Source organism: Macaca fascicularis, chromosome 11 (genome assembly GCF_037993035.2).
Source record: "Macaca fascicularis isolate 582-1 chromosome 11, T2T-MFA8v1.1".
Classification (NCBI taxonomy): Eukaryota; Metazoa; Chordata; class Mammalia; order Primates; family Cercopithecidae; genus Macaca; species Macaca fascicularis.
In genome coordinates this window covers 12,431,881-12,499,905 of record NC_088385.1, presented here as the reverse complement: position 1 = coordinate 12,499,905, position 68,025 = coordinate 12,431,881, and the positions used below count along the sequence as shown (strand labels likewise).

At 38.4% G+C, this 68,025-nt stretch overlaps 2 protein-coding genes and 1 pseudogene across 5 annotated transcripts; 1 reads left to right on the top strand and 2 right to left on the bottom strand.

Moving 5' to 3' along the window:
- The first annotated feature begins 8,647 nt into the window (after positions 1-8,647).
- Positions 8,648-29,749, top strand: CLEC4D (C-type lectin domain family 4 member D). The gene is made up of 7 exons (XM_005570040.5): positions 8,648-8,725; positions 21,209-21,309; positions 22,800-22,892; positions 25,301-25,411; positions 26,145-26,296; positions 27,364-27,479; positions 28,261-29,749. Exons 2-7 carry the CDS (start codon positions 21,282-21,284, stop codon positions 28,406-28,408), a joined length of 648 nt encoding a protein of 215 aa, XP_005570097.3. The 5' UTR covers positions 8,648-8,725; positions 21,209-21,281; the 3' UTR covers positions 28,409-29,749.
- Positions 19,617-19,972, bottom strand: LOC123567664 (transcription elongation factor SPT4-A-like; annotated as a pseudogene).
- A 12,190-nt stretch (positions 29,750-41,939) lies between the features above and the next one.
- CLEC4E (C-type lectin domain family 4 member E) lies at positions 41,940-47,678 on the bottom strand. Of its 4 annotated transcripts, none has more exons than XM_005570041.4 (6): positions 47,528-47,678; positions 46,320-46,412; positions 45,681-45,770; positions 44,603-44,754; positions 43,580-43,695; positions 41,940-42,272 (listed from the first exon to the last, which is right to left on the bottom strand). In XM_005570041.4, the coding sequence occupies exons 1-6, from the start codon at positions 47,562-47,564 to the stop codon at positions 42,101-42,103; spliced, it is 660 nt and encodes a 219-aa protein (XP_005570098.3). In that variant the 5' UTR covers positions 47,565-47,678; the 3' UTR covers positions 41,940-42,100. The 4 variants fall into 4 exon arrangements, with proteins under 4 accessions (XP_005570098.3, XP_065379834.1, XP_045220679.2 ...); XM_045364743.2 differs by lacking the exon at positions 41,940-42,272 and adding an exon at positions 42,282-43,046; XM_065523762.1 differs by lacking the exon at positions 44,603-44,754 and having other exon boundaries at positions 45,664-45,770.
- Positions 47,679-68,025: the final 20,347 nt, after the last annotated feature.

The following is a 68,025-nucleotide window of genomic DNA, read 5'->3' as shown; positions in this document are numbered from 1 at the left end:
TCTGATGTTTTAAATTTATCTGTTAGTGTTTATTGGTGGCTTTTTACTGGTAAGTTGTCCTTTTTTTTTCTCAGAGGATTATAACCTAGAGGTTACCAATATGAGCTTGAGTGCTATGTAGCCTAAATCTGCATTCCAGTTCTAGCATATTCCAGCACTCTTCAGGAGCTCAGGCAAGTTTGTAACTTTTCAAAGTATTGGGTATGTTATTTGTAAAATGGCAGTAATAGCACTTACCTCATTTTGTGAAAATTAAACAAGTTAATTACTGTTCAGTGCTTAGAGCAGTGCCTGACATATCAACATATGTTACCTATCATTGTTTTAGAGGTACATCTTTCATAATGCTCTGAGATTAGAACTCGCATCAGCTGGAATGCATCTTCTTATTGGTGTATTGCTTAGGATACTTGTACTAAGTTTTTTTTTTTTTTTGACTAAGGAAATTCTTTTTTTGTCCTTCTCCATAAATTCTCTGTGAAAACACCAATATTTAAATTAAAAAGTGCTCAGAGATTTTCTCAAGCAGACTAAATCTTTGTTTTTTTATGCTTTATTTTTTAAGTTCTGGGGTACATGTGCAGGATGTGCAGGTTTGTTACATAGGTAAATGTGTACCGTGGTAGTTTGCTGCACCTATCAACCCATCACCTAGGTATTAAGCCCAGCATACATTCGTTCTTTTCCGCAATGGTCTACCCCTTCCTATCCTCTCCCGACAGGCCCCAGTAAGTGTTTTTCCCCTCCGTATGTCCATGTATTCTCATTGTTCGGCTCCCACTTATGAGTGAGAACATGCGGTGCTTGGTTTTCTGTTACCATGTTAGTTTGCTGAGAATGACAGTTTCCAGCTTCATCCATGTCCCTATGAAGAATATGAACCCATTCTTTTTTATGGCTGCATGGTATTCCATGGTGTATGTGCCACATTTTCTTTATCCAGTCTAACATTGATGGACATTTCGGTTGGTTCCAAGTCTTTGCTACTGTGAATAGTGCCACAGTAAACATATATGTGCATGTGTCTTTATAGCAGAATGATTTATAATCCTTTGAGTATACATCTAGTAATGGGATTGTTGGGTCAAATGGTATTTCTGGTTCTAGATCCTTTAGGAATTGCCACACTGCCTTTCACAATGGTTGAACTAATTTACACTCCCACCAGCAATGTAAAAGCATTTCTAATTCTCCACATCCTTTCCAGCATCTGTTGTTTCCTGACTTTTTAACGATCACCATTCTAACTGGTGTGAGATGGTATATCATCATGGTTTTTATTTGCATTTCTGTAATGACCAGTGATGATGAGCTTTTTTTCGTATGTTTGTTGGCCATGTAAATGTCTTCTTTTGAAAAGTGTCTGTTAATATCCTTTGCCCACTTTTTGATGGGGTTGTTTGTTTCTTTTCTTGTAAATTTGTTTAAGTTCCTTGTAGATTCTGGATATTAGCCCTTTGTCAGATGGATAGATTGCAAAAATTTTATACCATTCTGTAGATAGACTGTTCACTCTGATGATAGTTTATTTTGCTGTGCAGAAGCTCTTTAGTTTAATTAGTTCCCATTTGTCAATTTTGTCTTTTGTTGCCATTGCCTTTGGTGTTTTAGTCATGCAGTCTTTGCCCCTGCCTATGTCCTGAATGGTATTGCCTAGGTTTTTTCCTAGAGTTTTGATGGTTTTAAGTCTTACATTTAAGTCTTTAATCCATCTTGAGTCAATTTTTATATAAGCAGGATGACTGAATAGGAACAGCTCTGGTCTGCAGCTCCCAGCAAAACCAACGCAGAAGGTGTGTGATTTCTGCATTTCCAACTGAGGTACCTGGTTCATCTCATTGGAACTGGTTAGACAGTGGGTGCAGCCCACAGAGGGTGAGCAGAAGCAGGGTGGGGCATTGCCTCACCTGGGAAGTGTAAGGGGTCAGGGAACTCCCTCCCCTAGCCAAGGGAAGCCATGAGGCACCCTGCGGTGAGGCATTGTGCTATCCAGCCCAGATACTAAGCTTTTCTCCCATGGTCTTTGCAACCCACAGACCAGGAGATTCCCTGGGATGCCTACACCACGAGGGCGCTGGGTTTCAAGCACAAAACTGTGTGGCTGTTTGGGCAGACACCGAGCTAGCTGCGGGAGTTTTATTTTTCCTACCACAGTGGCACCTGGAATGCCAGTGAGACAGAGCTGTTCACTCCCCTGGAAAGGGGGCTGAAGCCAGGGAGCCAAGTGGTCTTGCTCAGTGCATACCACCCCCACAGAGCCCATCAAGCTAAGATCCACTGGCTTGAAATTCTCGCTGCCAGCACGGCAGTCTGAAGTCAACCTGGGACGAGCTTGGTAGGGGAGGGACTTCCTCCATTACCGAGGCTTGAGTAGGCGGTTTTCCCCTCATAGTGGAAACAAAGACTCCCCGGAAGTATGGACTGGCATGGCAAAGCCACTGTAGCCAGACCCCTTCTCTAGATTCCTCCTCTCTGGACAGGGCATCTCTGAAAGAAACGCAGCAGCCCCAGTCAGGGGCTTATAGATAAAATTCCCATCTTCCTGGGACAGAGCATCTGGGGGAAGGGGCGGCTGTGGGTGCAGCTCACTCTCTTGTTAATAGTGGCTATTTTCATCAATAGAGAGGATCAAGTAAGATGCTTTCATTTACATTTTCTAAGCCAAGATGAATGTTACTTAAAAGCCGGTTTCAAAATATCTTACGCTTTGTTTTGCTTTATTGGCAATTATTAAAATGAAATTCATCAGTCTGCAGCGAATAAGTGTTGTCCTCCTTCCCATGAGGTACATTTCTGCTTCTTTTGCAAACCCTGGTGAGCCTATTTCTTCTTTCTAGAAGATGTACTGAGCCACCCAGAGACTTGAGTGTGCTATTGACATGCTAATTTGACAATCGTGGCATTGCCTCAATTCATGATTTTCAAACTTTACTCTTGGTTGGCTTTTTACTTCAAAAAAATTTGACTGAATTTGCCTTCACCACTACCATCAAGGGCTTTTTGGTCTCATTTACATGATTTCAGTTTAAGAACATTTGAGCTAGAAAACGATTTTCCCTCACTGCAATAACAACAATGACGTGACTACTCATACAGCACCGAACTTACACTGGCGTGGCCCAAATTCCTTAAAATAATTTACATAAGTTTATTTTTAAAACTCCTTTCATTGAAGATGGGGCAGAGAAAGCCAGAGTTATGTCCTTAGGAGTTATAAACTCTTGACATATAACGTCAATGGTGGGAGGGCAGGGGACAAACACATTAAAGATCCAACAAAATATCTAAATAATGAATCAGAGACACAACCTGTAAGCCACTTTATTAGGAATCAATTTCCAAAGCATCCATATGTGTCGATCACTCCCTTTACTCCAGCCTCTTCTGGCTGTATTCACCAATATCGTCTTTTTCCAAACAGCTTTGCTGTTTCTGAGTTAACCTGAGAACTCAAAAAGGACATCAGTTCCTCTAAGTAGTAGGACTGATACTAATATTGTACCTGATAGGATCTGATATCTATAGTGTGAGACACTTACATTGTCTATAATATTTATTTATTTATTTATTTATTTAATTATTGAGACAAGGTTTTACTATGTTGCCCAGGCTAGACTCAATTCCTGAGCTTAAGAAATCTTCCCACCTTGGCCTCCCAAAGTGCTGGGATTACAGGTATGAGCCACCCCACCCAGCATTGTCTATGAATTTAAAATTCTTTACCTTATCCTCACACCATTCCCAAAATACAACCATTTTTAACCCATTGAATATTTTTAACCCATTGATTTGATGTCTGCTTCAGTTTGTTCATGACTCCTGTTTCTTGATGAATTTTGGAACCTGTGCTGAAAACTACTCAATCAACTCTCAATCCTCTTTTCTAACCCCACCTTCATATTCTCTGTACCCATAAGCATCTATTAAAACTTTGAGAGCTGTTTCTTGTCCTATTTCAAGTATGAGCAGTGGTTTGAATTTTCTCCTGCAGCTGAGTTAGACTACAACAGAGACTGACAATATCTTCAACCATGACTGAGTTAGACGTGCTTTCTGGACATTGTATAATAGGTCCCCCATTCTTGTTCCTGTGCTCTAATACACTCAGGGGGGATTCATTGTTGCCATTGCAATGCTTTAATCACTTCTAATAATTTATATTCCTATATGACCACTTTGAGCAGCATGAAATAATAAAAAGAATGCACTCTGACATCATACAGGTCAATAATACATTTTAAAAATTAACACCAAAATAAAATATGCACATGGTGATAATTCAAATTGTTCCAAAGAGTTTATTATAAAAAGCAACCATCTTTCCTAGCCCTACTGTGCCGATGCAAGTTCTTTAAGCTTTTTTTTTTTTTAATTTTGAGACAGAGTCTCGCTCTGTCACCAGGCTGGAGTGCAGTGGCTCGATCTTGGCTCACTGCAATCTCTGCTTCCTGGGTTCAAGAGATTCTCCTGCCTCCGCCTCCCGAGTAGCTGGGACTACAGGCATGCGCCACCACGCCCAGCTAATTTTTGTATTTTTAGGGCAGATGGGATTTCACCATGTTGGTCAGGATGGTCTTGATCTCTTGACCTCATGATCTGCCCGCCTTGGCCTCCCAAAGTGCTGGGATTACAAGTGTGAGCCACTATGCCTGGTCAGCTTTTTTTTTTTTTTTTTTTTTTAAGTTCTTCCAGTGATTTTTTCCATGATTCCAAATAAAACTCATATTTCTGTTTCTGCAAATTGCAATCCAGTATTCCTTGCTCCTCTAATTCTTTTCCACTTTCCTTTTTATTTTTGCATTTTCTACTTTGAATTTTGATAATTATGTAATGATATTATTACTTTTCATTAATCTGTTGGTTACTTTTATAATTCTAAATACATTCTTGGCCATCTGTATTTTGCTTCGTTTCATTAAAATGAGAACAGTTGTTCCCATACTCCACTCATGTTCCTTCATCCCTTTCCTTCTTACTTCAGCCACATTTTAAATTGCACCATATCAAGGTTGTTGACATTTGATTCTATACTACACCATGGCCAAATGTCCATGCTTTGTCCGAAGGCTAACTCTAATCAATAAATTTTTACATAATCACACTTCTTTTGGGCCAAGATATGGGTTACCATTATGTTTGCTTCTCTGTGGGTCCTGTGTTTCAATTCCAATTTATTCAGAGGAGATTGCTTCCATCACTCAGATCACATGGCCTCTATTTGCTTAGACTCCATCTATTATCTCAACTCAAGCCACACTTTAATTTGATTCCCATTTAAATCCTGCCTTTCTTGTACTACTTTAATTTTTGTCTGATATTGCTAGTTACCTTTCCTTGAATTATCTGTTATACCCTTGATCTTCAATCCTCCCAATCTTTCTATTATACAATATTGTGCTTTGATCTGTTCTTCTCAGCATCCTCCTTCTGCTACTCCACACTAGACTCACTATCCTTTAGTCCTGTTCATGGTTGTTATCCAAGGACTTCCCTTCCCGTCTCATTTGGTTTAGATCTACTGTTTCTACTGTTTTTCTTACTGTTTAGATCTACTATGCCTTTCTCTTTTTTGTGCTGGGTAGAACTGTCAACATACTTGAGTGTGCAAGGAAATCTGGTTCTAAGATCCTGTTATGCCAGCCTGATAGGAAGTTCAATCCCAGTTATTTTGGAACTCTTTTCTCCTCGTTGCAATTGCATGAGGATCCAGGAAGGTTATGTGTTTTCCAGGAGGACAGGGCAAAGGGAGAAGGGCTTTTAATCTGCAGTGTGCCAGGATCACCACTGATTGTCCCATTGTTCAACGTGGGTTTTGGGTAGATCTATCCACTTTTGGGAGCTTTTTGGAACTTGTATTCTATACGCCAATGTTACATTTTCTTCTCTGTGGGTCTTGCGTTTCAATTCTGATTTATTTAGAGAGATTCCTTTATCTTAACCTGCAAAATAGGTGGTGCAGAGGGAAGCTTGAATGTTGTTTTACATGTAGCAGCCATAGGAGGGCGACTTCTTACTTCTTGCTCTGCAGTTAAATTCAACTTGTGTCTTCTCTAAATTATAAACTTTAAAAAATAAAACATTTTGTTTATTTGTCATCCTATTTTGGAGTTCTAAGAAAAGACAGATAAAGAAAAAGAGGGCCATCTTCTAGTTAAATGAATTCTGACAAGGGCCATGTAGAGTTGTTATGGAATTCTCCCGAATTTGATAAAATGCCCACAAAATGAATGTATGTTTAATTTTTTTGGAGGAGGAATGATAAAAGGAGCAATACTCACAAACAGCGTGTTGACTGAAATAGTTAACAACCATTGCATTAGGAGGTATCAACTGCTGACTGTAAGACGTAGACATGTGGATTCTTCTTGAGAATGACAAAAAGTGACACTAATGACCTGACAGTGAAGAAGAAAAGGAAACTAAAAAATGCTATAAGTAAGTTGGGGGGCCTTATTTAATGTAGCAGAAGTTGGTTGTAAGGGCACAAGCATCCGGTATAATCACTGATCTTCAAACTGAGGATGTAGAAGAGTAAAGTTTAAAGGATCTTCATTAACAAAGATGATGGTGTCTTATTTATGCAGTTCTTTACAGTTTTAGAACATGTTTTCCATTGAGGACACATGGACACAAAGAAGGGAATGACAGACACCGGGGCCTACTTGAGGATGGAAGGTGGGAAGATGGAGAGGATCAAATACTACTTACCAGGCCATACGCTTAATTACTTGAGTGATGGAATAATCTGTACACCAAACCCCAGTGACACGCAGTTTACCTATATGACAAACCTACACATGTATCCTGGAACCTAAAAGTTAAAATATTTAAGAAAATGCATGTTTTCACACAGACCTACCTTTTCGCAACAACTTTGTGAGATCAGGAGGCAAGCATCCTTTTACAGATGAGGCAACTTTGTTTCAGAGAAACCAAGTGACGTGCTCCAGATCGATAATTCTGTTTATGATTTTGTGGACTCTGTTTTGTGCGTTAAGACAGCTTTTTATCAAAGAGGGATTAAATTGAAGTGTATCTACTTCAGTTCCTGCAAACTGTTGAACTTTCACCAACTGTTAAGTTTCCACAAAAAACACATTTAACATTGGATTTCCTGATAAAGTCGAATAGATGGACTGTTACTGGTTACAAGTGGCAGTGCTTGGGTATACATATTTCTTTGTTCAAAAGTTTAATCTTTTCCTACTTGTATCTCCACTAAACAATTGTATACATATGCCAAGTTTATAGGTAGCTACTACTAGTTAATTGCTAGGGCTGTTTCTACCTGATAAAAAGAGAAAATTATATAGTGTTAAGTAAAACTCAAGTACACAGGTATTAGGTACAGTATAGAAAGCTGGAGTATTAATATAGAGCCAATAAGCATATCAAGGGTTTTCATTTATTTTCCTTTAGTCAACACAGGAATGAATTATTAGGAATAAAGCACTATAGCAAGATGTCAAGAATTTAGAATCTAGGGTTGAAAATATAAATACTGATGTGAACAAAAATAATGGAATAGCAAGTACCTAGGAAGAGGTATAAAAAGAAAAATTGAAGTCATTGGTTAATAAGAGAGTAAGAAGAAAAAATTGTTATATCTTTCAGCATCCAATAATGAAATTATATTATAACATAGATATTATTGACAACATCTCTAATACCTGTGGGGCCTTGGGCACAATTTGGTGCTCAGTGTATAGCTAACAAACAAAAATTTAAAACACTGTGTTTCTTGAGCTTAGATACATGAGCTACATATTTGAAAATTAATTTCTTTAAAAATATTTAAACAACAATAGCAATTTCACATGGTTAAGTTTTTGAACACTTCAAAAACTTCCAGCAGATACAAATGCAATGATTACAGAAATTGGTGCTATATTTAAAGGTATTGTAAAGTATCAGTGCCATATGCTTCATTATTTTTTCCAAAACACACATACTTATTTTTCTGTCTATCTAACTAACTTGCCTCAAATATATAGTTAGGTGGTCATACTGGCCTAGTCCCTCTTCCTGAAAATGTCAGATAAGCTTTCACCTTAGGGGTTTACACAAGCTGTTTCCTCTCTCTCTCCTGGGAAGGTTCTTCTCTCTGAAATCCACATGACTAACTCTCATCATCTTTAAGTGCTTACTGGAACGTGACCTCGGTGAGACTTTCCCAGATGAATAGATTCGAATTATACCCGTCCCACTCTCAGTAGTTCCAATCCCATTTGCCCTGTTCTATTTTATCTATTATTACTTAATATATGATTATCTTTAATTACTTTATCTCATCCTACTAGAATTTAAGTTTTATGTGGGCAGTGATGTTTGCCTCTTTTGTTTTCTGTTTCATAAGAGTCTAGAGCTGTGCCGTTTTATAGTGTAGCCTCTGTTCACTTGTGGCTATTTCAAGTTAAAAAAAACTTAAACACAATAAAAAATTATTTCCTCAGTCTCACTAGCCACATTTCAAATTCTCAATGGTCTCCTCAGGTTAATGGCTACCATGTCGGCCCATCATCACGGCCAGTTCTATCAGACTGTGAAGGGGTAGAGCACTGCCTGTCACAAAACAGGTAACTGGCCTAGTTTGTTTATGCTGCTATAACAGAATCCCAGAAAACAGAGATTTCTTTCTTTCTTACAGTCCTGAAGCTGAGAAGTCCAAGGTTGAGGGGCCCACATCTGTTGAGGATCTTCTTGCTGCAACATCCCATGGAAAAAGGTGGGAGGGCAAGAGAGCACATGAGTGAAAGAGAGCAAGAGGGGCCAAACTCACTTTTCTAAGAAGCCCACTCTGATGATAACAAACCAACTGTATGATGGCATTAATCCATTCGTAAAGGCAGAGCCCTTAGGACCCAATCACCTACCATTAGGCCTCAGTTCCCAATAATGTTGTGTTGGGGATTAAGTTTCCAATACATGAACTTTGGGGGACACAATTAAACCACAGCAGTGATCGGTAAATTGTTGAAGAAATGAGTGCTGAATGGCTAAATGTTAAAATAAACATTTGGAGAAAGCTGAGCTAAAATAAATCTCACATCATAGAATGAATTATTTGGGATAAAAGAATAAATATAAACTTATCAAAAATCATTGCAGCTAAGGTTTTAGTAGTTCAATCACAAGAACTTGAGTATATAGTGCAGCAGTAATTACATAACACTCTCAGCTTCTGGATTGCAACAAACACTTACTTTCCAAGAGATTTATGGAGGACGAAAATATCTATCGGGCACTTAATTTTCCTCTAACACTTTCTTTTTTCCTTGATATTACTTGGCCTTAAATATCTAGATTGTACAATTTATCATAATTCTCATACATGATTTTTCCTTATGAATTATGGGTTGTGCTTTATCCTTAAAAGATGTGAAGAATCTACAAAGTGGGAGAGAAACATATCTTAAATGAAATTTATGACTACTATTAGAAATTCTAGTTTACCAAACAGTTCTACAAATAATAGAATTATGAAATAATCTAATTCCTCTTTTTCTGCTTTGTTGTATTATATGAAGTTTAAAGCCATTTGCAAAAAGGTCTTTGTCTTCCTAAAGTATACTACACTGTCTTTTAGTGTTTATATTCACTGCTGTTTCTTTTTTTGTTATGTGTTTGATTTCTGTTTTTGTTTATTTTTAAAACAGCAAAGAAGATATGCACATATTTTAATTTACACTATGGTTCTGTATAATTTTTTAAAATTATTATATTTTAAGCTCACTGTTGTTTCATTTCCTTATTTAAATATCAGAAGTCTCAATAGTTTTTAATATAAAATTAGCAATTCTTATAGTTGTTATGGTGGCAGTTTATTCTGGCAAAAATTAATGTGCATTTTAACTTTAACTGCTTAATAGAATTCAAAATATAATTAATTATATATAAGAATCAATAGAATTCAAAACATAATTATATATAAGAATTGATAGAATTCAAAATATAATTAATTACATATAATAATATAATTCAAAATATAATTAATTACATATAATAATATAATTCAAAATATAATTAATTATATATAAGAATTAATAGAATTCAAAATATAATTAATTATATATAAGAATTAATAGAATTCAAAATATACACAGCAGAATTTTCACCACAAGTCGTATTTAGAGTATTTGTAAATATTTAAAATCAAATACTCAGATATTAATAAGGAATTTGAAAAATATGTTGTTTTTATATTACTAACGTTGTTATACCTTTGTGATCCTATGATCAGTGATCATTCCAGTTCAGGGGTGCTAGAAAGAAGTTCAAGTTGACATTCAGATCTTTGACATTTCATAAGCTGAAACCAAACAGTAAATTTTGGCAACATACCTAAACTGAAGCATAATTTTCAGAGCATTCGTGGTGGGTATTGCAATATGTACTTTTGTATCTTATTATGTTTCAGTCATATTATTTTGATTCCTTTCCAACGTTGCAACCATTCATTGCATCTAGGTGAGATTAAGTGATCTGTTTGCCCACCAATTGATTTTTGGGCACGAAATAAGACTCATAATTATTTCTATTCTTAAACTTCACTTGTGACATGAAACAGTCTATTTGAATCATAGTTTTTATATAATTTAGGTTTTTTTTGTAACCAGATATCTCTCTGAGAAATGTACTTCTAATATCTTGCTTGGTAAATGTTATATAACTCATTGGATTAACCTGTTAACACCATTCCAAAATGATGTATTTCTTATTTTATCATAATCAGTAAGGCCATGTTCAGATTTGTCTTCTAGGATATGAGTATATCTATGTTGTTAGCTCTTTTGCTTAGTTTTTCTGACCAGTTCATCATTGTGCAGTACATTGTGAGCCCTCTTTCCACTCAGTTACTCAGAGTATGGACTCTTGGCTCCCCTTTGCACTTGGTCATTGAGTGTAACAACAGATGTATATTGGTCTTTCCTGTTGTTGGTACAGAATTGACTTTTCCCCCAGGATTAGTTATCATTTCTGGTACCTATTATATAATTTTACAAAGCAAAACAAAGTAAATAAATACTTATGCTTGGAATTGTATACAATCTTACTAGAGGAAACTAACATTTACATATATTAGTGTAATGTACATATCAACATGCTTTTTTTTACTAAAATCACTTAAAAGTAAAACATAATACTTATGATATTTTATATTATAAAAATTATTTCCCTTTTTAGATCATTATAAATTCATGAATTTTTATACATTGATACAGTTCCAATTAATCATCATAATGAAATAAACAGTTTTTCTACCTAAATTATTTATTTTTAATGAAACAATTTTTTCCTTTCAACTTTTATTTCAGGTTCAAGGGGTACATGTGCAGGTTAGTTACATGGGTAAATTGCAAGTCACAGGGATTTGGTGTGCAGATAATTTGCCACCCAGATAAGCAACATAATACTTGACAGGTGGTTTTTTAATCCTCACCCTCCTCCCATCTTCTACCCTCAAGTAGGATCTAGTGTCTATCGTGTCCTTTCTTGTGTCCACGTGTACTCAATGTTTAGCTTCCACTTATAAGTGAGAACGTTTGATATTTGGTTTTCCATTCCTGTGTTAATTCGCTTAGCGTCATGAACTTCAGCTCAGCAATATTGTAGCAAAGGACATAATCTCATTCTTCTTTATGGCTGCATAGTATTCCATGGTGTATATGTACCACATTTTCTTTATTCAGTCCACTATTGATGGGCATCTAGGCTTATTCAATGTCCCTGCAATTATGAAAAGTGTTGTGATTAACATATATATGAATGTGTCTTTATGGTGGAATAATTTATATTCTTTTGGGTATATACCCAGTAATGGAATTGCTAGATCAAATGGCAGTTCTATTTTAAGTTACTTGAGAAATTGCCAGACTTCTTTCCGCAGTGCCTGAACCAATTTATATTTGCACCAACAGTGTATCAGCAGTCCCTTTTCTCAGCAACCTCACCATCTATTGTTTTTGGCTTTTTAATAGTCATTCTGACTGGTGTAAGATATCTCATTATGGTTTTGATTTGCATTTCCCTAATGATTAGTAATATTGAGCATTTTTTCATATGCTTGTTGGCCATTTATGTCTTCTTTTGAGAAGTATCTGTTCATGTCCTTTGCCCATTTTTTTTAATGGGGTAGTTTGTTTTTTGCTGGTTGATTTAAGTTCCTTATAGATTCTGGATATTAGACCTTTGTCAGATGCATAGTTTGCAGACATTTTCTCCTATCCTGTAGGTTGTCTGTTTACTCTGTTGGTTTCTTTTGCTGTTCAGAAACTCTTTAGTTTAATTAGTTCCCATTTTTCAATTTTTGTTTTTGTTGCAATTGCTCCTGGAGACTTTGTCATGATACCTTTGCTAGGGCTGATGTCCAGAATGGTATTTCCTAAGTTTTCTTCTAGGGTTTTTATAGTTTTAGATTTTACATTTAAGACTTTAATTCATCTTGAGTTGATTTTTGTATATAGTGAAAGGTAAGGGTCCAGTTTCAATCTTTTGCATATGGCTAGCCAGTTACCCCAACACCATTTATTGAATAGGGAATCCTTTCCCTATTACTTGTTACTGTCAGCTTTGTTGAAGATTAGATAGTTGTAGCTGTACAGCTTTATTTCTGGGTCCTCTAACTTGTTCCATTGGGCTATCTGTCTGTTTCTGTACAAGTGCCACACTCTTTTTCGTTACTGTAGCCTTGTAATATAGCTTGAAGTCAGGTAGCACAATGTCTTCAGTCTCCAGAACTGTTCTTTTTGTTAGGGTTGCTTTGTCTATTCAGGCTCATTTTTTGTTCCATATGACTTTTTAAATAGTTTTTTTTTTTTTCTAATTTTGTGAAGAATATCATTGGTACCTTGATAGGAATAGTATTTAATGTGTAAATTGCTTTGGGCAGTATGGCCACTTTAATATTGGTTCTTTCTATCTATGAGCATGGAAAGTTTTTCCATTTGTTTGTGTCATCTCTGATTTCCTTTGAGCAGTGGTTTGTGATTTTTGTAGAGATCTTTCACTTCCCCAGTGGGGAAGCTGTATTCTCACGCATTTTATTCTTTTTCCGGCTATTGTGAATTGGATTGTGTTCATGACCTGGCTCTCAGCTTGGGTATTATTGGTGTGTAGAAATGCTACTGATATTTGTACATTGATTTTGTATTCTAAAACTTTGTTGAAATTGTTTATCAGATCTAGGACACTTTGGGTAGAAACTATGAGGATTCCTAGGTATAGAACAGAGATACAGTCTGTGAAGAGAGAGAGTTTGAGTTCCTCTCTTCCTACTTCAGTGCCTTTTCATTCCTTCTGTTGCCTGATTGCTCGGGCTAGGCCTTCCAGTACTGTGTTGAATAGGAGAGGTGAGAGTTGGCATCCTTGTCACATTCCACTTTTCAAGGGCAATGCTTTCAGCTTTTGTCCATTCAGTATAATGTTGGCTGTGGACTTGTCATAGATGGCTCTTAATTTTTTGAGGTATGTTCCTTCAATGCCTAGTTTGTTGAGAGTTTTTAACATGAATGGATGTTGAATTTTGTTGAAAGCCTTTTGTTTATTTATTGTGGTGATCCTGTGGTTTTTGGTTTTAGTTCTGTTTATATGATGAATTACATTTATTGACTTAATATATGTTGAACCAACCTTGCATCCCAAAGATAATGCCTACTTGATTGTAGTGGATTAGCTTTATGATGTGCTGCTGGATTCAGTTTGCTAGTATTTTGTTGAGAATTTTTGCATTAATGTTGATCAAGAATATTGGCCTGATGTTTTCTTTGTTTGTTGTGTCTCTGCCAGGTTTTGGTATCAGAATGATGCTGGCCTCATATAATGAGTTAGGAAAGAATTTTTCCTGCTCAATTTTGTGGAATAGTTTCAGTAGGAATGGTATCAGCCCTTCCTTATACATTTGGTAGAATCTGGCTGTGAATCCATCTGGTCCTGCACTTTTTCTTGTTGGTAGGCTTTTTTTACTAACTCAATTTCAGAACTCGTTATTGACCTGTTTAGGGATTCAATCTCTTCCTGATTCAATCTTGGGAGGTTTTATGTGTTCAGGAATTTATCCATTTTTTCTAGGTTTTTTTAGTGTGCATGCATAGAGGTATTCATAATAGCCCCTGAGGGTTTTTTGTATTTCTGTGGTATCAGTGGTAATACCCCCTTTGTCATTTCTGATTGCATTTATTTGGATCTTCTCTTTTTTTTCTTTGTTAGTCTAGCTGATGGTATACCAATCTTACTCATTCTTTCAAAAAAAACCAACCTTTGCTTTCATTAACCTTTTGTATGTTTTTTCTTATCTCCATTTTATTCAATTCAGCTCTGACTTTGCTTATTGTATTTCTTTTGCTAGCTTTATGGTTGGTTTGCTCTTGTTTCTCTAGTTCTTTTAGTCATGATATTAATTTATTAAATTGAGTTCTTTCTAACTTTTTGATGTGAGCATTTAGTGGCATAAGCTTTCCTCTTAACACTGTTTTAGCTGTCTCAGTGATTCTGGTATGTTGTATCTTTGTTTTCGTTAGTTTCAAAATATTTCTTGACTTCTGCCTTAATTTCATTGTTTACCCAAAAGTTATTCAGGAGCCAATTGCTTAATTTCCATGTAATTGTATAGTTTTGAGCAATCTTCTTAGTATTTATTTCTATTTTTATTGCACTGTGGACTGAGAGTGTGGATGGTATAATTTCAATATTTTTGAATTTGTAGAGAATGGCTTAGTGTGTGGTTGATTTTACAGTACGTGCCATGTGGCGATGAGAAGAATGTATATTCTATTGTTTTTGGATGAAGAGCTCTGTAGATGCCTGTTAGGTCCATTTGGTCAAATGTTGAGTTCACATCCTGAATATCTTTGTTAGTTTTCCGCCTCAATGATTTGTCCAATAGTGTCGGTGGGGTATTGTTTTCTCCCACAACTATTGTGTCATTATCTAAGTCTCTTCTTAAGTCTCTAGCAATTTATTTTATGAATCTGGGTGTTCCAGTGTTGGCCACATATATATTCAGGATAGTTAAGTTTTCTCATTGAGTTGAATCCTTTAGGGCTTTATGTAATGCCCTTCTTTGTCCTTTTTGATCATTATTTGTTTAAAGTCTGTTTTGTCTGAAATAAGAATAACAGCCCCTGCTTCTTTTTGTTTTCTGTTTGCTCGGTAGGTTTTTCTCTGTTTCTTTACTTTGAGCCTATTGGTGTCATTGGGCATGTGAGAAGACAGCAGCCAGTTGGTTCTTGCTTCTTTATCCAACTTGCCACTCTATGCCTTTTGATAGGGTGTTCAGCCTGTTTACATTCAAGGTTAATGTTGATATGTGCAGATTTGATCCTGTTATCATGTTGTTAGCTGGTTGTTATGCAGACTTCACTGTGTATTTGCTTAAGAGTACCAGTGGTCTATGTTCTTGAATGTGTTTTTGTGGTAACCCGTAATGGTCTTTTCTTTCCATGTTTAGCATTCCCTTAAGGATCTCTGATAGGACAGGGCTGATGGTAACAAATTCCCTCAGCATTTGCATGTCTGAAAAGGATTCTATTTTTCCTTCACTTATGAAGTTTCGTTTGGCTGAATATGAAATTCTTGGTTAAAAATTCTCTGCTTTAAGAATGTTGAATATAGGCCCTCAATCTCTTCTGGCTTATAGGGTTTCTGCTGAAAGGTTCACTTTTAGCATGATGCAATTCCCTTTGTATGTTACCTGCACCTTCTCTCTAGCTGCCTTTAATATTTTTTTCTTTTATGTCGACCTGGGGGAATCTGATGACTATGTGTCTTGGGGATCGTTGTCTTGTATAGTATCTTGCAGGGGTTCTCTGAATTTCCTGGATTTGAATGTCAACCTCTCTAGTTAGAATTTTCAAGGACAATATTCTCAAATATTTTTTCCCAGTTGCATGCTCTCTTTCCTTCTCTTTCCGAGACATCAATGAGTTATAGATTTGGTATCTTTACATAATCCCATATTTCCCAGAGGTTTTGTTCATTTTGTAAATTCTTTTTTCTTTATTTTTGTCTGACTGAATTAATTCAAAGAATTGGTCTTCGTGCTCCAAAATTCTTTCCTCAACTTGATCTAGTCTGCTGTTAATAGTTCTAATTGTGTTATGAAATTCTTGAATTGAGTTTTTCATCCATATCAGCTCAACTTTGTTCCTTCTTAAAATAGTTAATTTGTCTTTCATCTCTTGAATTGTTTTACTGGATTTCTTAGATTCCTTGGAATGGGTTCCAACTTTCTTCTGAGTCTCAGTGGTCTTCATTGTCACCGAGATTCTGATTTTTATGCCTGTCATTCCTTCCGGTTAAGAACCATTGCTGGAGAGCTAGTGCGGTTGTTTGGAGGTAAGGAGACACTCTGGCTTTTAGAGTTGCCAGACTTCTTGCGCCAGTTTTTTTCTCATCTGTGTGGGCCGATGTTCCTTTAACTGTGGTGTAATTTGAGTATAGTCAGTTGACTTCATTTCTGGATGTTTTCAGGGGACTGAGGCTTTGCATGGGATCTTTATTTGTGGCTGAATTCTTGTTCTTGGTTTCACAGGGAGGTATGTTAGCAAAGCATTTTTGTTGTTGAAATTTGGGCTGGGATGTAATAGATGGTGCCTAAGCGTAATGACTGGCAGGCAGGCTGTTGATCATCCATGTGGCTCCTCTGTATTTCCTCACATTTGTAGCTGTGCTCTGTCTCAGAGCTCTGATATTGTGGGCTTCTCTAATACTTGAGATTAGTGGCCACAGATCTTGGCTTGGCATTTCCAGGCTGCTCACCACAGCTCTGGGGTGAACTCAGGCATTTTGTTCCCTCCCCTGCTTGGAGGCAGCAGGGCCAGAAACCTTGGCAGTGGCAATGGCAGAGGGCCTGTCACTTGTCTCCATGGGCTCCACTTAAGAAAAGCATAGCTGCTGCCAATCAGAATGATCAGCATGGGGTGAGGTGGCTGTATTGTGAACCCAAGCCAGGGGGCCCTGCCTGGTGAAGAGCAGCAGGGGCATGAGGCTCATGGGGAAGACAGTCTGTTCTCTCCTCTGTAGTGTGACTATGGCATTCTGAAGGCATAAGCATTGAGACTCTTTGTTCCTTCTCCGGCCTAGTGGCAGCATGGGTAGATACCACTGCAGGTAGTGGCAGAGGGGCTGTCAGTTGCTTTTGGGAACTCCACCCCAGAGAGACACAGGGCTGATGCTGGTGGGCATGTTCAGCTGGAGATGGGGTGGCTACGCTATGGGCCCAAGCCCAGGGCCCTGCCTAGTGAAGAGCAGGGGTCAGGGGCTCACAGAGAGGAGGGACTGGCTCACCTTGTATGGTGGCTGCATATGCTGGAGGTGCCAGCAAAGCAATCAGAGTCTGTGTTCATTCCCTAGCCCTAGGTTAGCAAGGGCGATACCACTGCAGTGACAGTGGCAAAGTGGCTGTCAGTGGCCTCTGGGAACTCCACCCTAGAGAGATACAGAGCCACTGCCAGTGGGAATATTCAGCTGCGGTGGGGATGCCATGCTGCGGGCCCAAGAGGGGGGCCCTGCCTGGTAAAAAGTAGAGGGCAAGGGATTTACAGGGAAGAAAGACTCGGCTCCTCCTCATACGGTGGCCGTAGCATGCTGGAGGTGCCAGGAAAGCGATCAGTCTCTTTATTCCTTCCCCAGCCCTAGAGCAGCAAGACTAGTATGCTGCCATGGCAGTGTAGAGAACCTGTGGTTTGTCTCTGGGATTTCCTCCCCAGAGAAATGCAGAGCTGCCGCCAGCTGAAGTGCCTCAGTCGGGGCGGGGCAGCTGTGCTGGGAGCTCAGGTCGGGAGGCGCTGCCTGGTGAGGAGTAGCAGGCACATGAACTTGCATGGAAAAGTGCGGGCCTGGTGGAGAGCAGGGCTTGGGGGAGTGTCAAGGGGATCTCCTGTGCCCAGGACTGTACAGGTTCATGGCAGAAGTGTGTGTCCCTAGGGACTGTCACTCACTCATCATTTTCCCATTGTGGGAAGCCTCCCTTGGCTCCATGCCAGTCCCGGGTGGGCAGCTGTCCTGTGTTGCTCTTCTTTGCTCTCTGTGGCTCATGTTACTTCCGTGATGAATCCCAAAGTGTCCTCCTTCAAATTTTGTAAACTTGTTCTTGCAGTCCTGTCAAATTAACTATTTTACCTTTTACCTGTGATAAAGATTGTATCTACTAGAGAATCGCTCTCTCTCTTTTTTCTTTTTTCTTTTTTTTCCTTAACAAGCCTGATTTCTATTATCTAGGAAGATCTTAGTTTTTAATTAACAACTCTGTCACGTCTTCTTCAACTCAAAAACAAAGGTTAATGGAGGTTTTGCTCATTGTTCATATTGTCTTTTTGTAATCTTAACTGTCTTGGACACAGCTTTTCATTCAGCTCAGAGAACTTTCTAGAGTAGAGTTTCCCTCATATTTTTGAAATTATAGTCACTTTCTGGGAACAACAGAATGTACCAGACCTATTCTATTTTTCTCCTGTTCTAAGCAAGATTTATGTATTCTCTAGGAGTCCCAGGTCCTTTTGATAGAAATAAATATTACTTTAGCCAAAAATCTAGTTTCCAGGGTTGCATATCAGAGTTTGTCATTAGTGCTATTGTTGCTATTGGAATACTTCTTGTAGTGACTGAACAGTGCCGGAAAATATATGGATTGCCAAATTTATAATTTTACCTCCTTCCATCCCCAATTTAACATAGTAAAGTAGTAGTTCACTCAAGATCGCAGAATACATATACACACATATAATTAAAGTAATATGTAGTTTAGGGAAGAATTCAGGGAAAGGGCTACATTCTAGATTGTAGAAATCTTTCTTAAAGTATCTCTAAGCTGTTACGTACTTGTCTGAGTGAGCTTGGGCCACTATCACAGAACACCATAGACTGGCTGGTATGAAAGACAGACATTTATTTCTCGTAGTTCTAATAGCTGAAAGTCTAAGATCAGAGTGCCAGCATGGCAGAAGTGTGGGTCCCCAGGGACTGTCACTCACTCATCATTTTCCCATTGTGGGGAGCCTCCTTTGGCTCCATGCCAATCCTGGGTGGGCAGCTGTCGTTTCTCACCTTTCTTTGCTCTCTGTGGGTCATGTTGCTTCCGTGATGAATCCCGGTGTCCTTCAAATTATGTAAATTTGGTCTCGGAGTCCTGTCAAATTAACCACTTTACCAGTGAGGGCTTTCTTGTAGCCTTGCAGATGGCTGCCTTCTTGAGAACTCTTGGGTCTCTTCTTTTTTTTCTGTTTCTCTCTTTCTAATATTTATATAATTTTCCCATAGCTTCGTTTCTACAATCACAACATTCCTGAGGTCAACAGGCAGGGTGTAATCATTCTCTTTTTACAGAGGGAGAACAAGGAACTTAGGGGAATCAAAATGGGGACACTAACAGGATTTCTGTGGAAATTTAAGTAAATGAGAATTTGTAGTAAATTTTTTATCTTAAAACAAATAACTCACCTTGGCCGAAAAATGGGATGTTACGCAAGGTCCCCTACTGGGCCGGAGGAGAAAAGGACTTACCTCCTACAGGAGCACAAACAAGGCAGACCAGGACCCAGCAGGCAGCCAAGGCCCAAGCACACAAAAAGTAAGCAGAGGCAGGAGGTGGAGAGCAAAGATGCTGGCAGCCCTGCGTCTTGCTAGGTCTTCATAGCTGTGTCTCTGGATTTGTAGGCCACTCCTCGACGTTTCAGCTCCCGCACGGTTCTTTGGGGCAAGCGACCAGTGACTGACACCACATATACACCTGGCTTAAAGTTATTAACTCGCTGTCACTTGGAGACCCAGCTGTCGTCTGGACTCATCATCGCAATGATTCTATCAAAGGAGGAGCTGGTGCAGTCATATACCATCTCTCAGTTACCCTTCATCTGTAGATTTGCGTCACAATAGTCACAACCATCATATTCAAACTGGTCTATAGTACCTTGACCAGTGAACACAGCAAGCAGGCCCACAGATGCCGCAGGTCCCTCAGCACCGTCACCAGGGCCATCTTCTCCGACGAGAAGAGCAACAGCAAGGAAGACGGGCACAGCCTGCGCCCCCGCAGGAAGTTAACAGCTCGTTAGCCTGGTCTCTTCTTATAATTCCATCAGGAGGACCCCATTCTCATGACCTCATAATAAACCTAATTACCTCCCAAACTTTTGGCCTCCAAATGCCATGACGTTGGAGGGTAGGGCTTCCACAAACGAATTTTGAGGAGACACAAACATTCACTCCCTAGCAGTGCTATAAACGAAGTCAGGGACTCTGATGGTGTCTTTAGCACAGAATCTTACATTGTCTTTGCCTTAACACAACTCTTTTTGCTCAGGTAGAAAGTTCTTGGGATTTAATTAACAGCTCTATCATCTCTTCGTCAAGTCTAAAACAAAGGTTGCTGTGTCTTCACATAAATGGACACACAATGTGTACTTTAAAAGCTTTTGGGCCGGGCGCGGTGGCTCAAGCCTGTAATCCCAGCACTTTGGGAGGCCGAGACCGGCGGATCACGAGGTCAGGAGATCGAGACCATCCTGGCTAACATCGTGAAACCGTCGTCTCTACTAAAAAAATACAAAAAACTAGCCGGGCGAGGTGACGGGCGCCTGTAGTCCCAGCTACTCGGGAGGCTGAGGCAGGAGAATGGCGTGAACCCGGGAGGCGGAGCTTGCAGTGAGCTGAGACCCGGCCACTGCACTCCAGCCTGGGTGACAGAGTAAGACTCTGTCTCAAAAAAAAAAGCTTTTGTTCATTGTTCACATTATCTTTTGCTCTCAGACTCAACTTTTTATTCAGTCCAGAGAACTTTTTAGTATAGAGCTCACCTCAAGAATATAACTGTCTTTGAAAATACAATATTCACAAAAAGAATAACAAAAGAGGGGATATTTACTAAATTTTTACTGGGCATAACAATTATTTTTTTAGGGCGTTACTAAATTTTTTGTCTTAATGAAAAAAAAAAACAAATTGAGAAATTCCACATTACACACTGATCTAGTGATCTCCACATACTTGTGGGTTTCTACTAACTGTTGTACTGTTTTTGGGTATTGCTTTCTCAATTTCCTTTTTTTTTTTTTTTTTTGCCTCATCTCCCGGAATGAATCAAAGGAAACCCCAGTCTCTGAAAAAGACTTCTTTTGAGTTAACTTTCTTCTATTGGGAACTTTCTAATCTCACTAGAATATGTAACATTGGTGTTCGATCTCAAGTATTTCTGAATATATTCCTCTATCCACAGAAATATACTCTGGGGGAAAAAAATAGAACAAGTTCTTGCCCTCCTGACTATTGAACAAGAGACTAATTAGACAATGGGGCTAGAAAAACCTCAAAGTAAACGTGAGTACTTTCTCTCCTTTCAATTTCAAAGAAGCAGAAGGATTTATAACTAATTTAAAAGATATGAATTGACGGTAGTTTTAAAGATTGTTGATGGTGATGGGGAGGAGGAGGAGGTGGAAGGAAATAAAAATGACATTGATGAAGAGGAAGGACGTAGAGTTAAATAAGTTGGATAACAGAAACTTCTTCATAAAATGTCGATTGGACCAAAAGGGGAGATAAAACATATGAAAGAGAAATAAGATGAAAAGAAAGAGTAATATGAGAAGATTCTTTTAAAGAAAAAAGAGAAAAGGAAGATGTAGAAAACGCACTTAGGCTTATGCTGTATCAGACGCTCTAATTGTCCCATTTTTATGTTTGACTTCAGTGACACCAGTGGATTTGTATTGTGATAATATTAAATAATATTTTTGATAGACATATAGAACAAATGTGGAAAGGTATAAATTAAAATTAAAGTTTTATTTTATCTCATCACCTTACCATGGCAAACTGTAATCACAGCGTGATCCTATTGAATTACCTAAAAATATTGTTACCTTTTTAGGTAACAATACTTCTTGGAGATTTTTTGCAACAGTATATACTGATTACATGCTTATTTAATTACTATATAGAATATCATTGTGTGAAGTGACCATAATTTAGAATTTCCACTATTGATAATACACATGTGAATATTAGATTACACTATGTTTTTTCTATTTTGAAAAGTACCGCAATGAATATCTTTTAACATAAACAAGCTCAATTATTTCTACAGAATAGATACCTATAATTGAAATTATTGTGGCAAATGTAATGCATTTAAAAATGGATAAATGTTACTAAATTGATCCTTCTAAAAGGCATTCCTAATTTTACAGTCGAGGCAGCAGGATTTATTTTCTTACCAAGAGCACTTATTTCCCCTCAGCCTTACCAACACTGCATGTATTTAATTTACTTAAAAAATCTGATGTGTGAAAAGTTATACCACAATCTTGTAGTTTACAGTTCCCTGATTGGGCATATTTTTGTTTGACTAGGGGCTATTTATAACTTCAGCAAATTAAAATTTCAGCAAATTTCCTGCTCAGAGTTTTGCTCAGTTTTCTAGTTGATTTTGAAATACTTTATACAGTCTGCATATTAATATTATGACAAGACTTTCCTTGTGTATGTTCCTTGACTCTAACATTGCTTGTGTTATGTAGAAGTTTTAATTTTTATGGAATAAAATTATCAATTCTAATGGTTTTTGGGTTTTGTATCTTACTTATAAAATTCTTTTTATTCCAAAATTACCAAGAAAATTTACATTTTTCTTTCTTATTTATTCATCAATAAGCTCTAAAATTGATTTATTTGGAAAAAATACTTATGCTTTTCTCTAGATCTAAAATATTTTGTTTACTCTCATTTTTAGATTGCTTCTTGGTAGAATTAGCTTTCCTAGCTTGTAGCTGAGAGGAGGTTAATCTCTATTTTTCTTTTGGTGCTAGTGGAAGGAGGCGTGCATTCCCAGTGGATCCCTTGGGTTATTGCTACAGTTTTCATCTCACTTCTCGGTGTCTGTTTTATTGCAAGTTGTTTGGGTAAGTTATTAGCCAAAGTAGGACTCTTCTTGAATTATTTTTTCCAAACAATTTTTCTGAGGTTGCTCTAAGCCTTTTGGTATCTTGATATTTCCTAGCATAACTTATCGATGGTATCTTCATTCAGGGCTACATTCTTGACTTTCTGTCTTTCGATGGTGCTACCTTGTGACAGGGATTGAATGATGGAATTTAGACCATTTTCTGTACATGTAAAAGTTGGTTACTATAGTAAATTTCTCCCCATTTGGACTGGGATTACAAAGGGATACATTTTATGAGTAAAGAGTAAGCAGCAGAAAAATAACTTTCAGATAGATGGGCTTTGAAAAGAACAAGGTTGGAAGAATTTCTCTCTCTCTCTCTCTCTCTCTTTCCCTCTCTTTCTTTTCTTTCCCGCTTTCTTTCAACCTCTTTATTGATGTACAATTGACATATAATAACCTGTACATATTTAATGTGTACATCTGAATTTGGGGGATAAGATACACCCTTGAAACTATCACCACCATTAAAAAAATTCTTTCTGATATCAAACCTAAAATAATTATAATTAAAGTAATATGATATAGGTGCAAGACAAATAGACTAGAGGAAAATGAAGGAGAGCTCGGTTACAGATCCCTCATGTATATAAGACTCTTTATATAAAACAAAAGAAGATATCTCAGAGATATCGGAAAAGGACAGTTTTGTTCAATTAATGTTGCAGAGCCCATTGATTATTTAAAAGATGAAATTGGTCTCCTGCATCATACTATATACAAAAACAAATCTAGAGTGGATTATTGTCCAAAATGTGAAAAGTAAATCAATAAAGTTTTTTTTTTTTTTTTTGGAGATGGAGTCTGGCTCTGTCGCCCGGGCTGGAGTGCAGTGGCCGGATCTCAGCTCATTGCAAGCTCCGCCTCCCGCGTTTACGCCATTCTCCTGCCTCAGCCTCCTGAGTAGCTGAGACTACAGGGGAGAATATCCTCATGACCTTGAGGTAGAGAACGATTCTTAAACAAGTCACAAAATGCACTAGAAAATAAACATTGACAAATTATACTACATTAAAATGAGTTATGGTACAACAAAACATACCTGTAACAGTGAAAATAAAAAGCCACAGAAGGTACTTGTAATACATATAATTAATAAATAATTCACGTGTAGATTATATAAAAATTTTTTCAAACCAGTAGGAAAAATACTTACAATAAAAATGTCAGCAAAGTCTTAAATAGGTACTAACAAAAAAAGAGAGAAAAATGAAATCTAAACACACAAAAGTGCCAGCCTCATTAATTATCAGGGAAATGCAAATGCAACTCAAAGTCGCCTTTGCCAACATAACAGGATGGCAACAATTAAAAAGTCTGGCACTACCAAAGATTGATGATGCCATGGAGCAAATGGACCTCTAATGAATTGCTTCTGGTGGAGTTTAAGCATTACAATCACTCTGGAAAAGTTGACCACTATCATAGTTTACAATATTCACACCCTGTTGCCTGCAGTTCCACTCCTACGTATGTGCCCTACAGAAACTCATGCTTATGTGCTCCACAATGCATGGTTGAAAATGCTCAGAAGATCAGAGTTCACAGTAGCCAAACACTGGAAACAATGTACACATCTAATAGAAAAGATAAGTATATTTTATTTCATGAAGACAATAGTTCACTTTACAGCAATGAAAATCCATTAATTATAGAGGGCACGTAACAAAATAGATAAATTTCAGAAACAATTCTCAACAAAAGACAGAATCAGAATTCATACTGTATGATTGTCATTCAAAAACAGGCAAATCTGATTTATCACTTAACTAACATGTCCCCTGTTTTGCCATACAAAAACAGGCAAAACAGGGGACATGTTAGTAAGTGATAAAATTGTAAAGCAAAGCACAGTGGTTACTTTAAAAGCCAAGAGTGGCTACCTTTAAAGGAGAGGGAGTGAGTTGCGTTTGAGATGTGAAGGCTATCTGGGATTTTGGCAATATTCTGTTTCTTGAGCTACGTAGTTGTTACCTGGAGTGTTCACCTTTTTTACCTTTGTTTATATATTTCAAGGTGAAAGTATTTTAGAAATGCGTAAGCTTCATACAACCCAGTGCGCACCAAAACCCTTATTCTAACACAAATTTTGACAGAAAACCATGCTTGCAAGCATGTGCACATAAAAGTTTGCAAAACTTCTCCTATAAAGCATAAAATGGACAATATAATAAAAATATTAATTTTCAACAGTTGCTTTCAACCAATTCACCTGGAGCTGAAGCAAACGAGCTGCATAGAAAGAAAAGAGAATATGAGGGCCTTAATTATCAGGATAAGAGAAAGGTTAGGGAGGTCAGCTCCTATTTCCCTAATTAGTGGTTATATAGCAAAAGAAACCTAACTTGCTTTTATCCTTGACAGTGACTCATCACAACTTTTCCCACTGTAAGAGAGGCACAGGAGTGCACAAGTTAGAGCACCATGAAAAACTCAAATGCATCAAAGAGAAATCAGAACTGAAAAGTGCTGAAGGTATAGAGCATAAGATAATTTCTTTTTTAATTTCCATTTTCGTTCAAATTCATAATTCGACTTAAGGAATGTCAGTAGTGAACCAGGAAAGATTAAAATAGCATAAGATGAGAATCTGGCATCGGAGTAAATAACAGTACCTTAAGATAGAATTATTTCTCATTACTGTAATCAGTTAATAACTGGAGAATATGGCTTAATAGATCGATGGGTTATTTTTGACATCCAAAACGTAATATTAATCAAATTCAATTTTCCCATGATTCAGACATATCATAAAGACAGTTTCCTCCTAGAATATATAGCTTTGCTGACATGTCTTTATTTCTTTTATTATTGTGGAATTTGTCATCTCATTTGGGAGAATGGGGGAGTGCTTGAGTTTTAGTAGGTTCTTTACCCCCTTTAGGTAAAATATTCTGCAAAAGCTTCATAATGGAAACACTTTAAATATGAAAGTCAATGGATGTAGGAACATTGAATAATAGTCATGCCTTCTAAGATAATATTTTGTCATTTTCTTGTAGTCATTATGTGGTGTCTAGTACTTATGTTTAGAAGATATTTAGGAATGTAATTTTCAGGATCTTTTGGCAGGAGAACAGATTAATTTTGGTGATCTTGATATTATTCTCATAAATATTAATTGGATATAGGTAGTAGAATAGTCATGCAATCTGTTAAAGATGAAATACTCTTTTGTTACCAATTTCCACTTTAATTTTCACTTGAGGGAGCACCTGGAGCTGTTGTCCTGTTGGCTGGAGAACCTTGCAGTCCAACTGCTATTTTCCTCTTACTGACAACAAGACATGGGCTGAGAGTGAAAGGAACTGTTCAGGGATGGGGGCCCATCTGACGACCATCAGCACGGAAGCTGAGCAGGTGTGTTGGGAGGATCACATCAATTTCTCTGCTCGTTTGAATCTCTTTCCAGAAAAAGAGGAATTTCTCTGTCCTGTTATGCCTCTGTCTGTTTTCATCCGCTCCATCTGCCTGGAAAGCCCTTTCTTCCTCTTCAACTTTTTGTTATATGGCCAACTTCTTTTGGTCTTTCTATATTTGATTCATATGTTATTTCCTCCAGAAAGCTACCCTAACTACCTTCCTCATTCTACCCCTCCCTATGCTAAGTGGGAGGTGCTTCTGTGGGACTCTGTGCACAATGAGATCATGGCATTTACTCCACTCCACTATAACTGTCTGTTCACTGCTCCATCTCTTCCAGTGACTCTTACTACGTGGAGGGCTGGAACCATGCTCTACTCACCTTTGCGCTTCCAATGTCCTGTGCAGTGTGAGGCACACTGAATAGGTCTTGATAAATGTTTGGTTAGTAGATGAATAAATGAATGATTAATCAGGACTGAACTAGCTTCTCAAGATAAGTATAGGAAAAATAATTCAGATGTATGGATCTAATGATAGTAAAGAAATCTTAGGGTAAATTCTTTACAGGCTAAAACTTATTTCCTCATGTAATATGATTCCATTTATGTACCATGACTCAGATTCTAACTTTTTCTTGGTTAATAGTTTCCTCAAGGATTTTGTCTCCATAGCTTTACAATCTATAGGTTTGGTGATTCTGAATAAAATGGAATTTAATGAAATATGCACACAATTAAAGAAGGTGATATTAAAAACAAAACCTCCTAAAAAAACTAATCCTATTAATCATTGTGCTAAAAGGGTTGCAAGTCTGACCTCACTTAATCTTCATAGTAACTCTATAAAATAGTGGAGTTGTCCATTCTGAAGACAAGAGCACTGTAGGTTTGGTAAGATTGAAGCACTTACTAACATTACAGGCAGGATTTGAAAACAGATCTATCTGATTGCCAGAGCTTTTGTGCTTAACCAGTAATCTAGTTGACATCTTTCCTCTTTTTCCAATGTCATAGCCATCATCTGATTCATCCAAATATATTACAATTTATATTTTTATGCAGAACTTTATTACTCAATTTCTGGATAGACGCTTTTCCTATTTCCTTGGACTGAGAGATGAGACCCCCAAAGGTCAGTGGCGCTGGGTGGACCAGACGCCATTTAACCCACACACAGTGTGAGTATATTGAGTGGGCTAAGGGGATTTATAAGCAAAGATTAGAAGATGGTAGCAAGAAACATTCATTTTGAAGCGGAGTACATTGATATAAAAATGTTAGGAGAGACCAGAATAGGTTGAGTAATCTCTATATGCTATGTCCCAGTTCCAGAATGGTCCTATAATTTCCATGAAATATTCAGTATTCTTATTTGTACAGTGTCAATAATGAAAGAATGAAAAACATGGAAATGATATAAAAATAGTTTTAGGTTTGACATTTAGATAAACAATATAAATGATAAAAATTGTCTTTGAAAGAGAATTGAAATCTTGTCATTTTCTTTCTGGAAGCCAATATCGTTTAATAAAAATATAATGCAAAGCCACATGTGCAATTTAAAATTTTTGTTAGTTATATTAAGAAAGTAAAAAGAAACAAGTGAAATGTATTTCAATAATGTATTAATAATGTATTTAACCCAATATATCCAAATCTTATCATTTCAACCTGTGATCATTATAAAATTATTACTGAGATCTTTGACATTCTTTATTGGTAATAAGTCTTAAAAATACAGCACTTAAGACTTAAAGCACATTTCAATTCAGAGAAGCCACATTTCAAGTGCTCAGCAGCTACATGTGTCTAGTGAGTATAGTATTAGTGCAGTTCTAAACTGTTCACTAGGGACATTTCTCTGAATTGTCTCCTAATATATCTATATCTAATCTACACCTCTAATCTACATTATCTATATATACATATAAATCTCTATCTATGTTGTTTTTCTTTCAGATTCTGGCATGACAACGAACCCAACAACTATCAGGGAGAAAACTGTGTTGTTCTTGTTTATAACCAAGATAAATGGGCCTGGAATGATGTTCCCTGTAACTTTGAAGCGAGCAGGATTTGTAAAATACCTGGAACAACATTGAACTAGAAACCCACAAAGTGGTTCTTGTGATGGAGAGAGAAAAGAAGAACCAATTAGAATAGGGTAGAAGGCACCTGCGTCATTGGGACACAGAAAACATGCTGGGTCATAGAGCGTTTTTAGTCATGATGGTCTTTTTTATTTTGTTTGATTCATTTGAGACGTGTGTGTGTGTGTGTGTGTGTGTGTGTAGATAATGTGGTTTTTGTATGGTGTTTGAGGGAAGGAATAATCTTTCTTTGTAGTATTTCAAGATGTTTACTTTTCAATTGGTGCGCACTGAATGCATGTTTAGAAGAGTGGCATGAATAGTGCATCACTTTTGTCATTTTTCCCCTGCTCAGATTCTTAGCTCTTAAAATTCAAAGGTGGGATATTCTAACTGGTAGTGGTGCACCATTTTTCACCCAAATATTACAAGCACTTTAAACCACATTTTTATTGTTTGATGCTTCATTTTCAGACTTTTTAATGTCAGTCATTACATTTGCATCCCATGAGAAAAATGTTTCCAGAACAACAGTGTGGAATAGTTCTGAATTATGCTGTTATAAAGATAGAAAAAAAGTCCTAATGCCTTTAACAAATTTACTTCTTACTCCACCCAACATGTCTTTGCAATGCAAGAAGTCTTTGTAAGACACTTGAACAAAGTCCTTCAATTCTATAGCAGAGGAAATAAAATCCCCCAGAAGCCAAAGGGTTCACCTTCACATTGCTAGTTCGCGACAGACCCAGCTGTGCTTCTTTAGAGATAAAATACATTCCCTTTGGTATCACAGGAAGTTACTGGGGATGACTTGGCCTCATTACTTAGCTAATGACGATAAAATTTCTTAATTATTTGAAGTAACATTGTATTCATGTTTGCATTTTTAATTTGAATAGAAAATAATCACATTTTCAACCCATTTATATAAATTGTTAATGTTTCTTTAGAGCTGTATAACTACAGCTTGAACTAGCAAGGAAGTCATTGTTTTGACAACTAGAAATTATGCTTTTCCTGGTGCATAGGAAGGGCACCACATCCAACTTTAATAAAATATGGTGGTCTTTCTTAAAATTCTCAATTTGCTAATTTTTCTTGGATCTAAGCTGAAAAATTCCAAGCAATGGCTTTTTAACCTAACTTTCCTACTACTACTTTCAAAAACAGTATTTATTTTGTAAATTAGCTATTGATTTTTGGGGTTTGAAATACTGGTGTTTGATTATGTGTGGTGGTGGTGGTGGTGGTGATGTGTGTGTGTAGCTGTGTTAAAAGCTGATACTTTTAGCTGAAATGGTGCTAAATAAATTTGATTGTGTTTGCCATATTCATTAAATTATGTAGCATGAAACCTATGAAACTTGTTGAAGTAACTTTATGCAAATGCTAGTGGGCTTTGTATAGTCAATATTATCCATTTTTAATTTGTAGAGAACCATATATAGGTCAAGATTCAGTTGTCAATAAGTTATGAAGTTTTTGCCCATGCCTATGTCCTGAATGGTATTACCTAGGTTTTCTTCTAGGGTTTTGATGGTTTTGAGTTTTACATTTAAGTCTTTAATCCATCTTGAGTTAATTTTTGTACAAGGTGTAAGGAGGGAGCCCAGTTTCAGTTTTCTGCATATGGCTAGCCAGTTTTCCCAGAACCATTTACTGAATAGGAGATTCTTTCCCCATTGCTTATTTTTGCCAGACTTGTTGAAGATCAGATGGTTGTAGATGTACGGTGTTATTGCTGAAGTCTCTGTTCTGCTCCATTGGCCTATATGTCTGTTTTGGGATAAGTACCATACTGTCTTGGTTACTGTAGCCTTATAGTATAGTTTGAAGTCAGATAGCATGATGCCCCCAGCTTTGTTCTTTTTGCTTAGGATTGTCTTGGCTATACAGGGTCTTCTTTGATTCCAGATGAAATTTAAAATAGTTTTTTCTAATTCTCTGAAGAACGTCAACAGTAGTTTGATGGGAATAGCATTGAATCTATAAATTACTTTGGGCAGTATGACCATTTTCACAATATTCATTCTTCCTATCCATGAAGATGGAATGTTTTTCCATTTGTTTGTGTCCTGTCTTATTTCTTTGAGCAGTGGTTTGTAGTTTTCCTTGAAGAGGTCCTTCACATCCCTTGTTAGCTGTATTCCTAGGTATTCTATTCTCATTGTAGCAATGGTGAACGGGAGTTCATTTATAATTTGGCTGTCTGCTTGCCTATTGTTGGTGTAAAGGAATGCTTGCGATTTTTGCACATTGATTTTGTATCCTGAGACTTTGATGAAGTTGCTTATCAGTTCAAGAAGTTTCTGGGCTGAGATGATGGGGTTTTCTAAATATAAAATAATGTTGTCTGCAAACAGAGGCAACGTGACCTCCTCTCTTCCTATTCGAATACCCTTTATTTCTTTCTCTTGCCTGACTGCCCTGGCCAGAACTTTCAGTACTATGTTGAATAGTAGTGGTGAGAGAGGGCATCCTTGTCTTGTACCGATTTTCAAAGAAAATGCTTCCAGCTTTTGCCCATTCAATATGATATTGGCTTTGCATTCATTATAAATACCTCTTATTATTTGAGATACGTTACAGCAATATCTAGTTTATTGAGAGTTTTTAACATGAAGGATGTTGAATTTCATCAAAGACCTTTTCTGCATCTATTGAGATAATCATGTGGTTTTTGTCTTTGGTTCTGTTTATGTGATGGATTATGTTTATTGATTTGTATATGTTGAATGAGCCTTGCATCCCAGGGATGAAGCCGACTTGATTGTGGTGGACAAGTTTTTGATGTGCTGCTGGATTCAGTTTGCCAGTATTTTATTGAGGATTTTCGCATCAATGTTCATCAGGGATATTGGCCTAAAGTTTTCTTTTTTGGTTGTGTCTCTTCCCAGTTTTAGTATCAGGATGATGCTGGCTTCATAAAATGAGTTAAGGAGGAGTCCCTCCTTTTCAATTGTTTGGAATAGTTTCAGAAGGAATGGTACCAGCTCTTCTTTGTATTTCTGGTAGAATTCAGCTGCGAGTCTGTTTGGTCCTTGGCTTTTTTTGAGTGTGTGGTAGTCTATTAATTGCTGCCTCTATTTCAGAGCTTCTTATTGTCTCTTCAGGGATTCAACTTCTTCCTAGTTTAGTCCTGGTAGGGTGTATGCATCCAGGAATTTATCCATTTCTTGTAGATTTTCTAGTTTATTTGTTTAGAGGTGTTTATAGTATTCTCTGATAGGGGTTTGTATTTCTGTGGGGTCAGTGATGATATCATCTTTATCATTTTTTACTGTGTCTATTTGATTCTTCTCTCTCTTCTTTATTAGTCTAGCCAGTCATCTATCTACTTTGTTAATTTTTTCAAAAAACCACCTCCAGGATTCATTGATTTTTTGAAGGGTTTTTCATGTCTCTATCTCCTTCAGTTCTTCTCTGATCTTAGTTATTTCTTGTCTTCTGCTAGCTTTTGGATAACTTTGCTCTTGCTTCTATAGTTCTTTTAATTGTGATGTTAGAGTGTCAATTTGAGCTCTTTCCAACTTTCTGATGTGGGCATTTAGTGATATAAGTTTCCCTCTTAATACTGCTTTAGCTGTGTCCCAGAGATTCTGGTACATTGTCTCTTTGTTCTCATTGGTTTCAAATAACTTCTTGATTTCTGCCTTAATTTCGTTATTTACTCAGGTGCTGTTCAGGAGTAGGTTGTTCAATTTTCATGAAAGTGTGTGTTTTTGAGTTAGTTTCTTAATCTTGAGTTCTAATTTGATTGTAGTGTGGTCTGAGAGACTGTTTATTATGATTTTAGTTCTTTTGCATTTGCTGAGAAGTGTTTTACTTCCAATTATGTGGTCGATTTTAGAATAAGTGCCAGGTGACACTGAGAAGAATATATATTCTGTTGATTTGGGGTAGAGAGTTCTGTAGACATCTACTAGGTCCACTTGATCCAGAGCTGAATTCATGTCCTGAATATCCTTGTTAATTTTCTGTTTCATTCATCTGTTTAATACTGACAGTGGGGTGTTAAGGTTTCCCACTATTATTGTGTGGGAGTCTAAGTCTCTTTGTAGGTCTCTAAGGACTTGCTTTATGAATCTGGGTGCTTCTGTATTGGGTGCATATACATTTAGAATAGTTATCTCTTGTTGAATTGTTTCCTTTACCATTATGTAATGACATTCTTTGTCTTTTTTAACATTTAGTCTGTTTTGTCAGAGACTAAGATTGCAATTCCTGCTTTTTTTTTTTCTTTCCATTTGCTTGGTAAATTTTCCTCCATCCCTTTATTTTGAGCCTGTGTGTGTCTTTGTATGTAAGATGGGTCTCCTGAATACAGCACACCAATGGGTCTTGACTCCTTATCCAATTTGCCAGCCTATGTCTTTTAATTGGGGTATTTAGCCCATTTACATTTAAGGTTAGTATTGTTATGTGTGAATTTGATTCCATCATCATGATGCTATTTGGTTATTTTGCACTTTAGTTGATGCAGTTTCTTCATGGTGTTACTGGTTTCTATATTTTGGTCTGTTTTTGCAGTGGCTGGTACCAGTTTTTACTTTCCCTATTTAGTGCTTCTTTCAGAAGCTCTTGCAGCGCAGGCCTGATGATAACAAAATCCCTCAGCATTTGCTTGTCTGGAAAGGATTTTATTTCTCCTTCACTTATGAAGCTTAGTTTGGCTGGATATGAAATTCCAGGTTGAAAATTCTTTTATTTAAGAATGTTGAGAGTTTGTGTCCTTTGTAGGGACATGGATGCAGCTGGAAACCATCATTCTTAGCAAACTATCACAAGAACAGAAAACCAAACACCGCATGTTCTCACTCATAGGTGGGAACTGAACAATGAGATCACTTGGACTCGGGAAGGGGAACATCACACACTGGGGCCTATCATGGGGAGGGGGGAGGGGGGAGGAATTGCATTGGGATTTATACCTGATGTAAATGACGAGTTGATGGGTGTAGCACACCAACATGGCACAAGTATACATATGTAACAAACCTGCACGTTATGCACATGTACCCTAGAACTTAAAGTATAATAATAATAAAAAAATAAAATAAAATAAAAAAAGAAAAATAAATAAAATTAAAAAAATTAAAAAAAAAAAAAAGAATGTTGAATATTGGCCCCTAATCTCTTCTGGCTGGTGGAGTTTCTGCTGAGAGGTCTGCTGTTAATCTGATAGGCTTCTTTTTGTAGGTACCTGGCCTTTCTCTCTGGCTGCCCTTAACAGTTTTTCCTTCATTTTGACCTTGGGGAATCTGATGATTATGTGTCTTGGAGTTGATCTTCTTGTGGAGTATCTTAATGGTGTTCTTTGTATTTTCTGAATTTGCATGTTGGCCTGTGTTGCTACGTTGGGGAAGTTCTCCTGGATAATATCCTGAAGTGTGCTTTCCAGCTTGTTTCCATTCTTCCCATCTATTTCTGGTACCCCAGTCAATCATAGGTTTGGTCTTTTTATGAAGTCCCGTATTTCTTGGAGGATTTGTTTATTCCTTTGCATTCTTTTTTCTCTATTCTTGTTTGCATGTCTTATTTCAGTAAAGTGATCTTCTATTCTAAGTCTGATATCCTTTCTTCCACTTGGTCAGTTTGGCTGTTGATACTTTATGCTTCACGAAGTTTTCATGCTGTGTTTTTTGAGCTCCATCAGGTTGTTTATCTTCCTCTCTAAACTTGTTATTCTAATTAGCAATTCATCTAACCTTTTATCAAGGTTCTTAGCTTCTTTGCATTGGGTTAGAACATGCTCCTTTAGCTCATCATAGTTTTTTTTTTCACCCATCTTCTATAGCTTACTTCTATCAATTCATCCATCTGATCCTCTGTCCAGTTCTGCACTCCTGATGGAGAGATGCTGCGATCATTTGGAGGAGAAGAGGCACTCTGGTCTTTTGGGTTTTCATCATTTTTTCATTGATTCTTTTTCATCTTTGTGAGTTTGTCTAGTTTCAGTCTTTGAGGCTGCTGACCCTTAGATGGGGTTTTTGTGGGGGCCCTTTTGTTGTTGTTGTTGATGCTGTTGTTGTCACTTTCTGTTTGTCTGTTTTTCTTTCAATGGTCAGGTCTCTCTTCTGTAGGGCTGCTGCAGTTTGCTGGGGGTTCACTTCAGGCCCTGTTCATCTGATTCACTCCAGTGCCTGGAGATATCACTCAAAGAGGCTGGAAAGCAGCAAAGATGGGTGCCTGCCGCTTCTTCTGGGACCTCTGACCTTTAGGAGCACCAACCTGATGCTAGTAGGATCACTCCTGTGTAGGGTGTCTGACAACCCCTGTTGGATGGTCTCACCTAGTTGGATGGCACAGGGAGTAGGACCTGATTAATGAAGCACTTTGTCCCTTGGTGGAGACGGTGTGTTTTGCTCCGGGGAAACCCACTCATCTGGGCTGCCCGGATTCCTCCGAACTGCCAGGAGGAGAGGCTAAGTCTGCTGGTCTGCAGAGACTGTAGCCATCCCTGCCCCTAGGGGCCAGGCCAGGGAGAACCAAATTCTGTCCCTGAGCCTCTGGCTGGGGTTTTTGGAGATCCTGCAGGGAAGCCCTGCCGGCTGAGGAAGGATGGGTCAAGGTTAGGCCTGAAGAGGCACTCTGGCCGCAGACTGCCACAGCCAGTGTGTTGGGTTGTGGGGACAAATCTTGGGACCAAGCTCTCCAGCCTCCCTGGCTCGGCAGGGGAAAAGCACAGCCTGAAGCTACAGAAATGGGTGCTTCCCTTCCCCTGCCCAGGGAGCTTTACATGTTAGGCAGCTGTGAATCCCAGAGCTGGCTGCTGCCCCTCCCTCAAGGAGCTCAACCGGCTTAGACAGCAGGCAGCCACAGCCAGTGCTGGTCGCCCTCTGCCCGCACCTCCACACCCACCCCGGAGTTCAGTAGGCCTTGCATATTCCAGCTGAGAGCCCGTCAGAGTAGCGTGTTCCAGGGTTGGGATGCTAGGCCCCGGTGGCGTGGGTTTGTGAGTGGGCCCTTCCAATTCGTAAGTTACACAGTTCCGTGGAAAAAGCACAGTTTCCCTGGCTGGGTAGCTTGCTCGCCGACTGCCTCCCTTGGCTGAGGGGTGGGAGGCGGTTCCCCTCCCCACTGTGGCTCTTGGGTGGGCGCTGCACCACACTGCTCTTTCTTCTCTCTGTGGGTCACACTAGCCTTTATGATGAGACAGCCTGGACATCTTGGTTGCCGGTGAAGGATCCACTCACTTATTACTGTTTTTTTCCATGGGAGTCTCAGTACACCACTGCCTGAGAGGTGGGGCATTTAAAAGGCGATCGGATCATGAGGGTTCTATCCTCATGAATGAATTAACTCTCAGTTAGAGAATAGTAGATTAATGGGCTGATGTATTAATGGGTTATCCTAGGCAGAAAACTGGTGGCATTATAAAAAGAGGAAGAGGGACCTGAGCTAGCATGTTAGCACACACAGCACCCTCACTGTGTGATCCCTGTACCACCTTGAGACTCTTTAGGGAGTCCCTACCGGCAAGAAGGCCCTCACCACACACAGCTTTTTGACCTTGGACTTCTCAGTCTGCATCACTATAAGAAATAAATTTCTTTTCTTTATAAATTTCCAGTCTCAGATATCCTGTTAAAAGCAGCAGAAAATGAACCAATACACATCCATAGTCTCTTTCAGTCTATTCTGAACTCTCATGGCACCTCATCACAATCTCTTCAAGACAAAGACAGTAATCTCATAAAAATAGGTTCTAATTATTTTAGTACATTATGGTAGCCCTAGAAGCTTAAAATTCCTAAAAATTTCAAACAGTGTTCTCATTTTTGAAACAGTAATATATGTATGTTAAAAAGGCAAACTGTAAAAACATTAGTAAAAGTATAAGATAAATAAATCTTCTACCCTGAACTCTAGTTACTGAAATGCCTCTTCAGAGTAACTATGATTATCAGTTTCTTATTTACATTTCTATATGTACTACATATAAAGTATATAAGAATATATACTACATATAAACTATGTGCTATACATAATAAACTATATATAATTACATACATATGTTATATACTAAACTTATATAGATATATAATCCACATTTTAAATATGAATAGAAATGTAATCTACATATTCTTAAACATTTGCATTTTTTACTTAACAATATAGTTTGGAAATTGTTTTATATCTTGTTCTTATAAGTGAATAGCATTTATAGTGTATTGTTGCATCATAATTTGAAATAACCTTAAAATTACAAAATATTTTCTTTTTTAATAACACTTAACAAAATAATGACTGTGAAGCAAACCACCAGAGCAATCTCGGTTCAGACTGGGAAAGGAAGGAAATTTTCCAAGAAAGATTTTTTTTCCCTACAAAATTATGGGATAGATGGAATGCATTTGAATGAATTGAGAGGTAATATACATTTCTGGGGAGTTAAAAGATGAATTATGTCAGTATGTAGAAAGCAAGATAAATATATTTAAAAAATGGGTCCAATGTGGTGGCTCAACCCTGTAATCCCAGCACTTCGGGAGGCCAAGATAGGAGGATTACTTGAGGCCAGCAGTTTGAGACCAGCCTGGGCAACATAGTGAGACCCTGTCTCTACCAAAAATTTAAAAAATTAGCTGTGTTTGGTGGTGTGCACCTGTAGTCCTAACTACAACTACTTGGGAAGCGGAGATGGGAGGATTGCTTGAGCCCAGGAGATCGAGGCTCCAATGAAGCCATGATTGTGCCACTGTACCCTGGCCTGGTGACAGAGTGAGATCCTGTTTCCAAAAAAAGAAAAGATGTCAATATTAACTCCATAAAAAGCAAAATATAATTTAAAATATGTAATAAGAATACAGTAAATAGTTCAGCTATGAATAATATTTACATATTCATATCAATGCAAATGTTGAATATTGGTTTTTAAATAAATAATTATATAGTGTTAGCAGGGGGATGGGAAAGAGAGAGAGAGAGAAAGAAGACGTCTTGTTTTCATTGTGTCACATCATTCAGTGTGGTACTCATAGAAATTATCTGAAACTGAAAAAGCTCAAGGAATTATAGTATAAACTAATAGAAATAGAAACATGGAACTCAATAGAAAAGAAGCATCTAAAGAGTTGAATACGATTGCTACCTAGGTGTGGGAATCAGAAGTGGGCAGGAAACAGCTATTTTTAATTACAATCCTATAGAAGAATTTGGTTTTTTAAACAATGTGCATATATGTACATAGTGTGCAAATCTATTAATGTAATAATCTTATCAACATTTTAAAGGAGATGCTTAAGCATCATCTAGTAAAAGCAATAAACCACTTAGTGTTAAAACATTTAACAAATGAGAAATGAAAGGAATTTTCTGCAAGGTGCCTACCCCAAACCTGTAGCAACTATTATATTTAACAGTAAGCCATTAGAAGCATTTTCTTTAAGTTTAAGAACAAAACTATAGCAGTTTTATGCAACAATACATTGGCATTCCTAGCCAGCTCAATATGACCAAAAGAACTGGAAAGGAATTTTAAAAACCTACAACTATCATTATGTCTAGACCAGAACTGTCCAAGGGAAATATAGTGAAAGGCAAAAACGTGAGTTGCATTTGTCTAAATTTTCCAGTAATTATATCAAGAAAGAAAAATAAATAAATAAATAAAAAAGCCCAAACCGGTGAGATTAATTCTAACAACTTATTTTATTTAAGTAAACATATCTAGAATATTATCATTTTAACATGTAATCCATATAAAATTCTTAGTGACATATTTTATGTTCTTTTTTCAAATTATCAAAAAACTAGTGTGTATTTTACACTTCCAGAATATCTCAAATAGGAGAGTGCTTAATAGCCTACTGTGGCTGGTGGCTACTGTACTGGATAGCTCAGTTTTTACACAGTATAATTATCTACACAGAAAATAAAAGGGAATGTATGGACAAAATGTTTTTAAAAATTAGGAAAGTTAAACAGTGTTTCTGGATAAATTATTATTATACAAAAATCAGCAATATAATACTCTGCAAAATGTAGAAAATAAATATTACACTTACAATGGCAATAAAATGCTAAGATACCCAAGAGTAAACTGTGCGAAATTTTAAATACATGTTGCAAGACATGTATGCTGACCCACTCAGGCTCTCTGTCTCCATCCTGTGCTGAATGACCTGTGTGAACGTTCACCTCACCCCGCCAGGCGCCCTGTGGCCCTCCTAGGCAGTCCTCCCGCTTCAGCTCAGACACCTTTGCTCAACTATCCCCACGTAGGGGTGTCTTCCTCACTCTAGCTCAGGCTTTGAGACTTTGGGCCAGTCCAACCCCCACTAGGATACCCTGCTCAACCCACTGGCGTTCTGACATCCTTACTCTCTCCTCCTTCCCCCACAATCTCCGCTTTACACTGTCTGGGATCTAACTCCCTCAGGGGTAGTCATGCATCCGTCTCCCCCTCCCACATATACATTCGCACACATAAAGGCCACCTTACTTGGCTCCACCCACCTGGCAACGATTTTAGGAGTCATTATCAGGAAACGGAAAGGCAGAAAAGGGGATTAGGAAACAGAAGAGCAAAAACATTTGACTTAATTGTTGTTTATAATTTTTTGTTTGTTTTGCTTTGTTTTTTACTTCAGAGGGACCTTCTGGGAAATACTTTTCTTCGTAATCTATAAAGGCTGTAACATTCTTGAACTCAGTAATTCTTCAATTTCACTTCAATTTTTTACACGTTTGAGGTAGTGAATGTGCTAATTACCCTGATTTGATTATTATAGAACATACACATGTATTGAAACATCACATTGTATCCCACAAATGTGTACAATTATCATGTGTCAATTAAAACCAAAGCAAATTAAAAAATTAAAGTATTATCTGTTGTATAATTCCTTTCTAAAAGTGTCAGTGCGTGTATGTGTGTATGCATATAAATATATATATATATATTTGTTTTTTTTTTACTCTTTGTTTTTCCATCTTTTCGTCTAACTCTTGAAGTCATAGGGGAGAAAAAGTAGTATCTTTTAAAGTAGTATCTTTTACTGCCTGCTTCCGGTAAGAAGGGCAAGGGAAAGATGAGCGTGGACTTCGCGCTTTTGCTGTTTTCTCAATTCCCAAGGTGCCATATTTTGAGGTAGCATTTCCTGCACCCCATTAAAAGCATAAAAAGTTTCCTGGAGGCCGAGGGCTGTGGCTCACGCTTGTAATCCCAGCACTTTGGGAGGCCTAGGCGGGCGGATCACGAGGTCAGGAGATCGAGACCATCCTGGCTAACACGGTGAAAACCCGTCTCTACTAAAACTACAAAAAATTAGCCAGGCGTGGTGTCGGGCTCCTGCAGTCCCAGCTACTCGGGAGGCTGAGGCAGGAGAATGGCGTGAACCCGGGAGGTGGAGCTTGCAGTGAGCCGAGATTGCGCCACTGCACTCCAGCCTGGGCGACAGAGCGAGACTCCGTCTCAAAAAAAAAAAAAAACAAAAATAAAAAACCAGAAAGTTTCCTGGAGTGACGTTCATGATAATTATTACTGTAACTTGGAAATGGAATTTTTGAAAATTTTCATCTTTCTGTAATTGTGATCTGTAGGAATTTTTGGTAATGAGCATGTATCATTTTACAGAAAATAGTAATTTTTCTTAAAAAAATTGGGAACTCATATATTAGTATGTAAATCTTAACAGCGGTTTATTTTGGGAATTGCTCTTCAGAATATGTATCATTAATTAATCTATTATCCCTTGAAAATTTCTGGGTTTTCTGGTGCCTCAGGCGGTAAAGTGTTTGTGTAACCCCACTTATAAAATATTATATTTTAAAACAATTTCAATTGGATGACCTACTTCTCAAAAAATAATTTTCCTAATAGATAATTTATGTTCCAACAACCTCTAACCACTAAACCCTTAGCAGTTCTTTCTTTTCTTGGCAAACTGTAAAGACAAGTTTATAAAATTAAACTTGTCTTTAAACTTAAATTCGAAATATATATGGAGAAATAATATAGAATAATATTTCCTGTGTCTTTCAATCTAGAAATAAAACTTAAATTATAGCCACCTTCAGGAAAACACCAATGAACAAAAAAAATGTCTTTCAACATCTCCTTACTGATGTTCGTGATTTTAAAAAAGGGAATTAGAATGTTGAAAGTGTGTTTAAAATCACTGTTAGGTTAAATAATGTTTGGCTTAAAGGTGTGTTGATTTCAAAACCAGATTGTCACAATGCCTAAGAGAAATAAACTTTTGTAAAGAAAGCTGATGTGTTACATTCACTTGTCCAGTTGAATTTTCTCATTCAGTGATTACACGTGACGTCCAATGATTGAATTTTGAAGGTCTCCTCATGGCACTTTGTGCAAGAAACATGGTTATGAAAGCTGCCACGTTATTGAGGTACTCTTTAATAACATCATCAGTGTTGGTAGAATTTTATGCAATAAATGAATGGGCTATTACTGGATATATACTCAGGGAAATATAAATCATTCTACCATAAAGACATATGCACATGAATGTTCATTGCAGCACTATTCACAATATCAAAGACATGGAATCAATCTAAATGTGAGTTTATAATAGATTGGACAGAGAAAACGTGATACATGGATACCATGGAATACTATGCAGCCATAAAAAAAGATTATGTCTTTTGTGGGAACATAGATGGAACTGGAGACCATCATCCTTAACAAACACAGGAACAGAAAACCAAATGCTGCATGGCCTCACTTATGAGTGGGAGCTAAATGATGAGAACTCATAAGCACAAAGAAGGGAACAACAGATACTGGGGTCTACTTGAGGGCGGAAGGTAGGAGGAGGGAGAGGAGCAGAAAAAAAATAAATATTGGGCACTGGGCTTAATATCTGGGTGATAATATAATCTGTACAAAAAACCTGCATGAAATGAGTTTACCTATATAGAAAACCTTTACATGTACCCCCGAAACCTAAAATAAAAGTTAAAAAAAAAATGGATGGGCTTGAGACAGGAAAATGTGGAGATGAATGTTCTCTTATAATAATTTGACTCTTGGACTCTGGTCCTAGCTGAGCAATAGATACAAAATCTGGTGAGATCCATTCAGTTAATTGAAAATAAGGCAGAGCAAGGGAAGCCCCAGGGATGGGTGGACTTGGTTACAGCCTGTTTGGAGCTGATGGCCAGCATGCCCTTCCCTAAGAAGGTGCAGTGGAGGCCTGTAGCCAGAAAGGCGACACCAGTATTCTGAGCAGCAACAAGTTCCAAGACTTAAAGAAGTTTCTTACTCCTTATATAGGGAAGCACAGAGACGATACACTTGGGCAGGAGATAAGAACGGTATGAAATCAAGAAAAGAAGACAGACTTGTCAGAAGCTAGAAAGAAGAGGACCTGCTACAGAGCCTAGATTCAGGCGATTGTTGGAAGACACCTTCCAAAATCCTCTTCTTTGCTAGACTCTGTCTTGGCTCCGTGTCCCTGAACTTTCATATAAATACTTAAAAATGAGGCAAATGTAGCAAAAGGTAGTGAATTGCTTTGTAAATTCTGGGAAGAGGACCTGAGACTAATGTAGAGAGAAAAGGCACTTCAGCCAGTAACGTGAGTTAAAACATTTAAAACTACTTATTTTTATTTATATCAGAGTAACAAATACTTATGAAGTCCTTTGAAGTGCAGCGCACAAGTTTCTCGTGTGGGGCGGTGGGTGTGGCCATGTTCTTGTCCTTCCTTCTTTATCCATTGAAGTTATGCCTTCTGTTCTTAAATAGATTTTCCTTTGTTCAAAATATTTATTCCTAGCCTTTCACAAATCCGAAAATAACTGAAGAAACAGGTAGCATCATTCCAATTTTGCCTTGGGTTTGAAGAGTCCCTCATGGTGGCACAGTCCTCCAGGGTAGCTATGTTATTGGGTTCCCCTACATCCCAGAAGCTGAAAAAGAATGACATAGGAGACTTCGAATCCCAGCAAAAAGAGGTAAAGTAACCTCATATACCAGGCAAATTGTGTTTGTGTTGTTTAACCTCACAACAGTTTTGCGAGGCAGGTATTATAATGTCCATTTTATTGAAGAAGAAAAGGAACCTCAGGAAAGCCAAACCATTTGTCTAAGTCACAGTTTGTGAGTACTGAAGCTGAACTGGATCTTTCTGACTTTCTATTCTGTCCTGTTCCTTTGTTCCTTTTCTATTCTGTCCTGTTCCTTAGCTATAGAATGACAAGTTATGGGGAAGATTGATATTCTGATAGATTTGTTTTCTTCACACTCATATCTCATATCGGCTTGGCTCTCTTCATTCTGCACAGAGCGTGCATTAACTTAGGTGCATCCTGCAGTGGTGTTCCAGTGTGGTTGTGAAGCAGCGTTTCTAAGTGTCAGAGTATCTGTGTTGTATTCTTAGAACTGCTCATTCGCTAAATCCCTTAACTTTTCTGAGTTTTAGTTTCCTCAAATGCTAAATACAGATTAACAATTAACATTCTAGAAAAGTGTAATTTAGGTAAAATGAAATAATAATAAAATAATAAAACTGAAATAATAAATGAGAAAAGAACTTTGAAAAATTAAAAATGCTATGCTTTATTAAGAAGAATACTTAATGGATGCTGGGCTTAATACCGGGATCATGGGATGATCTGTGCAGTAAACCACCACGGCACATGTTTACCCATGTAACCTGCACATCCTGCACATGTAGCCTGGAACTTAAAATAAAAGTTGAAGAAAAGAAAAAAGAAAAAAACCTTACTCACTAACAAATCATGAGAAACAATATATATAGCAAAATATTTTATGTATCAATTAATCAATCAAACAAAAAAAGCATATCCACAATTTTTAAAAAAGCTATGCTCTAATGATGTGAGGATATTATTAAGGAGAAAAGACGCATTGTCAAGAGATTCTCATTTTTCACTGCATAAGAACCTGCTGTCTTTCTCAACTTACTATTTTTTTCCTCATTTCCTTCAGTTTTGGGGAATAAGACTCTTAATTCCACCTCTTGTCTCTTTTGCATTCTCAGTGAATGATTCTTCAGTTCATTTTCATTTATTATTTCCCCTTTATTCTTGAGACAATCCCAGGAAAGGAGAGAAGTGAGTGCTTGTACTTCTCCTTCGTCTTTTCTACCTCAGCTCTTTTCTTTCCTGCATTTAATACCACCAAGAATGGACCTGATCTGTTGCAGGAAACAGAACGAGGTTTCAAGAACTCCTCTCAATAGGAGAGTAATTACCTCAGAGACTTTGTCAAAGGTGTGCCATCCACCCAGTGCCACTGACCCTCGACCACCTTGTCTGACAGTCCAATAAAAAACTCTTTCATTTTAGGTTTCTTATAGGCAAGGAATTCCTATGGAAGATACAAAATAAAAGGAGATCAGTTATTTCAGTTCTGAATAAACGTTGCTGGTAATTCTTATTAAAAGAGATAAGAATCTGGAAGAGATCCTAGCACTTTGGGAGGCCGAGGTGGTGGATCACCTGAGGTCAGGAGTTCGAGACCAGCTTGACCAACATGGCGAAACCCTGTCTCTATGAAAATTACAAAAAATTTTGCAGGCATGGTGGCGGGTGCCTGTAGTCCCAGCTACTTGGGAGGCTGAGGCAGGTGAATCGCTTGACTCTGGGAGGCAGAGGTTGCGGTGAGTCGAAATCGCGCCACTGTACTCCAGCCTGTGCAACACAGCGAGACTCCATCTCAAAAAATAAAAAAGGATCTGGATGAGAAATGACAGATAAATGAAACTGTAAGATCATGAGGATTATCTACTGATTTTTTTGGTGGTGAAATACACATAACATAAAATTAAACTGACAAAAAATAACCTTCAACAGAAAAGGAGATCCTCAACAATTCTTTCAAAGTTAATCTACTGTTATTGGTGGCCAAATTTATTGAATATATCTAGTGCAAAACATTATTAATCACAGCTTAAAGAAAACGGACAATATTTGCTTCGCTTCTTGCATATAATATGTTCATAAACATAATGATTAGTCTAAAATTAACTTCCAACCCTCTTTTTTCCCCTTGCCTAATTAAAGGAACTCCACATGGAAATTCCCTTTTTCTTAGGTTCTTCTAGGAAGGAAAATAAATTAAGGTAGGCAGTGACTTTACCGGAATGGTAAGAACAGCATGCATTTTAGTACATTCATTAACCACAGTCATTGGGGATCAAGCATTGAGCATATGTATGAAAAGAGAGGTAGACCATGTGGGGAATGTTACATTGGCATTGGAGGACTGCAGCTACCTGCTCCTCCTGTGAGTTGATAATCACCAGGTGAGCGCCCATGGCTGAGCAGTTCTTTAAACTTGATGTCCAGGGAATGGTGTCAGTAGAAAAGAAGTAGCAGCTAGATTGAAAATACTCCCAGTTCGATGGACAACAGTTCTTGACTGAACCTAGGATGAGAGATGTTTCAGTGAGTGTCCCAGGTGAACCAAATAAGAAAACCCAAAGCTTCATCTGGCCCCATGGAGTCCTCATTTAAGTCAGAAGCCTTGGAATCACTTGCTCATACCCCACATCTTAGTATCTAAGACTTTAGATAGTTCCAATGTCAAGAAACATCAACAGAATTTTTTTGGTCTTTTGAATATAATTCTCGTTCTCTGGATGTCAATGCCAGGAAATGCAACTATATGTGCAAGCTATCTTAGTTATGCTATTGATATAGAACCTTATTATCTGTTCTTAGACTACTAATGTCAGAGAAATTTATGCATTTTATTTGGGTGACCCCCAAAGAGCCATCTCTTATGTTTCCTGAACAATGTATCCTCAATCAAATCTCCATACTGTAGTATATAGATGTGTTCGATTTCTTAGAATTACAGAACTTTTGCCTTTGAGGTCTATTATAAATAATTCATCTAACTTCTCTCAATTTAATGGTGAGAAAATTATAGCTCAGAGAAGGAGGCCACTTTTTTAGTGTCATGTAGCATTTTGCTAAGACTTGGAATAGGATGACATACAAGAGCATAGAGTATATTTGTGAGATATTTATACATTCTCTACTCCATATGTTTTTTTCTCCTTCATCTCATTTCGGAAGTAGGTGAATGAAGTACACTCCTGGGAATAATACCTTCCACTTCTGGATTTACTGTTCAGACATACCTCAAATGTATTATAGAAGTTTACTATAATTTCCCCAAGACTTCCTGCTCCAATGCTAATTGCATCTCCAAATTTCTAGGATTTTACATTTTGCTTTTGAAAAATAAGACCTAATCCAACTATATTTCACCTGTTCCAAAGTCAATCTAGAAGCCAGAAAATGTTGCTATGTAAATTTTGATGTTCACCTTTGGGACTATTATACCTGATCCATCATTGTAGCAGGACAGCTCTGTGAAATTCTCATGTAGCTGAAACTTTTTCTCATGACAGGTTTGAAAGATGTGATATGTCACTGTAAAGGAAAGGGTATAATGTTTGTTAGTCTTATTTTGGTTAAAAAAATCAGTTCCATCAGTTTTGTATTTATAACAAAAGTGCCAATAATTATCATGTTTTTTCTTACAACCTGCTTTTTCTCATGACCCAGAGAAAACAGATATGTTTGCACTCCCTCTTGTGCCAAGTCCACTCTCTCTACCCTTCCTTCCAAAAGTAATTAGTCATGTCTCTGGTCCCGACCAGTAGTTCAAGCTCTGAGGCAGAATCTCCTAGAGAAGGTTATACTAATAATAGAAGCTGAAAGAGGAGGACTCAGGACTGCCAAGGAAGTGAAAAATGTCCATCATGAAAAGTAAGTCACAGGTGATTAAAATTCGGAAACAGTTCCCTGCTTGTTGAGGTTTCTGGTTTGAGAAATAACCTAGAGATTAATAGAAAAAAAAAAAAAAGAGTGAAATAGAAAGACCTTTTGAGGGAAAAGAGAATGTACAGGCAGCATGGAAGAGTTTTCACCTAATATGCACCAGGAAGAATTAAATTGAATTTGACCTTCAGAACCCACCAACACATCTGGTGATGAAACAGGCGCTGAGAAATAGGATGGGGATCCCAGAAACAGTCCATAAGAACATTTGGGAAGAGAAGCATCCTCTCTCTGTAGAAAGAATGACACAAGCATGATCAATCTTCCCTAAGCAAGGTACAAAAGAGCCAGAAGAGATTCTTTTTATTATTATTATTATTATTATTATACTTTAAGTTCTAGGGTACATGTGCATAACGTGCAGGTTTGTTACATATGTATACTTGTGCCATGTTGGTGTGCTGCACCCATCAACTCGTCAGCACCCATCAACTCGTCATTTACATCAGGTATAACTCCCAAGGCAATCCCTCCCCCCTCCCCCCTCCGCATGATAGGCCCCAGTGTGTGATGTTCCCCTTCCCGAGCAAATCAAAACCACAATGAGATACCATCTCACACCAGTTAGAATGGCGATCATTAAAAAGCTAGAAGAGATTCTTGTGCATCCTTACTTATTTCCTTCTACTTCTATTGTCTGTATTGAGTAATCCCCAAATTTCAGCATGCGTCAGAATCACTTGGAGGGCTTATTGAAACACAGATTGCTGACCCTTACTCCCAGAGTTAGCAATCAGTAGAGATTGTATGGAACTAACAAGTTCCCAGGGGCTACTGCTGCTGCTGGACTGAGGACCACAGGATTAGAACCCCTGGAGTAAGACTCTGACTCATGAACTCAGATATACAATTTTTCCTTTCTAAGTCTCTCAGTTAAATTTTTTTCAATATTTTCTAAGGCCACCTTTCTTTCTTTTTCTTTCTTTTCCCTTTTCTCATCATTGCTTTTCTTGTCTTTCTCCTGATCTTTTTTTTTTCTATGTCTCATTTTTCAAGCTCTTTGTAAATTACGTAAAATATTAACAGTTATCTAGTAGTTCCTCTCTTCCTCCCATTACACATTTTACAGACAAAGAGCGTTCCAGAGAAGTGAAGTGATTTGCCAAAAGGGACACAATGCATTGCAGAAAGGGTGGAAACAGTGTGATAGTTCTCCCTTAACTAGAGTCCAGTAGGCTTTCTGGTATAAGAAATAGCCTTCCAATCTCTCTCTCTTCACCGTCTCCTTTTTTTTTTTTTTTTTTTTAACTTCAGTGAATACTTTTCTATGGTGCTATCTTTCACCATATTTATTACTTGTTCCAAAAAGAGATCTGTGAAAGAAAAGGAAGAGTTGCAAATTTTACCTGTGCCTTGTGATTCAGATGATGTTGATGAATTCATTTTTTTCTCTCTCTTTGGCTTTTTGTTTCTCTCTCTCTCTCTCTTTTTCTCTCCCTCCCTCTCTTTCTTTCTCCTCAGGGGTGTTTTGTTGGTAAGATTCAGGGAGAATGAATCTTGAAAGATGAACAATTTGTCTTTTAGGAAGTTCAACTCCGATAGACGTAGAATATTACTTGTTCTGTGGTTATACATTAAGTCAGGATTTCCTTTCTTGCATAAGGAGAACAAGGAAGTTTATTGGACAGCATGTCAGTTCTCTTCACTCCATGAAACAACGAAATGAGGAAATTATGAAATGGTAAAGCATCAACACAAATAGACTGCCCATGGGGAAACAGGAGAGTTTTTAAAAATCTTGTTTTGTTTTGTTGGACCAAATGTCTCCAGTTTCTTCAAGGCATAACTCATCCCCTAGTTTTTCCTTGACAATATGGAGCTCACCTCTGCACTCTCAATTTCACTTTGGATCTGTACCATCCACACATTTGGTAACTGAAAAGAAGACTTAGACAGCACAGCACAAAGCTGAGCATATAGTGTGTATATTTAAGACATGGCAACCTGAATTCTTTTTCATCTTTTATGGTTTTTCTTTCTCCTTCATTTGCAGCTCTTGAATATTCTAATGTTGTGGATTTATGTCCCTCTTACCTTGTGCAGACTACTAGGCTGCTACTACTAGGCTGACTACTAGGGTCCACCTCAGCAGGGCAGCCTCATGTGATAAGACCACTTTGAAACTCAGCTTAGTTTTTCACAACATAACGCAGCTTCTGAAGTCTCAGAGACCCAGCAGGTCGTTTAATTCTCTTGTTCTGAATTATTTGGGGATTTTAGTTCTATGTTGCAGCCTACACTGGGAGAAATGTATTTGAAGGTCACAAAAAGCAGTTTCAATTAGACGTTAGAATTCAATGCTTCTCTGGGCCGGGAGCAGTGGCTCACACCTGTAATTCCCACACTTTGGGAGGCCGAGGTGGCTGGATCACTTGAGGTCAGGAGTTTGAGACCAGCCTGGCCAACATGGTGAAATCCCACCTCTACTAAAAATACAAAAATTAGCCAAGCATGGTGGCATGCATCTGTAATCCCAGATACTTGGGAGGCTGAGGCAGGAGAATCGCTTGATCCTGGGAGGCAGAGGTTGCAGTGAGCCAAGATTGCACCACTGCACTCCAGCCTGGGTGACAGAGCAAGACCCTGTCTCAAAAAAAAAAAAAAAAGAATTTAATACTTCTCTGGAAGAATAGTTAAATGTGCCTTCTCCTTACTTAAAGATACTTGAGAATAAGATCACACTGGTCTCAGTTGATTTAAGTTCACAAGTCAGGAGGTATAAGTATGATGTACATGACTTGGTAATCCCCACATCCAGTGACTCCGGATTTTCCATGTGTGAGAAAATATTCTTGTTCTCAAAGGGACTTTTTAAAATTTCAATGTACTGGTCAATTTTCTCTGCATTCTCTGTTTTATAGTAATACAATTTTTAAAGTATCTTTAAATCAGGTAGGTGTATATTATAGAATATACCCATATTTAATATGTGTATTCTCAGCAAATGGCTTTTGATCAGTAAAAAAAGAGAAACTATCTAGTGGATGAGCTATATGAATTATAAAGTGATGAACATAATTACCACAGTTCATCTTTTATTAATTACAATCAACCGGCAACCATCAATATTACTAAACAACTGTATGTTAATTTTTATCAATATACAATTAAGTAGAAATCAATAAATTAATATTTTTTCAGCCAAAATATATATTTTTATATCTTTTGTTTCATTGATTTCCCCCAAATTATAGAAGTAATATGTTTTTGATTAACAATATGAAAAGCATGGGACAAGTAAAAGCCCTCCTAACTATCCTTAGTGCATTCTTCTAAAGTTGACCATGATTAATGATTTCTTGTATCTACTTTGAGATATTTGCTAGGCTTACTTAACTGAAATATGTATAAAATATTGTTTATTCATTTTTATACAAATAGAATTACTCTATGCATACTTTTATGTTTTGAAAATTACCTTTATATTAAATCCATGCTTTTGGAAGTTGATCTTAAATATATTGTTTAGTTTTTTTATAACTTATAAACTAGATGCTGCTAAAGAACATTTAAATCATTTCTAGTTCTCCCTGCTCCTTACAAATGAGGCAATGACTATATTTATATATTTTTTCAGGTGTAAATTTTTTTCACATAGATTTAAATAGTATTAAATAAATAATATTCACATAGCATTAAAATCAATATTTGGCATGACAATCATAATAGAATAAATTCTAAGATATAAAAATAAATATAAAATTTTATCTGAAGGAAATTTTCATTGCAATTTAATATTACAAGCCTTATTAGGTAAGTGTAACACAATGACATTATAGTATAGGAACAGCAATTACTCTGCAGTGCAGCTGGTAAATTGTTTCCATGACAGCTATGCCGCAATTTTTCCTACAAAATAAACAATTTTAATAGTGAAGACATAGAGAAGCAACATATTTCCTGATATGTACTTCACTTTTCTTTAACCCTTTCTTATTCATGCTCTTCTATTAAAAAATTCTCCTTGTATCATTGTTCAGTTCCCACCTATGAGTGAACAATGAGAACACTTGGACACAGGAAGGGGAATATCACACACCGGGTCCTCTTGTGGGGTGGGGGGAGGGGGAGGGATAGCATTAGGAGATATACCTAATGTAAATGACGAGTTAATGGCTGCAGCACACCAACATGGCACATGTATACCTATGTAACAAACCTGCACATTGTGCACATGTACCCTAGAACTTAAAGTATAATTTAAAAAAAAATTCTCCTCGTATCAAATGTAACTTATTCTGTATTTTGTTGAATAGGATTTTGGAATTTCTCTGTCTTTTAAAATGTTGAGGTGAAAAGGCTGATATTATGCCATTAATTCATCTTTGTTAGATGAGAAACACTCTCAAATAGAATTTATATTGAAAAATTTATGCCTAAATCAAAATTAAATAAGTAAATAATTAATTTCATTTAAAAAGATTATGTCTAACAGACCTATTCTACAAAGACTAGAATTATAACTTTTGAATCTATCTCTTTTACTTTTTAAAAGCTGCTTCATTGAGGTATGATTGACATACAAAGCTGTAGATATTTAATATATACAACTTGATGTGTTTGGAGAGAAGCACACGCCCATGATCTCATCTATATTCATCAGGGATATTGACCTGTAGTTTCCTTTTCTTGCATTGTCTTCATTTGGCTTTGGTATTGGGGTGATTCTGGTTTCACAGAATGAGTTTGGAAGTGTCCCCTATTATCCTTCTTTTTTGAAGAATTTTTAAAAAATTAGAATTTTTTTAATTTATTTTTTTTTAGGTTTGGTAGAATTCACCAGTGAAAACATCTGACCCTGTTTCTTTGTTGGTGGGTTTTTTTTTTTTTAATTGTTATTACTCCTTTAGTCTTCCTAATTACAATTGGTTTGTTCAGGATTTCTGTTTCTTCTTGATTTAGTCTTGGTAGGCTGTATGTATCTAGGAATTTATCTGTTTCTTCTAGATTTTGCTGTGCAATTGTTTGTAATAACTCCTTATGATTATTTTTATTTCTCTGGCAATCATTTTAATGTCTCCACTCTCAATTCTGATTTTATTTATTTGTCTTCTTTCTTTTAATCTAGCTAAAGGCTTGTTGATTTTGTTTTTCTTATCAAAGAACCAAATCTTGGTTTCATCATTTTTCTTTTCTTTCAGCCTTTATTTTAGGTTCAGGGGGTACATATGTGGGTCTGTTACATGGCTAAATTGTGTGTCTCTGGGACTTAGTGAACAAATCATTTCAACACCCAGGGAGTGAGCACAGTACCTGATAGGTAGTTGTTCAGTCTTCACCCTCCTCCCACTCTCCACCCTCAAGCAGGCCCCAGGGTCTATTGCTCCCTTCTTTGTGTCCATGTGTACTCAATGTTTAGCTCCCACATATAAGAAAGAACATGCAGTATTTGGCTTACTGTTCCTCTGTTAATTCACTTAACAATAATGGCCTCCATCTTTTTTGCTGCAAATGACATGTGATTTTTCCTTTTTGGAGATTTATCTCTATATTTTATTTGGCCTTGACAAGTGGTATATGTGTTTTACGAAGAACGAAATTTAAAACTTTTCTTTTGAGTATCATTATAAACTCATGATTTTTACAGACTTGAACTGTTTCAATTAGTTATAATTAAAACTTATTTTCGTTATGTTTGATTTGACAAAAACTAACTGATAGTTTTTCCCTTTAGGCTGACTTCATTGTCCTTTTAATGACACTACATATTTTTTCCCTTAATTTTTAGTTGACACATAATAATTGTACATATTTTATGGTACAGAGTGATATTTCAATACATGTATACAATGTGTAATGCTCAAATCAGGGCTTTTAGCATATTCATCATCTCAAACATTTATTTTATTTTATTTTGATAGGGTCTTGCTCTGTTGCCCAGGCTGGAGTGCAGTGGTGCAATTTTGGCTCACTGCAAACTCCACCTCCAGGTTCAAGCAATTCTCCCGCCTCAACCTCCTGACTAGCTGGGAGTACAGGCACGTGCCACCATGCCCAGGTAATTTTTGTAGTTTTACTAGAGACAGGGTTTCACCATGTTGGCCAGGCTGGTCTCGAAGTCTTGGCCTTAAGTGATCCACCCGCCTCGGCCTCCCAAAGTGCTGGGATTACAGGCATGAACCACCAAACCCGGACTGTATTTCTTCTTTCGATAAATGTCTATTCAGATTTTTTGTCCATTTTAAAATAAGATTATTTGTTTGCTTGTTTTCTGTTGAGTCATTTGAGTTCCTTGTATATTCTGGATATTAGTCCCTTGTTGGTTGAATAGTTTGCAAATATGTTGTCTCATTCAATAGGTTGTCTTTTCACTCTGTTGATGGTTTTATGTGATATGCAGAAGGGTTTAGTGTGATGCAGTCCCATCTGTCTTCGTTTTTGTTTCCCATGCTTTTGAGGTCTCACCCGTAAAATCTTTGCTAGGCTAATACCTGAAACATTTGCCCTCTGTTTTCTTCCAGTAGTTTTATAGTTTTGGGTCTTACATTTAAGTTTTTAATCCATTTGAGTTTCTTTTTGTACATGGTGAGAGATAGGGGTCTAGTTTCCATGTTCTGCATATGGATATTCAGTTTCCCAGCACCATTTAAAGAAGGGTACCCTTTCCCCAGTGTATGCTGTTGTCGACTTTGTCAAAGATCAATTGGCTGCAAATATGTAGCTTTATTTCTGGATTCTCTATCTGTTCCATTGCCCTATGTGTCTGGTTTTTTTTTTTTTTTTTTTTTTTTTTTTTTTTTTTGCCACTATCATATGGATTTGGTTAATATAATTTTGTAGTATATTTTGAAGTCAGGTAGTGTGATGCCTCCACTTTTATTCTTTTTGCTCAGTATTGCTTTGACTATTTGAGGTCTTTCGTGGTTCCACACAAATTTTAGGATTGTATTTTCTATCTCTGTGAAAAATGTCATTGGCATTGTAATAGAGATTACATCAACGCATCAGTGAATATACAGGTTCAATCTGTACGTTGTTTTGGATAGTATGGTAATTTTAACAATATTAATTCTAGTCCATGAACATGAGATACCGTTGCATCTTTTTGGTGTCATTTTTGATTTCTTTCATTAGTGTTTTGTAGTTTTCATTACAGAGATCTTTCACCTCTTTTGTTAAAATTATTCCTGAGTAGTTTTTTTCTTGTAGCAATTGTAAATGAGATTACTTTTAAAATTTCTTTTTCAGCTAGTTGGTTATCGGTGTTTAGAAATTCTACTGATTTTTATATATTGATTTTGTATTCTGCAACTTTACTGAATATGTTGATCAGTTCTAAGACTTTTTTGGTGGAGTCTTTAGGTTTTTCTATATATAAGATTATGTTGTCTGCAAAGAGAAACAATTTGACTTTGTCTTTTTCAATTAAAGGAAAAGAAATAAAAAATAAAGAGGAAAATTTTACAATTATTAGAAGCCATATGGGCTCTGGAGAAGGTGGTTATCATTCATTGCAAAGGACACCAAATTGGGAAAAGCTATGAGGCGCAGAGCAACAGAAATGCAGACTGAGAGGCTAGGTGGGCAGCAATGAGCAAGACTTTACCTGAACAAAGAACTCTAGCAATGCCCCTCCTTATAGAGCCCCTTTTGCTGAAGGTACCCAATTACTCTTCAAGTGAAAAAGCTTGGTTTGGTTAGGAAACAGGGAAATATATTAAAGGTGGATGGTGACTGTTCTCTGACGGGAGGCTAGCCATCCCAGAGACAGTAGCCCCAAGGTTTGTGAAGCAGATCCATCAAGGAACACACATTGGAAGGACGGCCCTAGGGATTTTGATAGGTCGACACTTCTATGTGCCATGGCTCTGTGCCATCACCCGTGCTGTTTGTGAACATGTCTATCTTGTGCCCAGAATAATCCAAAATAAGGACCTACTGGACCCCCAGGAATTCAGGAAATGGGAGCTGTGCCTTGTGAGAACCTTCTTGTAGACTTTACTGAGTTGCCTCCAGCAGGAGGTTACTGGTATGTGCCAATGTTTGCTTACACCTTCTTGGGGTGGGTTGAGGCCTTCCCCACCAGAACTGAAAAGGCACAAAAGGTAACAAAGATGCTACTAAAAGACATCATACCAAGGTTTGGATTGCCTTTAACCCTAGGATCAAACGATGGTCCTGCATATGTGGCAGAAGTAGTACAATAGCTGACTCAACATTTAAAGATCAAATGGAAACTACACACAGCCTACCAACCACAAAGTTCAGGGAAGGTGGAATGGATGAACTAGACACTCAAACAGCTACTAAAAAAGTTTTGCCGGGAAACTAACTTACGGTGGGATCAGGTCTTGCCCATGATCCTCCTCCAAGTCAGGTGTACGCCTACAAAACAAACTGGGTATTCGTCCTACGAAATATTGTTCGGAAGGCCACCCCCAATCACAATCAAATTAGAGAGGATTTAAAGAAGTTAGGAGAGTTAACCCTTAGAAGACAGATGCAGGCTTTGGAAGTGGCAATGCAGGAGGTGCAAGGCTGGGTAAGGAAAGGATATGTGTAAGTCTAACAGACCCAGTGCATCCACATAAGCTGGAGGACTCTATCTGGGTTAAAAGGTGAAATCCAACAACCCTGGGTCCCTTATGGGATGGCCCCCATATTGTGATCATGTCTACTCCCACAGCTGTTAAAGTTGTAGGTGTCACACCTTGGATTCACCATAGCTGGCTAAAACCAGCGGCAGCAGTGACTCCCGACGATGACCAGTGGACTAGCCAACAAGACCCAGATCGACCCACCCGAGTAATCCTACGGTGAAACCCAACCACCAGTAAGGACAACTGTCCTTCTCTGACCACTCTGGAGGCTGGTCAGTCTATGCACAGCTGAAGCTTGAGGATCCTGCAAGCTCTGCTCTAATCACATCCTGGAAGCTGACTAGTCTACACACAGCCTAAGTTAAGAGGACCATCTCCGGATAAGTAAATGTAAATACAATTTATAAGCCTGATCATAATTCTGTCAACACTAATTGTTCTGTTGTTATGTTATCACTGCAAATGCTGCTAATGTGTATGCCCAGAGGAAGGTTTACTGTGCCTCTGTGTAATATAAGCGTATTTCTATTACATACACTAATGTTACTGTTTCTGCCTATACTAAAAGAAAAACTCTTAAGATATACAGTTTATGATGAAAATAAAAGAAGAACTAAAAGAAGCATAATCACAAAAATAGACACAAGTATCAAACAGGATGTGGACATAGGAGACTGAAAAAGTAATGAATGGCCTCCTGAAAAAATTATTAAATTCTATGGGCCAGCTACCTGGGCACAAGACGGGTCATGGGGGTACCGTACCCCCATCTATATGCTCAACTGCATCATAAGGTTGCAGGCAATCCTAGAAATTATAACCAATAAAACATCAAGGACACTAAATTTATTGGCAATACAAGCAACAAATGAGGAATGCTATATATCAAAATAGATGGACTTTAGATTACCTCTTAGCCTCGGAAAGAGGAGTATGTGCAAAATTTAATTTAACTGACTGTTGCCTAAAAATCAATGATAATGGCTGAGCTGTCGTGGAAATCACAGCTAGAATGTGCAAGTTGGCCCATATTCCAGTTCAGATTTGGTCTGGGTGGTTCCTGGATTCCTTGTCTGGAGGATGATTCTCAGACTTTGGAGGATTCAAAACCCTCATTAGTGGGTTCTTACTTATTCTAGGCATCTGCCTCTTCCTCCCTTACCTTTTACCCCTGTTTATTAGGAGTATTCAGTCAACTACAGAGGCAATCGTGGCCCCACACACTGCCGTGCAGTTGATGGCATTAACCAAATATCAGCCACTGCCGGTAAAAGAAGCAGCTCAGCTTTGTGAGGAGAGGGCAAATAGTGGTGCTTTCCATTAACACCTCTGTTACAAAAAGCACCAAAGAGGGGAATGGAGCAGGAATGAAAAGAAATTAAAGAGTGTGTAAGCAGAAACTCAGTTGTATGTAAGAAAACCCAATTCCCCCTGAGAAAGAGAAAGAGCTGGAGTCCTTTAAAAACCAACTGTCTGTTTTTCTGTAGCTGGTGAGCTCTGTCTCTCCTCCCTTCCCAGGCATTGTGAAGACCCTGTTTCCCTAGCTGTGCAGCTGCAAGTTTGCTGGACAGATAAACTCAAGTCACAAAATATGTTTTTTCCTTGAAAAGTAAGAAATAATGTAATGCATGTCTCAATTAAATAACTGTCTTTGTTTCTCGCTTCTGTAATATGCTTCCCCCTGCACAAATCTTCCCCCACCCACAAAATGCTTAAAAGGTAACTTAACTCTTTGTTCAGGACTCAATCCTTTGGATGTTAATCCAACTGGGCCAGTGCACCTAAATAATTAATAAATATCCTCCTGAACCCCATCGGTCTCTCTGATTCCTTAAAAATCCCAAATATTCATTGTACTCCCATTTCGTTTCTAATTGAGCTTATTTGCATCATCTCTCTTTTTCTCCTGGTTAATCTTTCTAATGGTCTATCAATTTTATTTAAGTTTTCAATGAATCACCTTTTTGTTTCATTTATCTTATGTATTTTTTGTTTCAATTTCATTTAGTTCTGCTCTGATCTTTATTATTTCTTTTCTTCTGCTGGGTTTGGGTTTGGTTTGTTCTTGTTTCTCTACTTCCTTGAGGTGTGACCTTATATGGTGTATGCTGTTTCAGACTTTTTGATGCAGGCATTTAAAACTATGAACTTCTTTCTTAGTACTGTTTTTGCTGTATCCCAAAGGTTTTCATAGGTTGTGTCAGTATTATCATTCAGTTCAAATAATTTTCTAGTTTCCATCTTGATTTCATTGTTGACACAACGATCATTCAGGAGCAGGTTAATTTCCATGTATTTGCATAGCTTTGAGGGTTCCTTTGGGATAGGCCAATTCTTAATGGATACAACTTTACAATTCACTGTGTTTACTTCAAAATTTTTAAAAAATATTTACTTCTAAAGTGTCTTCCTTTCAGTATTATTCTTTGGTGTAAGAACTAAAATAATGACAAATCTCTTGTAAAACTGCTATGAAAATCAAATTATAACTTAAAAAGAAAGTACTTACCTCACTTCCTGAAGCATAGATAATAAATATTATAATTATTTCTAAGCTTTCCATAATTAAAGCCCAGAGTCTCAAAATGTGTTCTCTCTTCCTTTCATGTATGACTATAGCAAATATATTTTTTCACAAAGTCTATGTTTTTTCCTCAATATCATCTTCGAAATTTCTGCCTCTGTCATTTAATTCAGTATACTCTTTCTGTATTGTTTATGAATTCAAATGTATAAGAGATTATTTGTCTCCCATTAAGGAAAGCCCTTATTTAGTTTGTTATTTTTTCATGCTATAGTCCAGTGAATGTTTAACTGGGCACATTTCCTTCAGAATGCAAATATGTTTCTGTTCAATACATATTTGTTATATATATATATTATATATACACATACATACATACATATATACACACACATATATATATGGTGTGACTGATAAAATATAATAAATCAAGCTGTATGCTTTTCACATATGAATCCAAGTGTCAAGTGTCCTGAAGACCAATATCCAAACAAATAGAGAAATCACTGTTTCCTCAAATTATGGCATTTTTGTCCCATGAAGATCCCGTAGGAGCTGTTTTGGTCTCCATGGCTGCACTTTCTCTGTCCTCACTGCTCTGATTTTAGGACTATTTGTTTGATATTGAGACACACCCATCATTGCAGCAGATAACCAAAATCTCAGTTACATCCTCCTCATTTCCTTAACGCTCTGCCTCTTCTGCTCCTTGACTTTTATTGGTGAGCCTTGTGTAGTCACCTGTATCCTCACATAAACATTCTTTGAAGTTATATTTTCTGTAGCTGTTTCTACTATTTTAGCGAAGACTTTATTATGGGTTGTGGCCCTCAAAGCTATCAAGCCAAAAACACATTTAAAATGTGGATGGTGGAGGGGCCAGCAATATGGCCAAATAGGAACAGCTCTGGTCTGCAGCTCCCAGCGATATCCACGCAGAAAACGGGTGATTTCTGCATTTCCAACTGAACATGGTTCATCTCGTTGGGACTGGTTGGACAATAGGTGCAGCTTACAAAGGGTGAGCCAAAGCAGGGCAGGGTGTTGCCCCACCCGGGAAGCACAAGGGTTGGGGGATTTCCCTTTCCTAGCCAAGGGAAGCCGTGAGAGACTGTACAGGGAAAAATGGTACACTTCTGCCCAAATACCGCGTTTTTCCCATGTTTTTCACAACCGGCAGATTAGGAGATTCCCTCCGGCGCCTGACTTAGTGAATCCCACACCCACGGAGCCCAGCAAGCTAAGATCCATTGGCTTGAAATCTTCACTGCTAGCGCAGCAGTCTGAGATCAACCTGGGATGCTCGAGATGGTGGGGGAGGGGCGTCCGCCATTGCTGAGGCTTGAGTAGGCAGTTTTATGCTCACAGTGTAAACACAGCTGCCAGGAAGTTTGAACTGGGCAGAGCCCACCACAGCTCAGCAAGGCCAACTGCCTCTCCAGATTCCACCTCTGTGGGCAGGGCATTGCTGAACAAAAGGAAGCAACCCCAGTCAGGGACTTACAGGTAAAACCCCCATCTCCCTAGGACAGACCACCTGGGGGAAGGGGCAGCTGTGGGCGCAGCTTCAGCAGACTTGACGTCCTGCTTGACAGGTCTGGAGAGCAGTGGTTCTCCCAGCACGGGGTTCGAGCTCTGATCACAGACAGACTGCCTCCTCAAGTGGGTCCCTGACCCCCATGTAGCCTGACTGAGGACACCTCCCAGTAGGGGCCGACAGACACTTCATACAGGAGAGCTCTGGCTGGGATCTGGTGGGTGCCCCTCTGGGTAGAAGCTTTCAGAGGAAGAATCAGGCAGCAATAGTTTCTGCTCTGCAGCCTCTGCTGGTGATACCCATGCAAACAGGGTCTAGAGTGGACCTCCAGCAAACTCCAACAGACCTGCAGCTGAGAGGCCTGACTGTTTGAAGGAAAACTAACAAACAGAAAGATAGCATCAACATCAACAAAAAGGAAATCCACACCAAAGCCCAATCCGTAGGTCACCAACATCAAAGACCAAAGATATATAAAAAACACAAAAATGGGAGACACCAGTGCAGAAAGGCTGAAAATTCCAAAAACCAGAACGCCACTTCTCCTCCAAAGGATGAAAACTCCTCACTAGCAAGGGAACAAAACTGGATGCAGAATGAGTTTGAAAAATTGAAAGAAGTAGGCTTCAGAGGTGGGTAATAACAAACTCCTCTTCTAGGTGGACACCGTGGGATTGATCAAGGAAGCAACATGACCCACGGAGAACAGAGAAAAGCAAGACAGGATAGTTGCCCACCTGGGATTGGCACAGACCCAGGGAGGATCCCCATGATGGGGAAATGGTGACTGAATGAGAACCCCCAGGTACTCACACTTCTGCCACAGACCTTTGCAAGCCTGGGCTCAGGAGATGCCCCTGATCCCCGCCACCGGGGCCTCCAGCCTGTCAGCAGTGGAAGTTATCTGAGTTAACTGACGGCAAATGCGTACGAGTCTGCAGCAACCTCAATTCTTGCCTCCTCAGAAGAAAGAATTCACCTGAGGGGTATAAGGCAGAAAAAGAGACCAAGGCAAGTTTCAGAGCAGGAGTGGAGGTTTATTAAAAAGCTTTAGAGCAGGCAGGAAAGAAAAGAACGTGCACTTGAAAGAGGGCCCAGCAGACATCTTGGAGGTCAAGTGCCCCGTTTGACCTTGAACCTAGGACTTTACATGCTGGCCTACTTCTGGCGTCTTGCACCTCTTTCCCTTGGCTCTTCCCTTAGGGTGAGCCACCTGCATGCGTGGTGCTCTGCGTGCGCTTGGGAGGCGAGCATGCGCAGTGTGTGTACTGGAGTGGTACGCATGCTCGCCTGAGGCTTTCCACCCTTTTCCATTGGAATGCACCCAGAAGGTCGTACTCTGCCATTTTGCCTCTGAATGCACATGCTTGAGCCGACTTTCCTAATTCCTGAGATCTTATTGGAAGCTGCCAATGACCAATTTCAAGTGTTTTTAATCTATTGGGAAACTGTCTTTCCCTGGTGCCGGCTGCAACCAATTATCATTTAGAGAGGCAGTGTGACAACAGCCAGACCTGACTGTTACCTGACATTCCTGGTGGGTGGGGGGAACCCCCTCCTACCCTGCTCATGCCTGACTAGCTACCTACCATAACAGACTGACAGAGAGAGCTATGTGGAATCTGGGCAGAGCTGTCACTCAGTCATGCAGAGAGTCCCGGGGGCCTCGGACCCCTGGTAACCCTGGCACAAACAACTGTAGCTCCAGCAATGGGGGAGGCCAGGCTCCCTTACACGCCCCAGGGATAGAGGACAAATCAGGCTGTGGAGGGAGTGAAGAGATTAGGGACTAATGCGGGCCCCCAGAACAGCACAGCTGCCTTATGGAAAACTGGCCTGTTTTCCGTGTGATGTCCTGGCCTGGCTACTCCTCACTAGGCAGGACTTCCTGACCTGGGACTCCAGCCGCCCAACTCCTGCCTGGCCTTTCAGGCTGGTAGCAGCTCTGCACCTCCCTGTGATGGAGCTCCCAGAGGTAGCAGGCACCCCCCACCACGTCCATCCTGGTTTTGCTGCTCTGCAGCCCCCACCCTGGCTGTCATCAGGTTTGGGAGTGAGTGAAGAGCTTAAGATCTAACACAGCTGCCAGCACAGCATAGCTGCCTGACAGAAAAGCAGCCAGAATGTTTTCTATGTGTGTCCTTGCCCCTGTTACTCCTTACTGGGCGGGGCCTCCCATTCTGGGCCCGCAGCTCTGCATTTCTCTGGGGAGGAAATCCCAGAGACAAACCACAGGTTCTCTACCGTTGCTGTGGCAGTAGTACCACCCTTACTGCCGTTGGGCTGGGAAAGGAACAGAGGACCTGGCTGCTTCGCTGGCACCTAGAGCACTCTGCAGCCACCATGTGGAGAGGAGCCCAGTCTCTCTTTCTCCTTTTTTTTTTTTTTTTTTTTGAGACAGGGTCTCCCTCTGTCACCTAGGTTTGAGTGCAGTGGCATCATCTCGGCTCACTGCAACCTCTGCCTCCTGGGTTCAAGCGATTCTCCTACCCCAGCCTCCCTAGTAGCTGAGATTACAGGCACCTGGCACCACGTCCTGCTAATTTTTATATTTTTAGTAGAGACGGGGTTTCACCATGTTGGCCAGTCTGGTCTCGAACTCCTGACCTCAGGTGATCCACCCGTCTCGGTCTCCCAAAGTGCTGGGATTACAGGTGTGAGCCACCGCACCTGGCCCCAGTCTTTCTTGTGAGCCTCCATTCCCTACTCTTCACCAGGCAGGGCCCCTGGCTCTGGATGGCAGGGCAGCTTCCCTAGCCCATGCTGAGTGCTCCCACCAGTAGTCACGCTGTGTTTCCCTGGGGTACAGCTCCGAGAGGCAACCGACAGCCCCTGTGCCACAGCTGCTCTAGTGGTTCTGCTCCTGTGCCCTGGGATCGGGAAAGGAGCAAAGAGCCCAAGGGCGTTACTCACCTCCAGCACCACAGTCACCACATGGAGAGGAACCCAATCTCTCTTCCCTGTGAGCCCCCAATCCCCTACTCTTCACCAAGTGGGGCCCCGAGCTGGGGACCACAACCACCCTAAGGAGAAGAGGCAAAGCAAGTCTTCCCCATAACAAGAAATAACCAAAATCAGAGCTAAACTGAATAAAATTGAGATGCAAAACAACTATACAAAAGATCAACAAAACCAAAACTTGGCTCTTTGAAAAGATAAATAACATAGACCACTAGCTAACTAATAAGAAAAAAAAAGAGAGAAGATCCAAATAAACACAATCAGAATTGCTGACGGAGATATCACCAATGACCCCACATAAATACAAAAAACCCTGAAACTATTATGAACACTTCTATACACACAAACTAGAAAACCTATGAGAAATGTATAAATTTCTGGAAACACATAACCTCCCAAGACTGAACCAGAAAGAAATTGAAACCTTGAACAGACGAACAATTAGTTCTGAATTTGAATCAGTACTAAGAAGCCTACCAACCAGAAAAAGCTCGGGACCAGATGGAGTCACAGCTGAATTCTATCAGATGTATAAAAAAGAGCTGGTATCATTCCTACTGAAACTACTCCAAAAAATTGAGGAGGAGGGACTCTCCCTAACTCATTCTATGAGGCCAGCATCATCCTGACTACAAAACCAGGCAATGACACAACAAAAGAAAATGTCAGGGCAGTATTCCTGATGAACATAGATTCAAAAATCCTCAACAAAATACTAGCAAACTGAATCCAGCAGCACATCAAAAAGCGAATCCACTATGATCAAGAGGGCTTTATCCCTTGGATGCAGGGTTGGTTCAACATATGCAGATCAATAAATGTGATTCACCACATAAACAGAACTAAAAACAAAAACCACATGATTATCTCAGTAGATGTAGAAAGTGTTTTTGATAAAATTCAACATTCTTTCCTATTAAAACCCATCAACAAATTATGCACTGAAGGAACATATCGCAAAATAATAAGAGCCATCTATGACAAACCCACAGACAACATCATACTGAACAGGCAAACCTGGAAGCATTCTCTTTAAAAACCAGAACAAGACAAGGATGCCCTCTCTCATCACTCCTATTCAACACAGTACTGGAAGATCTATTCAGAGCACTCAGGCAAGAGAAAGAAATAAATTGTCCAAATAAGAAAGGAAGTCAAAAATACCTCTGTTTGCAGATGATATGATTTTATACTTAGAAAACCTCATACTCTCTGCCAAATATCTCCTAGATATTATAAACAACTTCAACAAAGTGTCAGGATACAAAATCAGTGTCCAAAAATCAGAATCAGTAGCATTTCTATACACCAATAACATTTAGTTTGAGTGCCAATCAGGAATGCAGTCTCATTCACAGTAGACACACACACACACACACACACACACACACACACACACCCCTAGGAATACAGCTAAGCATGGAGTTGAAAGATCTCTTCAATGATAATCACAAAACACTGTTCAAAGAAATTAGAGATGACACAAACAAATGGAAAAATATTCTATGCTCATAGACAGGAAGAATCAGTATTGTTAAAATGACCATACTGCCCAACAGAATTTACAGATTCGGTGCTATTTTTATTAAGCTACCAGTGACACTCCTCACAGAATTAGAAGAAAAACTATTTTAAAAATCATATGGAACTTAAAAAGACCTCAAATAGTCAAGGAATCCTAAGCAAAAGCGACAAAGCTAAAGGATCGAATTACCCGACTTTAGACTGTACTACCAGGCTGCAGTAACCCAAACAGCACGGTGCTGGTACAAACACAGACACATAGAACAATGGAACAGAACAGAGGGCCTAGAAATAAAGCCACACATCCATAGTCATCTGATCTTCAACAAAGTCTACAAAAAGAAATAGGGAAATGGGCCGGGTGCGGTGGCTCAAGCCTGTAATCCCAGCACTTTGGGAGGCCAAGACGGGCGGATCACAAGGTCAGGAGATCGAGACCATCCTGGCTAACCCGGTGAAACCCCGTCTCTACTAAAAAATACAAAAAACTAGCCGGGCGAGGTGGCGGGTGCCTGTAGTCCCAGCTACTCAGGAGGCTGAGGCAGGAGAATGGCGTGAACCGGGGGGTGGAGCTTGCAGTGAGCTGAGATCCGGCCACTGCACTCCAGCCCGGGCGACAGAGTAAGACTCCGTCTCAAAAAAAAAAAAAAAAAAAAAAAAAAGAAAGAAACAGGGAAATGACTCCCTACTCTATAAAGGTGCTGGAATAACTGGCTAGCCATATGCGGAAGATGGAAGCTGGACCCCTTCCTTACACCATATACAAAAATCATCTCAAGACGGATAAAATAATTACGTGTAAAGCCTAGAACTGTAAAAACCATTGAGGAAAAACTGGGAAATATCATTCTGGATATACATTCTAGTAAAGATTTCATGATGAAGATGCCAAAAGCAATTGCAACACAAACAAAAATTGACAAATGGGACCTAATTAAACTATGGAGCTTCTGCACAGCAAATGAAACTCTCAAAAGAGTAAACAGACAAACCTACATAATAGGAAAAAATATTTGCATACTATGCATCTGAAAAAGGTCTAATATCCAGAATCTATAAGGAACATAAATTTACAAGCAAAAAAACAACCACCACCACCACAAAACAAAATAAAAAGAGGTCAAGGAGGTCAGGCGTGGTGGCTCACACCTGTAATCCCAGCACTTTGGAAGGCAGAGGCGGGCAGGTGGCTTGAGGTCAGAAGTTGAGACCAACCTGGCCAACATGGTGAAACCTCAAAACCTCATCTCTACTAAAAATACAAAAATTAGCCGGGTATGGTGGCATGTGCCTATGGTCCCAGCTACTTCGGAGGCTGAGGCATGGAGAATTGCTTGAACCCGAGGTTGCAGTGAGCTGAAATCACAGCACTGCATTTCAGCCTGGGCGACAGAGGGAGACTCTGTCTCAAAAAAAATAATAAAAAACTTTAAAAAAGAGTGCAAAGGACATGAAAAGATACTTTTCAAAAAAAGACATTCGAGCTGCCAAGAAGCATACACAGAAAGGCTCAACATCACCAATCCTAAGAGAAATGCAAATCAAAACCACAATGAGACACCATCTCACACCACTCAGTAGAAAGCAGTTTGATGATTTGCAAAAGAACTTAGAATTACCATTCTACTCAGCAATCCCATGATTGGGTGTATACTCAAAATATACACATTTTTCTGCCATAAAGGAAATATCATGCACATGTATGTTCATTGCAGCACTATTCACAAGAGCAAAGACATTGAATCAACCTAAATGCCCATCAATGGTAGACTGTATAAAGAAAATGTGGTGCATATATACCATGGAATACTGTGCAGCCGTGAAAACGAATGAGGTAATGTACTTTGCAGCAACATGGATGGAACTGGAGACTATTATTGTAAGTGAACTAATGCAGCAACAGAAAACCAAACACTGCATGTCCTTACAAGTGGAAGCTAAACATGAAGTACACATGGACACAAAGAAGGAAATCATAGATACTGGGGCCTACTTGAGGGTGGAGGGTGGGAGGAGGGTGAGGATCAAAAAACTACCTATTGAGTACTATGCTTATTACCTGGATGACAAAATAATATGTACGCCAAACTGCTGCAACACAAAATTTTTCTGTATAACTTGCATATGTACCCTTGAACCTAAAATAAAATTTAAAATAATCAGAAAAACAATACATATTTTAAAAATTTATTTATTTATTTATTGTTATCATTAATTCTTTTTAAAATTTTTATTTATTTATTTTTTAAATTTTACTTTAGGTTCGGGGGTACGTGCGCAGGTTTGTTTTATTGGTAAATTGCATGTCATGGGGGGTTGGTGTGCAGATTATTTCATCACTCAGGTAATAAGCATAGTACCCAATACATAGTTTTTTAATCCTCACCCTCTTCCCACCCTCCACCTTCAAGTAGATCCTGCTGTCTTTTGTCCCTTTTTTTGTGTCTGTGTGTGTTCAATGTTTACCTTCAAATTAAAAGTGAGAATATGTGGTATTTTGTTTTCAGTTCCTGTGTTACTTAACCTAGGAGATAATGGCCCGCAGCTCTAGCTATGTTGCTGCAGAGGACATTATCTCATTCTTTTTCATGGCTGTGTAGTATTCTGTGGTGTACATATACCGTATTTCCTTTATCAAGTCTACTGTTGATGGGCATTTAGGTTGATTCCATGTCTTTGCTATTGTGAAGACTGCTGCAATGAATATATATGTGCATGTGTCTTTATGGCACAAGGATTTATATTCCTTTGGCTATATACCAAATCATGGGATTGCTGGGGTTGCTAAATAGTAATTCTGCTTTGAGAAACAGTAACACTGCTATCCACTGTGGCTGAATTAATTTACCTTCCCAGCAGTGGTGTATAAGCATTCCCTTTTCTCTGCAACCTCACCAGCATCTGTTATTCTTTGACTGTTTAATAATAGCCATTACGACTGGTGTGAGATATCCATTGGGGTCTTGATTTACCTTCCTGTAAGGATTGGTGATGGTGAGCATATTTTCATATACTTATTGGCCACATGTGTATCTTCTTTTGAGAAGTACCTGTTCATGTCCTTTGCTTGCTTCTTAATGGGGTTGTTTGTTTGTTGCTTGTAAATTTGTTTAAGTTCCTTATAGATTCTGGATTTTAGACATTTGATGAATGCACAGTGTGCAAATATTTTCTCCCATTCTGTAGGTTGTCTGTTTAATCTGTTAATAGTTTCTTTTGCTGTGCGGAAGCTCTATGGTTTAATTAGGTCCCATCTGTCAATTTTTGCTTTTGTTGCAATAGTTTTTGGCATCTTCATCATAAAACATTTGTCAGGGCTTAAGTCCAGAATGGTATTCCCTAGGTTAGTTTTTTGTAATTCTCTGAAGAATGTCATTGGTAGCTTGGCTTGATAGAAATAGCATTGAATCTGTAAATTACTTTGGGCAGTATGGCCATCTTAACAATATTGATTCTTTCTATCCATGAGCATGGAATGTTTTTCCATTTGTTTGTTTGTGTCATCTCTGATTTCACTGAGCAGTGTTTTGTGCTTCTCATTGTAGAAATCTTTCAGTTCCCCGGTTAGCCGTATTCCTAGGTATGCTATTCTTTTTGTGGCTATGACGAATAAGATTTCATTTTTGATTTGGTTCTTAGCTTGGATATAGTGTAGAAATGCTACTGATTTTTGTACATTGATTTTGTTTCCTGAGACTTTGCTGAAGTTGTTTATAAGATCTAGGTGCTATTTCGCAGAGACTATGAGGTTTTCTAAGTATAAAATTATATCATCGCAAATAGAGATATTTTGACTTCCTTTCTTCTTATTTGGACACTTTATTTCTTTCTCTTGCTTGAGTGCTCTGAGTAGGACTTCCAGTACTATGTTGAACAGGATTGATAAGAGAGGGCATCCTGGTCTTGTTTTACAAACAGAGATATTTTGACTTCCTTTCTGCCCATTTGGTTGTCTTTTACTTCTTTCTGTTGCCTGATTGCTCTGGGTAGGACTTCCAGCACTATGATGAATAGGAGTGGTGAGAGACGGTATCCTGGTCTTGTTCTGGATTTCAAGAGGAATACTTCTAGCTTTGCAGGTTCAGTAGGATATTGTCTGTGGGTTTGTCGTAGGTGGCTCTTATTACTTTGAAGTATGTTCCTTCGGTGCCCAGTTTGTTGAGAGTTTTTAACATGCGGTGTTGAATTTTATCAAAGGCCTTTTCTGCGTAAATTGAGATGATCATATGGTTTTTTTGGGGGGGGTTGTCTATATGGTGAATCACATTTATTGATTTGCATATGTTGAGCCAACCTTGCATCCCAGGGATGAAACCTACTTGATCATGGTGATTTCACTTTTGAGGTGCTGCTGGGTTCAGTTTGCTAGCATTTTTTTTTCACTGTTTTTTTTTTCTTTTTATTTTACTTTCTCTTTTTATTCCTATTTTTTTGGAGACAGATCCAGACTCTGTTTCCCAGGCTGGAGTGCAGTGGTGCAATTTTGGCATGTGCCACCACCCCCAGCTAATTTTGTATTTTTAGTAGAGACAGGGTTTCTCCATATTGGTCAGGCTGGTCTCAAACTCACAACCTCAGTTGATCTGCCTGCCTCAGCCTCCCAAAGTGCTGGGATTACAGGCATGAGACATTGGACCCAGCCAATATCCCACTTTCAATAATGAATAGAATAAATAGGCAGAAGGTCAACAACAACAATAACAAAAAATAAGAGACTTCAACAATTTACAAACTAACTAAACTGTATGGACATCTATA

Excerpts from the sequence above, each read along its gene's own strand:
- CLEC4D (XM_005570040.5), top strand. The coding sequence starts at position 21,282 with ATGGGGCTAGAAAAACCTCAAAGTAAAC. Across the intron at positions 25,412-26,144 it reads AGAACTGAAAAGTGCTGAAG|GGAGCACCTGGAGCTGTTGT; the intron begins GTATAGAGCATA and ends TTTTCACTTGAG. Across the intron at positions 26,297-27,363 it reads TCAGCACGGAAGCTGAGCAG|AACTTTATTACTCAATTTCT; the intron begins GTGTGTTGGGAG and ends ATTTTTATGCAG.
- CLEC4E (XM_005570041.4), bottom strand. The coding sequence starts at position 47,564 with ATGAATTCATCAACATCATCTGAATCACAAGGCACAG. Across the intron at positions 46,413-47,527 it reads ATCTGAATCACAAGGCACAG|AGAGAGGATGCTTCTCTTCC; the intron begins GTAAAATTTGCA and ends TTCTTTCTACAG. Across the intron at positions 44,755-45,680 it reads CTGCTACAATGATGGATCAG|GTTCAGTCAAGAACTGTTGT; the intron begins GTATAATAGTCC and ends CTCTCATCCTAG.